Genomic DNA, 71788 nt, shown 5'->3' with positions numbered 1-71788 from the left:
TATGATCCCTGAGAAAAGAAAAACTCACAGGGTTAAAGTTACATTTGCCCTAGCTTTCTTGTGGAAAATTTCTCACTACAGCACAGAGAAATGGAGCAAAAGCAGAGCACAGAGGAGTATCTCAGCTAAGGATCAGCACTTGAAGCTGTTAAAGGGGCTGTAATCAGTAGGGAGGACGCAGGAGAGAAGGAAGCTGTGCAAAGAAGGTTATACTCTATTTGGAGGTTCCCCACGAGTTCTTGGGTGAGGAATGGGCTGAACTTGCACGGAATGAGACAGAAGACTTAGATAGTAGCTGCTATAGGGTTGTAAGCAGAACAGAGATACTTGTGGTCGAACCCTGCTGGCAGATGTTGGAATACCAACTTACGTCTTGCTAACTCCTAACATACCCATCTGGGATACTGGGAAAAACACATAAAAGAGGTAAGGAACATGCCATAGGATAAAACCCATTCTATAAAACATCTTCAAACCAAGTCTTGACAAGATCTACATGAAAGAGTTAGTAGTTTGAAACCCACCAAGATAAAAGCTTGCACACATCTTGATCTTTTTATAGATCTTCCCTATTAAAGCCTAAAATAAAGCCTAAACAAGTTCAAAGTGACTAACCAGTGATGGAATGCCTGCTAGAATAAAGCTCAACACTTCAGAGAATGATAACAGAATCCAGAGTCTCTACAATATATAACTAAAATTATCTAGTATACAATCAAAACTATTAAACATGAAAGGAAACAGGAAAATGTGATCTGTGGTCAAGAAAAGAAGAAGTCAATAGAAACTAACCTCAGGGTAGCCCAGATGTTTGGTTTAGCAGACAAATACTTTAAAGCATTTACATAAAACATAGCCAAGAATTAAGAGAAAATATGCTCTTAATGAGTAAACAGAATATATTATCAGGGAGAAAAACTATAAAATAGAACAAACTGCACATCTTAGAACTGAAAAGTAAAATAATTGAAATTAAAGATTTACCTGAAGGCCTTAACAGGAAATTAGAGATAGCAGAATAAAGGAACAGTGGACTGACTTGGAGAAATATAAACATAAATTATCCCACCAGCATAACAAAAAAAAGGTGAAAGAAAAATAAGCAGAGCCTGAGGAAACTGCAGGACAGTATTAAATAGTACAGCAGGCATGTAATTGCAGTTGCAGAAGAAAAGAGTGAGAATGGAGCAGAAAAAAATTATTTTAAGAAATAGTGGCTGGAAAAGTCCCAAATTTGAAGAAAAATAACACTTACAAGTTTAAGAAGCTTGAAAAAACCTTAAGTAAAAATTAATACAAAGGAAACCACACCAAGGCACATCATAGTCACACTTACAAGCCAAGACTAAAGAAAAAGGGGAAAAAAAGAAAAGAAAGGAAAAGAGAAGAAAAGAGAAGTGCTATCAAGCCATAAAAACATATGGAGAAACATAAATGCATATTGCTTAGAGAAACTTGTCTGGAAAATGCTACATACTATGGGATTCCAACTATATTACATTCTGGAAAAGGAAAAACTATAGAGATAGTAAAAAAGATTAGCAATTGCCAAGGGTTTGAAGAGAGAGGGGGAAAGATAAATCTTTGGAACCCAGGGGGTTCTTAAAGTAGTGAAATTATTCTATATAATACTATAATGGTGGATACATAACATTGTGCATTTGTCAAAACCCATAGAATGTACAATGCACAGAGTGAAACTTAATTTAAACTATGGACTTTGGTCAATAATAATGTATCAATATTGGTTCATCAACTGCAATAAATGTGTCATACCAATACAAGATGTTAGCAATAGCAAAAACTCTGAGCAGGGGAGAGAGGGTATGTGGGAACTAAACTACTCTAAAAGTTAAAGTCGATTAAATAAAAAAAATATAAATGGGGGAAAATAATAAGAAATTAAGACTTCTTGTTACAAACAATGGAGGCCAGAGGGCACTGGAACAATGCTTTTAAAGTCTGTCAACCAAGATTTCTACATCCCAGGAAAAAATATCTTTCAAAAATGAGGATAAAATAAATACCCTTTTAAATAACCATAAGCTGAGACATATACTAAGAAGTTAATATCAGAAATGAAATAGAATACGAAAATTGCTCAACTAAAATAAGTAAAAAAAAAAGAAAATTAGAGAAATAGAGGAACAAAAAAAGTGGAAAGGAATGAAAGAAAAACGAATGGCAAGATGATAGATTAAATTCAACCATATCAATATTTTCATTCATTGTAAATACACTGAACAAATTAAAAGGGAGTAATTGCTAGACTGAATAAAAGAAAGCAATACCTGTTTATATGCTGTCTAAATGCAAAGAAGTATACAGCACAAAGAGTATGTATAAAAAACTGTGTATCTATATTAGTAATCAGGCAAACTAGACTTCAAGACAAAGTATTAGCGATAAAGGGAAAGACTGCATAATAATAAAAGGGAAAATCTTCAGGAAGATGTAACAACCTACATGTGAATGCAACCAATAACAGAGTTGTTAAAGGTATACAAAGCAAAAACTGACAGAATTAAAGGAAGAAACAGACAGATCTATCATAATGGAGATTATAACATACCCTGTACCAACCAGGGATCTCCAAAGAAACAGAATGTGTGTATGTGTGTGTGTGTGTGTGTGTGTGTGTGTGTGTGTGTGTGTGTTTGTATGTGTAAAGAAATTTATTTCAAGCACGAGTTGATACTGGAGTCTTGCTTTTAAGGCCTTTCAACTGATTGGATGAGGCCCACCTACATTATCCAGGAGAATCTTTTTTACTTAAAGTCAAATTAAGTAAAGTACTTAAAGTCAATCTCTTTAATTAACCACGTCTACAAAATAAGTTCAGAGCAACACTTAGATTAATGTTTGATTAAACAGTGGGATACTGGAGCCTAGCCAAGTTGACACATAAAACTAGCAATTACACATCCCCTCTCAGTAACTGATAGAATACGTACATAGAAATTCACTAAAGATAGGGAAGTTCTGAAAAATAGCTTCAACCAACTTGACTTAATTGACATTTATAGAACACTACAGCCAGAGAAACTAAGACGGAAATTACTAAGGTGGGAGTGTTGACTTCTGACAAGAGAGTAGAATACTGATGTCAAAGAACACAATATGTGCAAAGTATTATTTAGAGACATAACCTGCACACTAACGGTAGGATATGGGGTGACAAGTTACCTGCAAAGGGGTCCTGGTCATGCAGAGGGATCAGGATGGGTCTACATGGAAAGACCATGGGAGCCAGGTAGGAACCAGGGAACTAACATTGCTGCAGGATTTTAAGCAAGGTTAAGAAGTTCTGGAAGTCTACCATACAGCATAGTGCCTATAGGTAACCACATACTGTATTGTATACTTAAAATTCTCTAAGAGGTAGATCTTATGTTCTTAAAACACACACACACATATACATATACACACACAAATCATCATCATCATCATCATCATCTATGTCTTTGATGTGGTGATTATTTCATGGATGTATACATATCTCCAAATTTATTGAGTTGTATACGTTAAATATGTATGGCTCTTTACATGTACCTTAATACAGTGGAAAAGAAAGAAAGAAAGAAAGAAAGGAAGGAAGGAAGAAAGAAAGAAAGAAAGAAAGAAAGAAAGAAAGAAAGAAAGAAAGAAAGAAAGAAAGAAAGAAAGAAAGAAAGAAAGAAAGAAAGAAAGAAAGAAAGAAAGAAAGAAAGAAAGAAAGAAAGAAAGAAAGAAAGAAAGAAAGAAAGAAAGAAAGAAAGAAAGAAAGAAAGAAAGAAAGAAAGAAAGAAAGAAAGAAAGAAAGGGAGAGAGAGAGAAAGAGAGAAAGGGAGAGAGAGAGAAAGAGAGAAAGAAAAGAAAGAAAGAAAGAAAGAAAGAAAGAAAGAAAGAAAGAAAGAAAGAAAGAAAGAAAGAAAGAAAGAAAGAAAGAAAAGAAAGAAAGAAGAAAGAAAAAGAAAGCAAGAAAGAAAGAAAGAAAAGAAAGAAGAAGGAGGGTGGGAGGAAGGAAGGAAGAAAGGAAGAAGGAAAAAAGGAAGAAAAGAAAGAGGAAGGGAAAGAAGGAAGGAAGGAAGGAAAGAAGAAAGAAAGAAAGAAAATTATAAAAAATAAGGCATGGGGCTTCCCTGGTGGCGCAGTGGTTGAGAGTCCGCCTGCCAATGCAGGGGACACGGGTTTGTGCCCCGGTCCAGGAAGATCCCACATGCCGCAGAACGGCTAGGCCCATGAGCCATGGCCGCTGAGCCTGCGCGTCTGGAGCCTGTGCTCCGCAACGGGAGAGGCCACAACACTGAGAGGCCCACGTACCGCAAAAAAATAAAAAATAAAAAAATAAAGGAATGAGACAGTCTGGTATAAAGGAACAGTGTCCAAATGGTATGAGAAATACTGGAATAGGAGTAGACAATTGCCCAAAGATAGTGAGTTAGAGATGCCAGTCTTTGGGTGTGGGGAGATTCTAGAAGGCAGGGAGGCAGTTGCAAGTAAGGGTTGTGGGAAAGTCCCCAAACACATGGGCACCCTCCCGACCTCGAGGGTGTCCAGAACGATAATGGCCCTGGAGTCAGGGGCTCCTTCACGGTTTGTGGGACTTGAAGCTTATACAGTTTGGTGGTTCAATTTAAGAAAAACAGTACAAAACTACATACACAAAGTAAGATACAAAAGTGACTTCATTTAGAATGAGAAGCCACAACACACTACATATTTGGAAAAGTAGGTAGTTCACACATTTTACAGAATACAGAAAAACAATGCAATTTCACAACTGAAATTCCTGACTCAGCTCTATGAACTCTAAAGCACGATTGCCTGACACATCTCTAAAATACTTTCTTTTTTATGTGTTTTGACTGCATATTCGTTGATCACCATTTCCTATGACAATGATTTTGTAATATTATTTTCTAGAGTAGAAAGATGATTCAGTCTCTCCTCTAACAGGCCTGATGGAAATTTTTAAAATAAACTTAAATTTTTGGATCAGCTTTAGATTTACAGAAAATTGAGAAGATAGTATAGAGTTCCCATACATCCCACACCCAGTCTCCCCCATTACTGGCCTTTTACATTCATATGGTACATTAGCTGCAATTAAAGAAGGACTAGCAATACATTGCTGTTAACTAAAGTGAATGCACTGTTCAGATTTTCTTACTTTTTACCAAGTGTCCCTTTTCTGTTCCAGCATCCTATCCAGGACACCACACGACACTTGGTTGTCAGGTCTCTTTAGGCTCCTCTTGGCTGTGACACTTTTCCTACTTTCCTTGTTTTTGAGGACTAGTTAGGAAAGCCATGGACCAGGGATTTTGTACTATGCCCTTCAGCTGGGATTTATCTGATGTTTTTCTCATGATTAGACTGAGATTATAGGTTTCAGGGAGGAGAAGATAGAGATAGTGTCATTTTCGGGGCTTCCCTGGTGGCGCAGTGGTTGAGAGTCCACCTGCCGATGCAGGGGACGCAGGTTCGTGCCCTGGTCCGGGAAGATCCCACATGCCGCGGAGCGGCTGGCCCCGTGAGCCATGGCCGCTGAGCCTGCGCGTCCGGAGCCTGTGCTCCGCAATGGGAGAGGCCACAAGAATGAGAGACCCGCATACCGCAAAAAAAAAAAAGAGATAGTGTCATTTTCATTGCACCTTATCAAAGGCACATATCACTCTTCCTTTTCCGTCCCTCCTTTCAATCTGTCCCCTTTGAAAGGACATCGCTAAGTCTGGCCCGCACTTAAGGAGGAGGGAGTTGTGCTCCATCTGCTTGAGACAGAGCATCTACATAAATTAATTTGAAATTTTCAGCATGGAAGATTTATCTCTTCTCCTCACTTATTTATTTATTCAATCATCCATTTAATCATTAGGTATGGATATTTATTTCATACTTTAATCCAATACTATTTTATTTACTTTGTTGCTCAAATTGTTCCCAACTTTAACCATTGGGGGTTGCTTCAGTTGGCTCTGATGCCCCTTTGAAATACCCCTGTCATTATGTTGTTTTTTTTTTTAATACTTCTTTACTTTCTGACACTCCAAGAGGATCATCTCATATATTTCCTCCCTCAGTCCTAGAATCAACCTTTTCTCCAAGGAGCTCTGGTTCCTTTTATTGGAGATTGGTATTAGAAAACAAGATCTAAATATTAGGTATACTTATTGGTATTAAGATGTAGTTGCTTCTAGGACCTTGCAGCTTACAAAACAAGGAAATAGAGATGCACATACTAACCTGTGTAAATAAACATATCTCTGTCTATTTCTATATGCAACCATCTATATCTATATTAAGCTAAACATCAGTTTGTACCAATATCTCCAACTCTCAGCTATTATTTCATGTACCATTGTAGCCTCTTTTCCCTAATATCTCTAACCTCCCACTTCAACAGTGAGAAACCTACTTCTACCATCTACCATTTTTTATTTAATTGTCCAATTACAGTATCCATGTATAGCAATATCAGAATTGTTAACCCTTCTCCCTGTGGGACCCAACTTTATCAACTAGAGTACGGTACTTATGTACAGTTTCTTTGGCCTTGAGTCTTACAGAGTCTACTCATTTCTAGTTACTTAGGTCGGCACTCCTCCTGCCCCCCCATCCCTTTCAGTAAGGGTGTTTCACAAATTAGTGATACAGTTAGAATATTCTGTCACATTCTGCATTCCATCCTAAGATCTCCTGACCTCTTCAATGATTTTTTAAAATTTGTTCACATTAAAGTTCATTCTTCTTCTTTTTTTTTTTTTAAGTGAGAGCTTTCCTTATCTGCTGGTGCCTGACTTACGTCTTCCCCTATGTGACAGAGGATGTCACAAGCCTGCATCTGACATTAATTAATTAATTTATTTTTGCTGTGTTGGATCTTCGTTTCTGTGCGAGGGCTTTCTCTAGTTGTGGCAAGCGGGAGCCACTCACTATCGCGGCCTCTCTTGTTGCGGAGCACAGGTTCCAGACGCGCAGGCTCATTAGTTGTGGCTCACGGGCCTAGTTGCTCCGCGGCATGTGGAATCCTCCCAGACCAGGGCTTGAACCTGTGTCCCCTGCATTGGCAGGCAGATTCTCAACCACTGCGCCACCAGGGAAGCCCCTAAAGTTCATTCTTAATGAATACGCCACATCTTCAGTGAATTACCAGTTGCCTACCCTTATATAGCACTTGTTATGTGCCAGGCCTGTAACAAACTTATGGTTACCAGGGGATAAGGAGGGGGAGGGATAGATTGGGGCTGACATATACACACTACTATAGGTAAAATAGATAACTAATAAGGACCAGCTGTATAGCACAGGGAATTCTACTCAGTACTCTGTAATAGCTTATATGAGAAAACACTTAAAAAAAAAAAAAGAAGAGTGTCTATATGTATACATATAACTGATCCACTTTGCTGTACACCTGAAACTAACACAACATTGTAAATCAACTATGCTCCAATAAAATTTTTTTAATTAAAGTTCACTCTTTGTGCTGCAAAATGCCTAGTGTCTGGGATCCATAATTGCAGGAAATTTGCTTTTTCCTAATGATAGTTTAGAGAAGTTTCTTTCAGATGTGTTACTTATTCTTAGCAATGTCAAATGCATTTTTAGGATTGTTATCAGAGCTGGAAAAACTCTACTGAAGTTTCGTGAACGAGCTGTAAGTTTTGGAATATCTTTCCATAGACTACTGTCTGATGCTGGGCAGGTCAAGCCTTGTTTCTCCTCCACGTTCACATACTTCTGATGCCATAGCCATGCGCCTTTGTGCCACAACATCAAGTGAGCCCTCCCAGGGGACGGTGGAAGTATTCCTGGAAACCAGTCTTGCTTTGGAATAGCCAGTAGTGACTTAACTGTACATGGAAATATAGTTAAGTATACTGACTTAACTATACATGGAATTAAACACCCCTACAGATCAAATATCTTATTTTTGCAAATTTTTCAAAAATATACAACCATGTGGACACAAGCCTATGTCCCCTAGAAAATGAGGGCCCATGAGGATTAAATTTATTGGCTTTGTAGTAAATCTGCCTCTGAGTCAGACCATTCATTCATTCGTTCATTCAACAAACATTTATTGAACACCTAGTACGTAAAGGGTTGTGTGTTCAATGAAAAATGAGACAAAGACCCTGACCTCATGCCCTCATGAAAAACCCTTTCAGTAGAAAGAAACAGTACAGATTATTGACAAGTAAACAAGTAAGTTCAAAGTTTTATTTGCCTTGAAGGAAATAAACAGGGTGCTATGATACAGAATAAGAGGAAGACATGATTTTTAAAAAATCGCAAGTGAGTTGATATTTAAGCTCAGGCTAGAAGGAAGAAAAGGAGCTAGGTATACAAAGAGCTGGGGAAGAGCCTTCTGGGAATGAAACGGCATGCTGACATATGCTCAGGCTGGAAAGAGGTCAGCCTCCTCCAGGATCTGATGGGTTGGAGTTTGGTGAGAGAAGGAAAAAGGGATTGATTGAGGCTGCACAGTGAGGTGGAGGCTGGATCCTACAGGGCCTTCCCCGCAGACCCAGGAAAGAAGGAGTTTTATTCCAAAGGCAGAGAAAGCACTATTTTTAACAAGGGAGTGACTGATGGAGACTTTCCTCTTTCAAAGAAGACTTCTGTAAGGGGAATAGATTGGGAGGAGATGTAATAAAAGCAGCTGGGAGACCAGTTATCTGGGTGGAGAGCTGGTTTTGCCCTTTCCAGACTGGGTGGCCTTGGGTAAGTTATGTAAGCTCTCTTAGCCTCAGCTAAGAGTTGGGGGTGGGGAGAGAAGCTGGGCCCTGGGCCTGCCCTTGGTCAGCCCACAGAGTGCCCTGCTGAGACACAGACCGCCTATGAGGCAGAAGAGTGGTGGAAATTTCTGGAACAAGTGAGGGTCTGTCTCGGCCCTGACTAGTGTCATCGAGGAAGGCACAGTATTGAGTGGACAAACGAACAGGAGGCTACCACTGGAATTGAACTGAAGTTAAGGAGAATAAATTGAACTTTTATTTACTTTGCTGTTCTTGTGTTCATGGGAAGAGTAGCAAGAAAAGGAATCAACTCCTTGAACCTCTTCAATAATCGTTTTTAAGTCAGTCATTTGAACCTCAAGCTTTGTGAGAAGGTAGGAAGAGCCCCAGGCTTCATTATATCTGGCAGGTATCTGCCCGGATATGGGTGGGTGGGAGATTCTGCCAGACCTGGGGGTTCCACCAATCAGAGCTGCTCCTGTCACTGGTAGAAAATGATAAAATTACAAAATAAGAGGAAGGCTGTACGTTTTCACAGTCTAGGGGCCATACCTTTGTCTGGGGATGAAGAGAGCTGGTCAGGAAATTTGCTTAAAACATCCAGACTCTTCCCCCAAACTCTCTTTCCTGAGAAGCTTAGAATATTAGAACATGCCTCCTCTTGCTCTTGCGTCATCGCCTCCTCTTTCTTCACTTCTTCATTGTCCCGCCCTCCAAACCTGCTCTAACTCTCCCTGTCCTCCCTTGGCCTAATCTCCTCTAATCCAACCCTCTCCTTCATCTTTCCCCAGAGCTTCTTTGCTTCTCCCATGGCATATCTCACTCTCTAGCGACTTCTCCAATTTGCATCGCCATCCTCTGAAAATAGTTCACCATCTATTTTTTTCCACTCTCATACACATAAAAATTTAGTGAGCATTTAGAATATGTACCACGCATTGAGCAACTTTTCACATTTAAGTTTCACTTCTACCCTACGAGCTAGGTTCTGGTATTTTCCGGATTTTACAAATAAGAAAACGGAAGGGTAGGGAAATTAAGTAACCTGCCCAAGATTACACAGGGAAGTAGAAGTTGCCAGACTTGACCTTAGGTCGGTTGATTCCCAAGGCCATGCTCTTAACTATTATGCCATCTTGTCACCAAGTGATAGCGAAACACTCCGTAACCTCTGGATGACCTTCACACAAGGAGAGAGGCATGTCCAAGGGAACAGGGGTCACAGGAAACTGAGCTACTCCTCCACATAAAGAGGGCAGTTCTGTTCCCTGGAGGGTGGGACAGGGCCAGCGGGACTGCCATCCACTGTGGAAGTGGCACTTGGACTCAGCATTGGATGGAAATGTTCTCCCCAAGATGAGGGATAGAGAGAACTCCCCCATCCATTAAGACTGGCCTAAGCAAGGTGGCTTACAGGCAGGAAGAAGAAAACACTCCAAGGAGACCTGGAAGATGGTCTCAGGAGCTGGTATGGAACATAGAAGGCAGGGATCAGACCCACTGGGCTGGTGGGTTGGTGACAGCATCCAGGAGAAGGAAGTGGCAAAGCCAGGCTGTCTTAGGTGCCGGGGGGCAGGAAAACAGCCTCAGACAGGAGGGACATCTGAAAGTAGACATCATGACAGAGGTGAGCCAAGGATTCCCTTTTTGAAAATAGATTCATTTATTTAGTCATCAAATACTTGTTGTGCACCTCTTGTGTTCCCGGCCCGAGTCTCAGGACCGGGCATTCAGGACTGAACAAAATTGACCAACACCTCTGCCTCGTGGATGTTTAATTTGTGCAGCTCTTGTAGCAACGTGGCCAAAATGCACCAGATGATGATGGTAATGTGAATATGCCAGACCTGAAGATACACACAGTTAGAGCTGTCAAAAGAATGAGTCACCCAGGATGCGGGGTGCGGTGAGGGTGGGTGAGGACATGGACAACTGTTGGGCAGCTACAGGGGGTGCTGGGAACCCCTAGAAGTTCTGCAGAGAATTTGCGGCTGACTGAGGAAATGAGCTTCTTCTGTTGACCTGGGCTCAGGACAAGCTTTGACAGGGATGGTGCAGCCTCTTCAGCTTATGAATATCTGGGGCTGTGCCCCAGGTCAAGGTCACTGATCCCTTTTCCTTGGGCCTCCAAGTTAGTGGGGTAGCCTGGCCAAAGGGCCAGGGACTGTGCCTCAGGAGTCTTGGAGTTGAGGGCTGGAGAGAGGGCTGCAGTTCTGGCCCAGGGGAATTAAAGGCCAGGAGCTCCAGTGGATTTTTAAACTTTTATTGAAAACAAAAAAAGAATTAATCAGGCAGCAAATATTTACTGTCACAAGCTTCTTTGCTTGACAGAAAAAGTTTACTCTGGCGCCCTTTCAAGTATACGCCAGAGAGAGATCCCTGAATATGTACAAAATGGAATCTAAATAATCAAAAGTGTATTTACGCCCAACTGTTCAGAAATTCACCTCAGATAGAGAACAGGATGTCCTAGTGAGCAGTTACTAATAAGGTGGCCTAATTTCTGTGTCTGGCACTACAATACCAGGTGGAGTTACTTAGTTCCACAAGTTGTGGGATAGTAAAGCTGTTTCAAACACTGAAATGAACAAAGGCTTAGTAGCAACAACCAAAAAATTAGAGTCTCTAATATTAATTGTGTAACTAACCTCTCTTGTGACCTTGAACAAGTCATTTCACTTTTGTAAATTTCATGCTCTTTTCCTGGAAAAAGAGAGAGAGTGCCTTAAACCATTCCTAAGTTCCTTTCCTATCCTGACATCCGTATTTCTGCAAGGTTCCATGAAGGTAATCATTCCAGGGGATTAGTATGAATGGAACATGGCTAAGATGCATGCCAGATGCAGAAGAGAAGACATCAAATCAGCCAGAGAGTCCTGGCTCTGAGAGCCTGGATCTAGGCATCCTCTTATATCAGGAGCACTGGACAAATGATGATACAGACTGTAGGCATCGCTCACTTGGGAGGTATTTTGTTTCCCTCCCTGTGGCTTAAAGACGTGTTGTTGTGACTATGCTTATAAAGACTTGAGGTGCTTTAAGAGTAGCAGCATTTGTAGGTGGCTCCTTGGAGAATGAGATGCTCTGTATGAGTGAATTCCCAAAAAACCCCCGAGCTTATTTCTGCAGGCATCAACGCTTCTTTCACTAGTTCTAACCTACTTATCTCGGGGCTGGTGTGAGGAACACCCACTATTGTTCTGTGCTATGGTGAGAGGATGCAGCTACTCTTTATCTTTAAAGGTTTTGTTTGTTTACTTCCTCGCTCTTTGTTTGTTTCTGTTCTTGCCTCTGCAATCCACACTCTCATTGCCCTAGCTTTTTTTGTTTTGATTTGCAGTTGTTTGTTTCACACACAACTGCCTAGCAGAGGGCCTGAGTGGGACGGGATGCTTCCCCTGTGTATCTTGCCTGAGGTTCCTGACATCTCCTTTCTCAGAATGAGGCTTTTGTAACTTTCTATCGGGATGACAGAGCTACAAGTCTGATCTTCATTAGTTACCTGGGTATGAAAACCTGTCTTTAGAAATCAAGAATTAATTCATGAAATAAACAATTATTTGCTTTCATTAATCTCCTGTTTTAAATAGGGAGGGTATGGGCATTGTGGAAAAATCAGATGCTGTTCAGTCAGGACAGGGTTTTGCTCTATGAAATGTGAAAGACCACTTCCTGCTGAACTTCATGCTCTCTTATTTGCAAAATGAGAATGGCACAACACGCGCCGCAGAGCTCTTGTGGAGTTCAAATGTGATAAAGTGTATGAAAAGGACAGCGTGTTGTAAAGGACAACGTGGAATACAGTGGTAACCATTATTTGGACACAGCATTGCACTGTAGTTATTTGTGGGCCTATCTTATCCTCTAAACTGTAAGCTATTTTAGGACAGAACGTTTGCCTTTTATCCAAGGGTGACATTCAAAATATTTAACAACTGGCAGGGCATCAGCCAATCAGGTGGGACACTGGCCTAATCAAAGCAGATGCTGCCTATAAACAGCCAGAATGCTTAAGCCAGCTCTCAGGTCAGCCCTGCTGACACTCATGGGAATCTCCCAAAGGAACTAGTACAGTGCCTTGCACACAAGGGATGCTCAGCAAATGCATTGAAAACATTATCTGCTTTGTAAAACCTTACTCACAAAATTTTTAGAGGAACTTTCAGTGTAAATAAATGAACTCCATCTCTCTCTTTTTACTTCCCCAAGATGTCTTAGGGGCATGTGATCTATCCCTGCCCTACTTGACTTCCCCACAGAATATCTTTTTCCAAGTTCAGTTCTAGGTACTAATCCCTGAACACCTCAAGCCTCTTTTCTTTTACCTGAGTTATGGAGTCATTAACCCAGACTTTTTAGAAATGTTATTATTAGAACTTTAATCACCCATGTCCTCCTTTTAAGTTCTTTCTAAAATTACTTTCTGGCAATAATAATTATGTCAATCAGGGGCCAGCCAAATATAACTGTGGCCCTTGAGCCAAACCAAGGCGGGGGTTTCCAGCCATAATCTATTCTTTGGCTCCAAAGGGTTGTGCTAGTTTTCCTCTACCCCCAGCCCACCCCCAAACTTCCTTCTCTGTCCTACCTGTCATTCTTTGGCATAAAGTGACAACGTAGCAAATGGACTCCTAAAGACCAGGGTAGAATGTCAGAATTGGGTCTGTCTTACCATCTATTGCTACGTTGGAGTCTGGGGCCAGACTCTGCAAGTCATATCTTAAAGGAATGTGAAGGCAAAAATGAGATGGTAAGTAGTAAGGTCTAAGTCAAGGGCAGAAGTCAGAACAGTAGTGGTGCTGACAGGGGGATTGTTGGGAGAATAATAATATTCAGTTGAAAGAGAGACAAACCAGGGACGTCTAGACATGAAGAGTAGCTGACAAAGTGCACAAGTGGTAGAACTCTCATTTTGAAAGGTGATCTCAGCCACGGCTGCTTTTGATGTGATCCAGGAGAGCTGTTGCCAATGTACCAGATGCAGAGAGAGAAGCCACAGCCAGTGGAAACATGTCAGCAGTGGCCCACCTGACTTCTAGCCTCTATAGCCTTCCACCTCTGTGGCTAGAGTTCTGTGCAGTCCAGTCTCCGAGAACACCTTAGCCATAGTCAGGCAGCATTTCATGACCCCCCCCTTTCATCACCTCTGCTCAGTATGAGGTCAACTAAGTTATCCCTTTCGGTCTTGACTTCAAATGATTGATCAAGGAAGATGCAAGAGGTGTAGGATAAACTGCCCTTCCCCACGTTTCTGGCTTGGAGACCTGGTGGGTAGAGGAAGCAACTCCCTGAGGAAGACAGTACAGATCAGGACTTGGTTTCAGAGGTGAGGTGATGAGTTCAGTTTGGTGAGAGAAGTCTATGGGGTGATTGAGGCAGAACTGTCAGTAGGAGATGGTACGTATCAGTGTTACCCAAAAGTACCTGCTCTGTAAGCTGTGATGAGAAAGGGAGCCTGGCCAGAAGGTTAATGAATACTCTGCTACTTTCAAAGAGGGGAAAAATATTCAGCTGCACTGAACAGTGTGCTTAGTAATTTTTTTGTGCTTTCTGACACAAGCTGCTTCTCTGAATTTAAACCAGCAACAAGCAGCATGTGGTCCCACACTGGTCCATGGACCACACTGAGAAGGCTGGGTCAGGAGGGTCTGGGCTGGATGCACAGGTAGAACAGGTAGAACATGTCAGCATGTGATGCCCTCCTCACTCTCTAGATTGTCCTGCCTCTTTGTTCACTTCTTAAACTGTCCTGCTCTCCCCTCAATGCTTAACTGAATGTTTACTCATATTTCCTTTTCATATCCAAAGGGAAGTTTCCCCCTGGCTAAAAACTGTCTCTGTCCTGCTGACCCATTCATCTATCCTCCCTCCTCCGGGGCTTCTTGCTGACAACTGCCCTCTTCCTCTGTTGGACCTTCTGCCTCTCATGTCAACCAGCAACTCAACTCAGCCTGCAAGCACCCACATCCTCCTTTCTGAAACAATGTCCCCTGGGACTTCCCCTTCTTCCATCCAGCTTTTGAACTCCTACCCTTCCTTAATCACAGCACTTCCTGAAAGGGTGCCCTTGACACTGTCTCCTCCACTGTCACCTGGCTCCCACCTCCCTGCCTCTTTGCAGCCTGGTGCCAATTGTCATGTCCAAGTGTCTTCTCTGACCTCAACCTATTAAAATTCCCTACAACATCAGACACTTTGAAATCCTCTTTTCTTGAAATTCCTTTCTAAGCTCCTCTGTCCCCTGGTCTTCCCTCATTTCTCTGACTGCTTTTTCACACATGCTTTTCCTTCCACAAATGCCTAGCAGATAGGACCAGTGTATTCTTTTCTGGAACTATTATTGAAAGTGTATTCCTGGCTAAGTCACTTCCATGCTGGCTACTACATTTTTCTGCAAATAAGGAGCGTTGTACCAGGACACTTGCAATGTCCATTTCAGGTATAGTTTGATTCAAGAAACATTTATTGAATACTTCTTATGTGCAAAGAATCGATTTGGGAAATGTACTCAGGAAGTTTGAGTGACATCAGGAGTCAAAGTTCGCTTACAATCTGCAATGTGACAATGGCCTAACCAGCTACTGCAAACAGTTTGTGGAATGAGGCAGGGTTAGTCAGGGTTCTCCAGAAAAACAGAACCAACAGGATGTGTACAGCTATATATATAAGAGGAGATCTGTTATTTGAATTGGCTCATGCAGTTGTGGAGTCCCCAAAGCTCTACAGACTGCAAACTAGAGAACCAGGAGAGCCAGTAATTCAGTCTGAGTCCAAAGGCCTGGGAACCAGAGGAGCTGATGTTGTAACTCCTGGTTCAAGGCCAAAGTTCTAAGGCATAAGTCCCAGAGTCTGAAGCCCAGAGAACTAGGAACTTCTATGTCCAAAGGGCAGGAGAAGAGAAAGAGAATTTTCCCTGCTTTCACCTTTTTGTTCTTTTGGGCCTTCAAGGGATTGGGTCATGGTCACACCCATGCACATTTGTGAGGTTGTCTTCCTCACTGTGATGATTCAGATGCTAATCTCACCAGAAACACCCTCATAGACCTCACCCAGAAATAATGCTTTACCAGCTGTTTCCTTAACACAGAAACAGGCAGCATAGAAATAAACAAACAAATAAATATGATCAGCTCACTTTTATTTAGCCAGCCAGCAACTGTTCATTGAGCACCTACTCTGTGCCAGACATTATGCTAGCTATATAAATACAATCGCTATTTCTAATCCTCACAAAGCCTTGGAAGCAGTGTTATTACTCCCATTCCAAAAATTAAACTGAGGCTCAGAAAGGGAAAGGAATATTCGCAGAAGTAGAAAAAGAGAAGTTGGGATGGTATTTTGTAATCTGTTTCTTCGTGCCGTTTCTGGTTTAATGTCTATTTTCTCTTCTAAACTGTAAGTTCTTTAGGGCAGAGAATATGTTAATTTTGTTCACCTCTGAATCCCTAGCATCTAAAAGAGAGGCACAGAGTAGGCTCTTGGATTAACTAATAAACTGATCAAATTAAACTCCAGGGTCTCTTGATTCTAAAACCCATGCCCTTTTTGCTAAGAGACTTGGTCCTTTATGAATGTTACGTAAGTGTCACAAACTTTTTTGGGAACACACAAGAGAGCCCCATTAATGAATTTTTGGAGGGTTTCCATGTCATTTTTGGCTAGGGCTTGCTAGAGAGTATACACTCTGACAGACAGGATCCAAGATGGCCAAGCAGTGCTGGGGGTGACTTTAGAATGGGTGGGCAGGCGGTGAGACACACACTACAGAAAAAGTTCTAAGGAGCCAAGGAGATGGATTCGGTGCCTGGCAAGAAATGATTAAAGGAACAGGAAAGTCACTCTCTCTTGCAAATGCCTCTAGGGCCAGCTCTGTTGATCTGGAATAGCATTATCCAATAGAAATATAATGCAAGTCACACATGCAAACAATAGATGTAATTTTAAATTTTCTAGTAACTCCATGTAAAAATGTAACAACAAACACGTGGAAGACTTTGTAATATGTTTTATTTAATCACATATTTCTAAAATGGTATTCCAACATGTAATCTATGTGAAATTATTAATGAGATGTTTTGTCTTTTTTTCTATTGAATCTTCTAAATCTGACATGTATTTTATACTTACAGTAGAGGTTTATTCAGACTAGCCGTAATTCAAGTGCTCAGATAGCCATGTGTGGCTAGCGGCTGCCGTATTAGATGGTGTGGGTCTAGATAGGCAAAGTGTGGTTTCTGGACCAGCTGCAACAGTCTCCAGAAAGCATGTTAGGCAATGAAGAGTCTCCAGTCCCACCCCTGACCTAATGAATCAGAATCAACATTTTAACAATATACCCTGGGGGTTTGTGTATACTTGGAGCTAGAGAAGCTCTGGTGTAGAGAAGGGGCAGGGAACTTCCAGTCTGCTAGAAACCAGGGAGGATGAAGCAGGCAGTTGTATATTCATGGTCAAGCACTTCACACATTCCTGATAAAGAGCCAGGGAAACCGAAAACATTAGGCAGCTGCAAAAATACAGTACATTTTTGTGTCCAATGTGGTTTTGTGAACTGTGACCTCTTCATTTTGCCAAATCCACTCCTTAGGACCTTATGCTGAGATCTTATAATAATTCAACTGTAGGTCAATTAACTTGGGAAAGCAAAACAAGGAATAAATAACTGCAACAAGATGTCAACCTTAATTCTGGGATTTAAAATGGCTTTCTTAATACATGATAGAAAACTGGGAAAGCAATCTGTACCAACTGTGGAAGCTCCTGATGGGCTCAACATTCAGGATATTTAGATAAATATTAAATATGCATTTGGGGGGAAAGCAATAATATTCATCTTTCTTCCTTCAGGCTAGATGGACACAAATGAGAGGCTCAGAAACTTAGGTTAATTTTATCTTTCCAATCTCTAGGTTGCTTTAGAATTCTAAAGCCGGAAGCCTCACTGCATTTTTCTACTTTCTCCTAATAAATTATAGTGGGGGTAGGGAGGGGGACTTTGTTTTCCTTCTTTATCAATAATCATTGCTTATATTTTTTAATTAATTTTTTTCTATCCTAGATTTATTAAATGTGTAGTCATCACCCTTTCAGAGTGGTTTTAAACTCTTGGAAATGAAGGTGCTCAAAGATGAAGATGCACTCAATTCAGCATGTCTTTAGTTAATGCAGGACAGAAATGGAGCCGTGTTGACACTTGATACAGTGCACATCTCCCAGGCTTTGCTTTGCTCTGTCCACAAAGGGGAAGAAGGATGTACTAGTGTATTAGTCAGGGTTCTCCAGAGAAAAAGAACCAATAGGATGTATACATATACTAGGAAAGAGAGTGAGAGAGAGAGAGGTTTTTTAAAGAAAATTGCTCATGGGATTATAGAGGCTGGCAAGTCCAAAATCTGTAGGATGGGATGGCAGGCTGGAGACCTAAGAAGAGCTAATGTTGCAGTTGAGGTTCAAAGGCCATCTGCTGGTAGAATTCTTTCTTGTTTGGGGAAGATTAGTCTTTGTTCTACTGAGGCCTTCAATGATTGGATGAGGACATCCAAGCAGATTATGGAGGACAATCTGCTTTATGCAAAGTCCACTGATTTAAACATCGGTTTTACCCTCACAGAAACATCCAGAATAATGTTTGATCAACTCCCTGGGCACCGTGGCCCAGCCAAGTTGACACATGAAATTACCCATCACAGATGAAGATCACAGCAGCTTAAAAACACAGGGGGAAAGCTCTGCATCCTCACGGGAGAACGAGGCACAATCTGTTCCTCATACTATGGGATCAGAGAAACTTGTCTTTGGGGTTCTAGAGTTGAATAGAGTGTCTCTGGGCATGCATTTGAACTCACCTAGCTTCCCCAAGGGCTGGTACTAGCTTTTTTCATACTTAAAGCCCCCTGGCCTGGCATTAAAACAGTCAGATGGTGTGTGGGTCAGAGCTGCCCCTCACAGAGATGCACCAAGATGAGCAGCCTGACTGCTTCCCTCCCATCCCAGGAGTGCAGGTCCAGCATCTGCTGGGAACAGCCATACTGAGCCTCAGTACTACCTCATTTTTTGACTGCAAAGATTTCAACAATTTCTTTCTGTGGCCAGATTCTGTTTTAGTCTCTTTAGCTCATGAAAACAAAATGTCTGGAATTGGCAACATTTCCTCTGCTTGACCAGTCCTTGCCCACTCTCTGCCCAAACATACCTTTCCCAGCCCTGTAATCAAAACTTCAAGGAAATAATTTATGAACAAAACGAAATTACTCCTGGGATATATCCAGAGAAAATGCTAATTTGAAAAGATACATGTACCCCAATGTTCATTGCAGCACAATTTACAATAGTCAAGACATGGAAGAAACCTAAAAGTCTATTGACAGATGATTAGATAAAGAATGGATTGGATGCAATGTAATGCAATGGATTACTACTCAGCCATAAAAAAGAATGAAATAATGCCATTTGTAGCAACACAGATGGGCCTAGAGATTATCATACTTAGTGAAGTAAGTCAAACAGAGAAAGACAATCATATGGTATCACTTATATCTGGAATCTCAAAAAATGATACAAATGAACTTATTTACAAAACAGAAATAGACTCACAGACGTTGAAAACAAACTTACGGTTACCAAAGGGGAAAGTGGGGGGACTCCAACTCTAAATTGGAGTTAAACTCTAAGTATGCTAACAAACAAGTGATGTGTAAACAGTGGGAGTCCCCAGAGACAGACACTTAACATATGCATAAACAATTCAGAAGACAATTGAATTTAGGGACTTCAGAGGAGACCAAATCAGTAGCTAGAAAAGCATCAGATGAACCAGGGTATGCATCTAAAAAAATCCAACAATTCAAGAGCTCATATAAGAAAAATGTTATTCATTCATTCATTCATTCATTCACTGACTCATTCATTCATTCAACAGAACCTACTGAGCTCACACTGTGTGCTAGCTCCTGTTAGGGAGGGGACAGCAACACGACAAGGCGTGGTTGGCAAAAGAGATGTCATAGGCCCTTCATTGAATCTGTCAGTCGAGCCTGCAGTCAAATCAAAACATTGACAAAGTTTAGAGCACTATTTGGGAGAATTCTGGAAACCAAGTGGAAGATTGATTCGGTCCCAAACATGGAGGATGCAGTGGTGAGAGAGACCACACGAAGACATAATGGACTCAGAAGTTTGGGAGAAAGTAGAGAAAAAACAGCAAATTCTTACAAGGAGGCAATTAAAAATATCCTGGCAGTCTGGAGGCTGAAGGGGATATGATAAAAGTTTATACAATCACAGAGACCATGAATTAAATAACACAGAATGGTTAAAAGCAGATGTTCTGGTGCCAGATTGTCAGGGTTCAAATGTTACCTCTGCTGCTTTCCAGCTGTGTGACTTGGGGCAGATTACTTAATCCGTCTGTACTTCTGTTTCCTCATCTTTAAATTAAGGCTAATAAAAGTACCTACTTACAGCATCCATGTAGATGTGAAGATTGAAATGAGTTAACGCCTGTGGATCTCTTTCAACTGTGCTTGGCACAAAGCAAAACACTAAGAAATGTTACCTGTTTTTTTTTTTTTCCAAATGCCAAATCTTTAGAATCAGTGCAGTCAATGTTTAATTGTAAAGGTAATGAGGCTCATTATGACACACTCAGTAATCTAAAGGGAACGTGTAATATCCGGAAGTGGTACCATCTTAACTTGCTAAGAGATGCTGAGAAGGTTAGATTAATTCCTTCATGTTAGACCTGCAACAAGTCCTAAGTGGGTTTAGGAATGCTAAGGATGCGTGTTTCTCTTCTACCTTTGCATCCCACAACACACAACACAATCTGACACAGCCTCCTGAGGCTGGGAGACTCTGGATCTGATGGCATTTCCTAGTGAGAAAATAATTGCTCAGCTTGGCAAAGGGGAAAATGTTAAGTCTTTGATGTAGCAACATGTAATAATAATAGGCCATCCACTGCAGAGCAGTGCATTGCCAGAAACCAAGGGCCAGTGAGTTAGTTTTTGTTTTTCTTCCAAGGAAATAAGTTGGTGTCAATGATCCACACACTTGGGTTTATCCAGAATTCTCTTGACAAAGAGCAGTAGGCATGTGTGAGGTCACAAATGGCGGGTGACTGGAAGGGGAGGAAAAACTAACTGCCTGGAAAGGGGATTTCTCAATGCAGTTGAGACAGAGAGCTTCTTAACTCCCCCAAGCCAACTGGTCAGTCACCAACTCTACTGTCAGGCTGGACTTTGAAATGAGGGCTGAGGTCAAGTCCTGAGGTCAAGCACGGTGTTGGGCCATGCCCTCTCCATTCTCTGGGTCTCAGATTGGCTTCATGGTAAAACAGTGGACCAGGATTTAAAAAAAAACAAAACAAATAGAACACATAAAAGTACCAGAATCTTTCCTTCAAATGAAATCTTACTTTGGAGTTTCAGGAATAATATATTCATATACATCTCAAGTGTGGAGGAGTAGCGGGGTGGGACGTGGCCTCGGAGCCCCACCAGCTCACTGCTGCGTGGATTCACTCATCCCCACTTGCATTGCATCCCTTCTCCCTCTGGCTCATCCTAACACAGTTTGAAAGCCACTGGCCTAGATAAGCTCTAAAGTCCCCTCCAGGTCTAGCATTCTGTGGTTCTGGTGCCTTCGGCACCAAAGTGACCTCAAATCGAAGGAGCAATTACAGGTTCTAGAACAGCACTGGCCAACAGAAATATGTAAACTGCATAAGTCAGTAGAATTTTCTAATAGTCATAGTCTAAGAAGTAAACACGAAACAGGTAAAATTCATTTTATTAACATATGTTATTTAACCCAAAGTATCCAAACTATAAACAATTCAATATGTAATGAATTTAAAAGTAATGGAGATCTTTTACATTTTTTATATGACGTTTTCAAAATCCAGTGTGCATTTTAAACTTACAGCACATCTCAAATCAGACGTATCACATTTCAAGCATTAAACAGCCACATGTGGCAAGTGGCTACCTCACCAAACACAAAGATAAAGAACCTTAAATGCCTCAGAGCCTTTTCCTGAGTCCCAAGTGCACTTTACCCATGAATGTAAAGGGAAAGATCTGTATAGGCCTCCTGTGTTCAAACTCATGGACAGTGAGACAGGCAGATGGGTCCACTTCTGTTTCCTTCACCCACAGGTACTGCAGTGGTCTCCTCTTGCAGGGGATCCTTCTCCTCAACCTTCCTCTAGGCCTAGAAATGTCATAGGATATTTCAACAGGCTGGTCTCAGTGACCTCAACTGCTTGCCCCCTCACTTTTCTATCCCTCAGCTCATTCCCCACTTCTTGCTGATTTAATATCACCTTTATCCTGCAATTTCTTCTTGCTAAATTTTCTCTAAGTCTTTCTCTGCCTTAATTCTAGTACCTCCAGGAATCCACTTTGACCTTGAGTATTATTTTGAAAACCTGGCTCTCACCCAGTCCCGACCTGCTGCCATTATTTCCCACATACTTAACCATTTGCGTGAACATAAAGGCAGGCATTTAATTAATACATTTGTTCGACATTATCCGTATTATGTCTTATATGCTGGCTTAAGTTAGCTTCATCTTTTTGCTTTAACACATGGTGTTTTGCCCTGAAAATAACAATAAATATTTTTCTCATGATGTTTGTTTGTAGGAACAAATGGCTCAGTACAATCATGTTAGAACACTCAAATGCAGAGAAGATGCTTCACTGTTTCTTTGGGACTAAAACTGAACACTAAGGCTTTGCCAGTTATTTGTACACAGATCAGGTTCATAGCCATTGGCTGGTTGGCATTACAAATTTAAATCTAAGGGTAGTACTTCAGATACTATTTCCACATTTATGACTCAAAACATGGAACAAAATCACCTCTTTTTGCAGAAAAGAAGCTTAGAAGAGTAGTGACTAAAAAAAAATTCATCTGTAATCTGTTTTTTTTCCTACCACTGCAATTTGAGTATGAACTATACACTTAGAGATGCTTAACTTAAAAAATAATTACATCTTTGTATATGTTAACGACATGTTTATTCCATGTTTCAGGCTTGATAAATGATGAGGAATTTTGCCATCTTTCCCAATTTTTCATCCTGGATGGCTTAGATTCTTAGCCAACTAAATTATAATAATCCACCAGTTTGAAACTCTAATAAAATAATCATCTCATTCAATGAATTACATTTCTTTTTAAAGTTGCTTTCCCCTTCTGGGCCTTGTAGAAAGACTTTTAAGAACTATTCTGCAATTGTATAAATTCCTACTTTGTTTGGACTTAGATACTGATAGATACTGAGGTATTAGCATTGAATTCATAACTTACAGATCATAAGTACTTTTAAATAGAGGGACCCTATTTGCTAAAGCAAACACAATGCTTTTTTCTTTTTTTTTTTTACTGAATGCCCTTTACCTGCAGATGATCCTTTTTTTCCCCCCTGAGTGCTTGCACCAGAACTTTTTCCTTTTTCTTCTAAGCTGGGGTCTTGCTATTTTACAGATAAATAAATACAGTGACTCTGGATGAACAGATACAAGAGAAGTGAGTCAGAATCAGGACTTATAACCAGAACTCTCCAACCTTGAGTTAGTGAATATTTTTTTCAATACTTATCTATGGATAGGAAAAGGCAAGCTATTAAAGTTCCAAATAGATCCAGGGTTAGAGCCTCTGGGAAGTTCTTTTCTGATTTCTGTGGAAATTATCCACAGAAATTTGGATTTCTTGGCCAGGACCTGCTGATCCCCAAAGGTGTAAGGATCAAAGGGTGTACCCTAACCACTCATTAGTTATCATTAAGGGGTACTGTCTATGTGTGTTGGTGTGTGAGTTGTGGGGCGTGGGGCAACAAAAATGCTTTCCTGTTTAAGATGACTGCATGCATTTACTTCAGTCTGAAACACTGTCGTGAAATCCGGACTGTGTGTCTATGCATATATGGGAATATGAGAATATATATATCCCCAGAGGTACCCAAAGGGATGTCTCAGCTCATTGAGCATAGCTGGTCAGCCGGCCAAGGTTTGGCATCGTCAGATTTCAGATCTGCACTTAAAGCCAATGACATGAATGTGTCGCTGCCACTTAGCTTGCTTATTAGGCTTGGATCCTGAAGTATGTCTCCAAACACCTTCAATCTGGTAAGAAGAAATCATAGTCAAATATTCTCTAGCGCTCTCTGAGACAGGAGAGGGGGGAAAAGGAAAAATGCTCTATTTCTTTAGGGTTCCTTGATGCAAACTCTCTACAGTTCATCTCCTCATCTCCACTTCTTTTCGTACCTCAAGACTTTCCCGCAGTTTCCCTGATATTTTCCTGATGATGCACAGGCAGGCTCGCCATCCTCCCACCCCCTCTCCCCCCAATCCAATCCCCTCTTCTGCCGCGCGCCTCAGCCGGCGACCACTCCGGCGAAAGTCGCGAGAACCAAGAGGGGAGCGCCGCCTTCACGACGCTCCGCCGGCCACACTCAGTCGGTTATTTACTCAGCTCCGGCTCCTTTCCGCCAGCCGCTGCTGTTCCAGAAGCTCCGGGCAGGCGGTCCTCGGCTCGCTGGGGCCCTACGCGGTGGCCGGTAACTGCCGAGGCGCGCGGGGAAGGCGGGCTGCGGGTCGGTCGCGCGCGGCTCTGAGGAGCGGGGCGCGAGGACCCTGCGGGCGGGGTGGGAGAGGGGCCGCGGGCGGGCAGAGGGCCAGGCCTGGGTGGCGAGGCAGACGCACTCCAGGCCCCGGGACGCCCGGCCTAGGGGGTGGCGCCTGTGCCGCCCCTCGGGGCGCGCTCCCTGTAGCTTCTGGCCCGGGTCCAGGCCGCCGCCTCCAAGCAGCACTCCGCAGCGCTGCCTTCGTGCTACGGGTGGAGCCCCGGTAGGCAGGCGGGGAAAGCGGGGGCATGACAGGGGCGCAGATATAGGAGAGCCAGAGGGCGCCGCGCCACCTCCGCGCTGGGTAGCAGTAGGGCAGCCGGAGGGGCAGCGACATCTGCGGGCGGGCAGCCGACGCTTTCTGGCGGCGCGGGGCCGAGGGGGTGGCCCGGAGGACTCGGGCCGCGGCGAGGCTGGAGGGCCTCACTGCCCGTGGGCAGACGGCCGGCTCGCCAGACGCCCCAGAGCCCAGGTCCCCAGCGCGTGGCCTCAAGCCGCGGACTGGAGAAGACGCGACGCCCCTGGCGGCGTGCTCACATGCATCCCCCCCCGCGGGTGGCTCGGCGACGTCTGTGAATCTTGGGTTTATCAAGTCACGTCGAGCGACTCGGAGAACCTGTTCTTCCCGCTGGGGAGAGTGATCATTCTCGTTGCCACTTGCCTGTAGAAAGTTACTCCAACACGTTTGATCATCCGTCCAGAGTAAGAAGGGAAAAGAAATAGCGTGGTCTGTCCGGGGGTGAGGGGACTTAGGGGGATCCCGCCAAGTGGGCAGAGCCAGTTTTAGCTGGAGCGGCGAGTCCAGCCCACTGACAATCCAGCTCCGGAAAGGGTTAACTGCATCCTGCCGGTTCGGTTTACATGTAAATAGAGAGCAGCTGCTCCGCGCGGGCCCCAGTTGGCCCTTTTAAGTTTTTGATTGGTTGCCAATGACATCACCGCCCGTGTTATAACACTGTGGACCCGAAGCGGCGTCGGATAAACCCTCCTTAAGGAGGCAAGGCCACGCCCTGGCTCCGCCCTCTCCAGCCACCCATTGGCCGCGGGCTGCTGCGAAGTAGCGGTTAGCTTTCTCTGGATTTCTATTGGTCCAACGCGCCGTCGGTCGGCAGCCGGCCTGCCCCCTCAGAACCTTACATTTACAGTGTAGCAAAAGAGAAAGTAACTATGTTGCTGCTGGAGATCAATGAAGCCAAGTGAATGAGGGCTGAATGTGCGAATCCACAGCCGAAGCGGAGCGCCAGATAGTGGAGGGTTACACTTATTTATGAAGTAAGTGGAAGTCACCGTGGCTACTCCCGAGAGCCCGGGAGTGTAAGGCGGTGTGAGTGTGTATGTGTGTGTGTGTGTGTGTGTGTGTGTGTGTTGCGATGGTCACGGAAGAGCCACAGCAGGTGAGGTTAAAGGGTTCCGGCTGTTGCCTCACGCTGCCCTGTGCGTTTACTCTCTCTGCAGTCTACTTGGATTGGGGGCGAGGAAAAAATGAGGTTTGTTGGGACGCTTTGCGGCAGTTTTAAATGCCAGGGACTTGTTAGTGCGCTGTGTTGCGAAGGGGGATGTTAAGTGCCCCAGGAGTGGGGAAGGAGCATTCTCTGACCACTTCATTTTCTTTCCAGCCCCTGACTAGAGGTGGAAGGACGACTAGCGAGGGAGAGGGGACAGCTCAGTATTTCTCTGGGAGGTTTCCTAGGCTAGTCTGGATGGTTTCACGGGCAATATATATTTACGCCCGACCCTCTGCTGCAGGGATGCAGATCTCTTTATACACTCCGCGCGTGTGTGTGAGAGAGAGTGTGTGTGCGCCGCGCACTCCGTGTGGAGGTGGGGGTCCCAGCTTGTGTCTCCGTGAACACGCTCATGCCCCTTTCAAGGGAAGTGGACTGTTGATCCTGGGAGGTACCCTACCAGGTAACACAATAGCAAAGACTTTCACTGCTTGGTCCAGCTGGGAAACAGTTATAGCTTCTGGAATGGTACTTGCTCTTCAAAAAATACTACGCAAGGGAGGGAGGGAAGGAGGGAGGGAGGGAGGGCGGGAGGGCAAGGGAGGAAAGAAGGGAGGGAAGAAAAGAGGAAGCGGGGGAGAAAAGGGGTTGGGTCCTTCTTGCCCATCCAAAGGTGGTGAGAGAAAGCTGAGTCGGTGGCGATCTGTGGATGTGATACGTGCATGCCCCTGTGTGTGTGAATGTGTGGATTCTGCCTGTGACATTTTGGCTCTGTGTCAGAGAGTGGTGACAGTCCTGTGTAGAGGGATGTTCGATGACATTTTTCCAGACATCTCTTAAAGTTCGTTTAGATGAGCTACTCTTGCATGGGGTTTGGGTTCTTTTCTGTGTGTATGTCTAATAGGAGAGGAGCCATCAGGGCCCGGGTGTGGAGTGCCCCTGTGCGTACAGGGAGGAAGGAACTGTCCCTTTGCACGCGCCCTCTCATGAGACAGGAGGTAGACCCCTGAGCAACTCTTTACTTCCCACAAGGACGGGCTCATTGGGAAGTCTTCTTAATGAATCCATCCTCTTGAAGAGGGGGGATATCCGTGTGGGATTGAAAGATTATGCATAGCGGCTGCCTCCCATTGAGAAGATCTCTAGGATGTGCCTGTGGGGAAAGAAGGAGGGAGGAGAGTTGAAGTGGTCCTTTCCTTAAAGGCAGCAAGGGAGCAATCCAAGGGATGGATCTGCCAGAGTTGGGGTTTCCAGACCTGGCTCCTTGGCTTGAGGCTTCATTCTAGGAGACTAGTTTGTAATGAAAGAGAAAATGCAGATTAATTTATAAGAGGCTAATTGGAAACATGGGAGGTTTTAATATGACTTTGTTGTGCTTTTCAAAGGACTTAGTAGAATGGAAAGTAAGAATAGCTGGCAGTTAAAGAGATTCACTTAGGGGGATGCTTTCATTTTGATGTGCAGAAAGTTGACATCCGCCCCTGATGTATCTTTAGCTGCCGTATATTCCCGTGAGCCATGCCAGCACTCTTGGTCATTCCTTTACCTTTGCAGTGGGTGAAGGAATTACATGGAAAGTATGCACGGGTGGAGGCATGGGTCTTTCTCAGACGGTTGCATTAACTTCTGCCCGGGAGATGAGGCCCAGAAGAGATGCTTCTTAAGAGCCTTCCCTTCTGTCTTCAGCTTTTCTAATTCTTTGTACTTTTACCTTTCCTCAGGCTGAACTTTGATGTGGGTCGGTGGAAGGTTGTTCATCAACATTTGCATAGACTTTACATCTAACGTTAGACTTAGCAAGCACTGGGGGGTCCTCAGGTTTGCATCTTCTTTGAATCCATAGCAATGAGCTTCAGGCTTTGAGAGTGACAGGGTAAAGGGCACTTAGGACAACTTCGCTCAGAGGGATGCAAAGCCCCTTCCTAGGGATTGGATTCGACTGCCTTTTGTGTCACATGACTTTATTCTTTCTTTCCCCCCTCCCCTTCTTTACAGACTGTCTTGAGTTCTTCTTGAATTGCCAGTTTTCAGCCTCCTCATGCCTCCGTCTCCTTTAGACGACAGGGTAGTGGTGGCACTGTCTAGGCCTGTACGACCTCAGGATCTCAACCTTTGTTTAGACTCTAGCTACCTTGGCTCTGCCACCCCTGGCAGTACCAGCCACCCTCCTGTCATCGCCACCACCGTTGTGTCCCTAAAGGCTGCGAATCTGACGTATATGCCCTCATCCAGCGGCTCTGCCCGCTCCCTGAATTGTGGATGCAGCAGTGCCAGCTGCTGCACTGTGGCAACCTACGACAAGGACAATCAGGCCCCAACCCAAGCCGTTGCCGCCGGCACCACCACCACCACCACCATTGGAAGCTCTACCACCTGCCCGGCCAACCAGATGGTCAACAACAGTGAGAACGCAGGCTCGCTAAGTCCACCAGGTGGGGTGGGCAGCCCTGTGTCAGGGACCCCCAAGCAGCTAGCCAGCATCAAAATAATCTACCCCAATGACTTGGCAAAGAAGATGACCAAATGCAGCAAGAGTCACCTGCCGAGCCAGGGCCCCGTCATCATTGACTGCCGGCCCTTCATGGAGTACAACAAGAGTCACATCCAAGGAGCTGTCCACATTAACTGTGCCGATAAGATCAGCCGGCGGAGACTACAGCAGGGCAAGATCACTGTCTTAGACTTGATTTCCTGTAGGGAAGGCAAAGACTCTTTCAAGAGGATCTTTTCCAAAGAAATTATAGTTTATGATGAGAATACCAATGAGCCGAGCCGAGTGATGCCCTCCCAGCCACTGCACGTAGTTCTCGAGTCCCTGAAGAGAGAAGGCAAAGAACCTCTGGTGTTGAAAGGTAATGCCCCCACCCCCTCCCCGAGCACAGTCCTGGTAAGCCTGGGGTCACTCTGGGTTTTCTCTTAGAAGTAACAGCATCCTCCTGCAAAAAAAAAAAAACAGAATTGCCTTTCTTCTTCTTGTCTTCCCTTCCGTGCCCTCTCAATTATTTGGGGGTTGGGAGAGAAACCCAGCAGCCTTGAACTGATAGCCAGAAGATTTGGGCTCTAGTCTTCATTCACCTTCTCATTTGCATTGTGCAAGTCATTTCCCCTCTTGGAGACCGTTTTCTCATCTTTCTATAAAGGGGCTTTATGACACCAGATGGCATCTCCAGTCATGCCTGGTCTGGTAGTTCTAGTCCAGTCAAACTAGCTGGAAAGTTCTTGTCTCTCAGACTTAATCAAAGTTGATGGAACAGAGGAAACCGCAACTGGGGTGAACTACAGGTAAACCTCCAGGTACCAGTTTTTGGTGGGAAATTCTTCCTCTTTCTCACCTCTCTGAAAGTGACCTTCAGGAAGGGCAGAGAGCTGTATTCTAAGGTCCCTCACAAAGTATAAGTTCACCCCAAACATCCGTTCCTCTGCCAAAGCTTCAAGGGACAGAGTCATTTTTATGAAATACTCCCCAGCACCCCCCCCAAGTTCCTTCTGGCATCACCTGACAACCGTTGGCATCATGGCTCTTCCTAAGATGGGGTGGTGGGTCACTTGCCCCACTGAGCACAGAATAACTGGCAGGTCAGTGTCGCTGAGCCCTGGCAGCAGGAATTAATTGCTCCCTGGTCTCTGGGCTCCTTCCACACAGCATTGCCTAACCTAATAGTGGAGCCCGCGTCTCCTATCCAGCCCAGGTGTGCCTCTTTGCCCTCGGATGCCATTCTTTGGGGCACTGCACACCACACTTCATCTTCGGTGTCTTCTGTCAGGGGGTAGTGGTGGTAGTGAGAGATAGGCATCTTATTTCTTCTCTTCCCAAGTGTGTTGAGTCAAGGCATACAGTCTGGGCCACATCACCAGCCAGTCTCGTGCGGTGTGTAGACCAAAGACGTTGCTGGGTTCCTTTGAACACCTTGCGTATTTAAATTGCAACAGGCCATTGGGCTGAGCAAGTTAGGAGTTTTACCTTTGTGGGCCAGCTCTGCCATTCTTCTTCTTGTCTTCCCAATGGTGCATTCTGCCTTTTGTTAAGCAGTGTTCTTAGAAATACAGTTCTGAATGTCTTTGACATCATCCCCTCTGCCCACCCTTACTGCCCTCAAACCTGCTCTTGTTGGGCTCAGCTAGCACAAAAGTATGGCTTTCCTTGGGCTGGTGGGCCCTCAAGAGAAGGAGAACATCATGGAAGTTGCATCCAGAGAGTTCCCAGCAGCTCCCAGGTATTTTTTTTGTTGTTGCTGATGGGTTTTCTTGGGGTTACAGATATGCTCAGATTTCCTCTGTGTACCCCTGTATTTTATTGTTTTGTATTCTTGTTTGGCTGACTTTGAGTGATTCCCAGTAGGTTTACCCAGCTAGCATTCTGTCCCCATGATCTTGGCTTCTCTCATCTTTTTTGGATGAGAAAATACAGTCTCCAAACTTCCCATTTGTAATAGTTTGTCTTGGGGAGCCAAGAAGGGGAGAACCAATGCAATGATCTTGAGGGTGGTCTGTTGCTCATGTAGAGTAGATGTCATTGAGGGAAAGCAGACCTTTTGTGTCTGTATGATCTGAGGACAGGCATCAGATAATCCACATGAAGATGACCCTGGACATGAACATAGGGTGATTAGGAAGAGGTGGAGATTCTACCCTCTACTTTGCAGTGGGCGTTGTTGTGTATGAGTGTGGCTTGTCAATCGCTGGGCAATGAATCTCCTAGGTGTTACTGATCAAAGTGGGGTTCCTTTCCCCCTTTCCGGTGGATGCAGCTGAGAGCCCGGGCAGCCTGCGCTTGTTCCTCAGTGTCAGTGAGGAAGATTGCCTCAATGGGGCGGGGCCGGACATGCTGCTGACCTCACCACTGGGTGCCTGGGAGGCCGCTGTGAGGGCTCATCATTTTCGGGTTGGTGAGACACAGCAGCGGTCGACCTGGAAGACGCGCTGGTGGTAGAGGTTGGATTATTTGTAGTTTGGGGGGCTCTTTCTTCAAATATCTGGGAATTTGGTTGAATATATGTAGTTCAGGAGCAAAAGGGTCAGTAATCTACTTTATTATTTTTGTCATTATTACTTTGGTCTCTTTTGGGGGAATGGCCTAAAATTGGGACCACAATGGGAAGGAAGGGAAAGAGATTGGTATTCGAATGCCCCTAGCTACCCTTTCATCTGGGTAAACCAAACGTTAATACCATAGCACCACTGAGGTGAAAAGTGGGGTGGGCATCTCTCAGAAGGCATAGCCAGCAACTTCTCCTAGGTTCTTGAGTGGGTCAAGCAGACCATTCTGGTCTGGCTTCTCTGCTGAGGTTTATTTTAGTAACCCCCTCCATTAGTGATGTAAGATTTTATTTTAGCGAGAGTGGCGGTGGTACCATTTTGGAATGAGTGACTTTTGTAGGGTAGATCTGGGGTGGGGGTAGTTAGAATCTAAGGTTGAAACTTCTAAGGCTTCATTAGCTTATTTTCAGAGATTTCAGTATAATCTCGGGTAATTTACGGCTGACCCATCTGATTCTCTGGTTTATGTTTGTAAACACCGGTTGCTACCCTCCCTGTCCAAGTTTTATGTCCCCCTCTTTCAATGCCATGTTCTCCATTTTTGGTGCTGCCTGTCAAGTAGAGCGGCTGCTCAGATACCATTTTAGTAATGCTGTGTCAGGTTGGGAAGAAACTGATCAGAGGCGCAGAAGCCCCTGGGATTAAGTTACTCTTCTAATTTACAGTCCCGTCCCTGTTGTGACCTATGTCTGAATCTGTGTTTTATTCTCATCTTCCGAAGAATAAATGGCATCAGACCTGTGCTTCTATTCAACCTGGCAAAAAATGATCCAAATGAATAAATATTTAGAGACCTGCAAAGTCTTTGAAAGAATTACAAGCTGTTTTACACAAAGTTGAGGTTTAATGTGATTTCTCACCCAACTCAATAAGGAGGCTAGACAGTTCTGGGTTTTTCAGAATGAGAGCTACCATCTTTGCCATGATGTTTATAAGGCTCCCTTTCTTTTTAGCAAGGCTGTGTTCAGGGAAATAATTTGTCACTTACCTATGTAGGAAAGGTTAGTCTACTATCACCTCCTCTTTAAAGACAGTCTATGCCTTTAACATTTTTATTATGAAATATTTCAAATACAGAGAAACATAGAAAAGAGTATCATGGGCACCCATCTACCTAGTACCCAGATTAAACAATTGTTAACACTTTCCCTATTTGCTGTCTCTTCTTTTCTTGGTTGTTGAAAGATTTTAGAGTATAGACAATATTTGAATGTATTTCAATATGTTTCATGTTTAAACTTAATATTTTCAAATTAAGAAGGCTGGGAATATTGTATAGTATAGTATGGACAACATTTTCACTCCTAAACACTGGTGTCATGTGCCCACTGTTGAGAAATTTTCGAGCTTGAAATTCCACTCTGACTAACTGGCTATCAGGTCTACGGAGAAGCATCCCCCCCGCCTCAGAGTGGGAGGTTTCCAGGCACCTCCTTGGGGGTCTATAGTGCTCCCCTAACACGAGGGTCTGTCAGGGCCCGTGCCTGTACTTGCTCTGTGCTGTCACAAAACAAAGAGTGACTGATTGCTTCATCCTCCAACAGGCCTGCCTCTGTCTGTATCAGAGACATTTATTGGGGAGAGGGAGGGGGAAGAGTGAGCATCAATTCAGGAGGCTGATGCATAGGGAAGATTCCATGACAGAGAGAATTAGCTTCTTACGCTAGAAAACTTTCCTTCGCAACTCCTGAGATGAGCGACATAGGTGGCGCATTTTCCCATAGTCAAAAAGGGCTCTAAGTAAACACTTGTAGGCAGTGCTGAGTCTGATGACAAAGTGAAGGTCTATGTGCAGAAATCAGAGACCCCGGGGAAATATTCTTTCTCTTTCCTGCTTTGTTTTGTGAGGGGGAACAAAAGTCTTCCTCTTGCCTGTCAGGGATGTTAGGAGGATTTTTTCTTTTTCTTAAGCAGGTGAAATAAGGGCATAATATATACCCACAAATGTGTTATTCTGAGCTTCTGTTGAATATCCAAACATGCTGAATATTAGCCTTATAGCAAATGGTGGAGAGATCCAGGCAGGACTGGGGATCCAGCCTGTCTGGGCTCTAGTCTTGGCTCGCCCCTTACTAGCTCTGTGCCCTTTACTGATGGCTACTTCGCTTACTTCCTTGCTTTCCTCATTTACCAAAAAGGATATAACAGTAGCTGTCTCATGGTGGTAGTTTAGATATTAAATGAATTAATGGGTACAAAGTGTCTAGAACAGTTCCTCATACAGGGTGAACACTCAGTACATGTAGCTTAATATTATTACTGTTGGTCGAACAGAAATGATGGTATCAGTAAAAGTGCAATTTTAGCTCCTCTTCCAAAGGAGTGCAGATAACAAGCTAGGTATAGCAGTGAGTGTGTGTGTGTGTGTGTGTGTGTGTGTGTGTTGCTAGGGCTTAAAAATAACTTGGTGACTGTTACCTAATTTAAGTAGCATACAGTTGGAGTGCCAAGTAATTACAAAGACGTGTTGGGTCAGGAGGCCAGAGTAATTTAGGCATATCCTAGAATTATTTATTTGTAGGGGAGTTTGTAAAAACGTGATGATAAATCTGTCCAACGAATGTCCCATAACTAAATAATGAAAGTATAAAACAATTAAGCTTTGCTTTTTCTGGCCTCTCATCAGGCTGATTTATTTTTGGAATAAGGATTGTAGTCTGACTATAAAAGGGGAGGTGGAAGGAGGGGCAGTGTGCTTCATCTTGAAAAGTTCTCGAAGCTTTGAGTTGTGATGAGATGGAAGGTGGAGGGAAAAGGAGGAAATTCATTGAAAGACCCTCTCATGTCTTTAAGCGAGTCTTGAACCCTCCCCTGAATTGGTTCTCATTTGCCTACACCCTCTCTAAGCTTTTGGATGTACTATTCTGCTTCCTAATTGAAAGCGAAAAGCTGTTCCCTGTTCACTGTGTGTTCAGCAGAGTGGTGTTTAGCTCACTTACACCTGAGCTCCAATCGAGGCTTTTCTGCTGACCAGCTAGAGGTGTCCTTAGGCAACTCAGGTTACCCCTCTGAGCCCATTTCTCTTCATTGTACAACAGGGATAATTCCAACATCAAGGATGAACTCAGACAATGTAAATAGAGTGTCTGGAACGTAGATCGCTCTCAGTAAATCAGGTCCCTGGGCTCTGCTCCCCTACCCCCCACCCCATGGCCTTTCAGAACCTCTTCCATAAGACTGGGGGGGGGCAGGAGGGGAATGGGCCCTTGTTCTGAGCACAGCATTAGGGCGCATGTTAAGTAGGAACCACTTGTCCTCAACCATTCAGATCAGTTAAGTTAACCATCTGGCTTCTCAAGGACAAGTTCAAGAAACTCCTCCTAGCAGTGGTAGATAATGCTTTTAGATGAGAAAAAGCAGGGTAGAGGAAGGGAGATTTGGCAAAATCACAGGAGCAGAAACGCTCTCTACCACGCAGCCTTGTGGTGCCTGTGCTCTCAGGAACTGGCGTGTGCCTCTGACCAGGAGCTGCCCCTGCTTCCTTCATTCCAGTGTTAGCAGCAGCCAGACTCTCCCTGGCTCAGCATTGCTGGGGGGGGGGGGCATAGAAATATGTTGCTTTGTACTCCTAGGCAACTGTTTTCTAAAAGATTTTGTTTTTGATGTGGACCACTTTTAAAGTCTTTATTGAATTTGTCACAGTGTTGCTTCTGTTTTATATTTTGGTTTTTTGGCCACAAGGCATGTGGGACCCTAGCTCCCCAACCAGGGATTGAACCTGCACCCCTTGCATCGGAAGGTGAAGTCTTAACCACTGGACCACTAGGGAAGTCCCGTCCCTAGGCAATTTAATTCTAGTAGGTAGATAAAGGTACACGAGGGCTTCCCTGGTGGCGCAGTGGTTGAGAGTCCGCCCGCCAATGCAGGGGACATGGGTTCGTGCCCCGGTCCGGGAAGATCCCACATGTTGCGGAGCGGCTGGGTCCGTGAGCCATGGCCACTGAGCCTGCGTGTCTGGAGCCTGTGCCCCGCAACGGGAGAGGCCACAACAGAGGCCCGCGTACCGCAAAAAAAAAAAAAAAAAAAAAAAAGGTACACGACACACAAGGGACAGAAATTCTAATCCCAGGAGAGGTCATGTCACCTCTTCTGAACTCAAGTACCTCAGGTTTTAGAATAGGAAGGGGCCTTAGAGGTCACCTAGTCCAAGAGTCTTCACTGAAGGCTGTTCCTTGGAATCACCTGGGGCAATTTAAAACCTGGGATGCTCAGTTCCCACTTCCAGAGATTCTCATTAAACTGGTCTGGGGTCCAGCTGGAACATCAAGACTTTTAAAAGCCCCCAGGTGGTTCTAACCTGCCGCAAACTTTGGGAACCATCCATCTTGTCCGGTCTTCTCATTATGCAGTTACAGAATTGGGGCCTAGAGAGGTTTATTGCTCATCCAGGGTCACATGCATGATTAATTTCAGAGCCTTAGTGCAAAAAAATAGGTCTTGCCAGGTTGATATGTTGATTATGTGTGTGTATTATTATCTAATGATAACAGTATCTATTGTATAGCATACACATATAAAGTAATATAATATATTTAATCAATCATTTTGAGTATCGCTACCTTTTTTCTTGAATTTTGAGATTTCAGTCCAGAAGTATAAGGACCTAAGTCTTTTGAAACCAGCAGACTCATGGTCCTGATATTTACCTGGATCATAGACGTATGAGACAAATGTTAATGATGTCAGTCCCATCTTCTAGGGAATTTAATGGTTTCAGGAAGAGCTGGAAAACATTTATCAAAATGCGCCCCTGTACCCAAGTGTTTCAGGTTTCTAGGGACTTTTGGGTCTGTTGGGTTCCACGGATGTACAGCCTTGTGGGTACAGGAGATTCATTCATTTTTTTCAACAAATATTACTGAATGCCTTCTATGTGCTAGGCACTGGTCTTCAGGCTGAGGCACCTGCCATCATAACTCTGATACTCTAAATGTTAGGATGAGAGCATATATATGGACTGGGCTAATATTCCGAACTCTTTCCACCTTGAAGATCATGTACCTGTTTGGATTCTTCATCCTCTCCTGCTACACAATCTTGTTTAGGGAGCAGTTTATCTTTAGGAAATATCGTTCTCCTGGGAAGTACATGCTGGTGTGGCCTTTGGCTTTTTTCTCCTTTCTTTTTCCCTTTCAAGATAGAGTCTGGCCTTTTCTAAGCACATCATTGTGGGCCAACAGATTTTCTTTCCGAAGTCTTGATCCGAACAGAATTTTTTCTTTATTTGTCATTTTTTTTTAATGGAAAAGGAAGCATACATTCTCTCTCTGCCTCAAGAAGCTCAGGGTGGACAGGCCTCCTCTGTGCATTGGAGTGGAACTTTGTAATCTGAACCTCACTAATTTGGGACATGTTGCTGATAGGGACAAGACCTGTGTTTATTTTTTCCTGCATGCTCTCTATGAAAAGAGGACATGCTAAGCAAACAAACACTGTAAATGGTATTTCAAAGACAAGGTTTTGGCTTGCTTAGGAAAAAAAAAGAGTTTGCGAGTACAGTTAAAAACCACTCTAAGGGACAGGGCTGGAATGAAAACACAAGTGTCTGTCATTTCGAAGCCTGTGCTATTTCCCCTAAACCATGTGGGCTCCTCTTGGGCAAATTTTCTGTGGCTGTGTATCCATGTACTATATACTCTATATTAATATCATATAACTTTACTAATTCAGAAAAATGGGAGGGAAGAGAAAAGAATAAGGATGAACCACAGCCTGAATTTTATTGTAGAACATTTCAAAATATCCATTTTACATTCATGTTGATGTAGTGTCCTTTCTAATTATGAAGTCTCTGACTCTAGATGTTTTCATCCATAAGCTAAGAGGAAGGTCTTAGCATCCTTTTTTTCTCAGCCTATTGTCTGTATCATCTATTATTACTTAAAAGTTGGGGGGGGGAATATATATATATACCACTACCCCCCCCCCCAGCAAGACCCATATTTTATGGAATTTAAAGGAAAAGGAAACTTGAGCCTATGCTTTTGGATAAAGAAATGAGCTGTGCAGCTTGGTATTTTCATATAAGATAAAGGTTATTACCCCGTGCTCTGCCTCTGGCAAAGGGATAATCACTATCAGGAAGAAAAGGTTTGCAGATTCATCACATTATCTGTCTCGCCTTAATGTTTAATTTGTGGTGACAGTCTACTCATCGTGTGTTTTGCCCCCCTAAGACTGGAATTTCATGGAAAGCAAAACAAAGCCAAACTCTTCCCGAGTGCTTCGACAGAGGGTTTGGTTTTCTTTGTCTTCCCACCCGGTGGACCCCCGTCAGGCATCTGTTGCCCAATTCTCAATCAAGTAAATAGACGAAGCTGCCTGATCCAGGGGGCAGCGTCAGGCTGTCCTCCCCTCGAGGTACGTAAGCTTCTCCCGTTATGATGTGAGCTCAGTGATTTTATTTTGTGTCCCTGGGTAAGGAGGCTGTCACCACTCTGTGGCAGAACATTACTGTCCAGTGCTTTACTACTTGATGCTTATTCTATGGGAGAAATAATCCCACATTCTTTGCATCGTGGCCCCGGGTTCCACTACTACTGGGCTAAATATCACCAGCTGTTGCTACTGGCAAGTGGAAAGGAAAAACCGATTGGGGCGAGAGGAAGTAGGAACAGGGGTATAGAGGGAGCAGAGCGGTGTGAGGGCAGAGGGTCCTCTCAGAGTCAGAGACAGCACCTTCCTGCTCTTGGACTGAGGTCCCAGGTTCCAGTTTTCAAGACTGTGAATTACTGTCATTAGTTATTACAGCATGTCTGCGTCCCTCTTAAAATAATAAGATGAGACAGCCTTCTAAGGGGAGCTTCCTTGAAGGGATAGAGGACATTTTCTTGGGTCTTGTATTTCTAGTCTTACTAAATAGCATATTTTTATGATAAGATTTATAAGAACGCTCTGATGGTTCTCATGAAGTGAAATTTTACTCTGACCGTGGAACACCATTTAATCACATATAACTACTCTGGGTCTGACCAACCTATCATCCTCAAAATTAGAAAATTATTTTCCAGATAGTTTGGGGAAAAAATATAAAAGCGATTGACTGCTTTCTATGTGCTGGGCATTGGGCTGTCACATACATGTCTTACTTAGCTCTCAGCACAACTTGTTGAGAGAGGTTTTAGATTCCCAGTTTTACAGAAGAGGAATCGGAGGAGGAGATTCAATATTTCTGCCCCCAGATTATTAACCAGTGAGTTGCAGAACAAGTATTAAAACCCAGTTTTAAGGATCTCAAAGGCCAAGTTCTTTCCAGGCTGGCCACATGTTTATTTACAAGTGCACTGTATATCTCATTCCTTAGGGTCACTTTGTGCTTTATCTATGAAGTGTCCTTGGTTACGATACTTCCCCCACCGCCCATTTTCTTGTATCTCCTCAACTGAAAACTCCAGTGCTAAGAGTGGCTGACTGTGTCCTCAACGAAGAGCTGGCTTTCCAATGACCTCACCCTGAATTCTATCGCGGCTTTTGGAAACTTCAAATTTTGGTCATGGCAGAGACTTTTAACTAGAGCAACCAATCAATGAAACAAATGTTTGAAACCCGCAACAATTATTTCTAGCATTTATGAAATGTTTGCTGTCTTAGCGGACTCTGTGCTCAGAGCATTATGTCTCATGATAACATTCGTCTACATATGAGTGACTGAGACTCAGAGAGGTCCAGGCACTTGTCGAGGTCACTCAGCTGGTACCTGGTAGCCACTGGGCATAGTGCTCTGAGGCTCCTGCTCCATGTATTTTCAATGTGGAGAACTTTAGAATGCTTTCTCCTAGTAGCCTGTGGATATGAGAATGATGCTTTCTGTTTTTGTCCATATTCATGTACTTCCTTTCTAGAGTGCGAAGTAGATAAGTGAGAAGGAAGACAGGTATGAAATTGTATTTAGTGAATAAGAAGGAATGTTTGATGGGTATGTATGACTACATCCCAAGACTCTAAGATCCAATGGTATTTGATTGCTTATGTTTTATAATCATTATCCGTTCTATTAGTGTGGATAATATATTAACTATGGGGTTTCTTTTCCCCCTCAACTGTGTGAAGAAAGAATTTCTACTTGGTTATCATTACCTTTGGGAAAGTGAATTCTCTGGGATAAGTGAAAAAGAATGTTATCAGACTATTTACTAACTGTTGCTTTCGTCTTCTGCTTTCCTCTCCTTATCTTTCTTTTTCCTCTCTATAGTCTAAGCCTCCAAATATAGCTCAGGGAATCTGGGAGTGTGGCAGGGACAGACCGTAGAGAAAGCATGATTAACACCCTTGAAGGATAGCAGGATGGACCCCTGGGGACCCTGTGCTTGAAGTAGTATTCATTCAGACAGATTATTGAGTATTTGTTTCAACCGTCCCATGTTACAGATGTAGAAACTGCTTACTTACCCAAGAGCACATAAGTAGCTGGTAGCAGAACTGGCATAGAATCCATGTTTCCTAACTCTCTGTACAGTAATTATCCTTCAAATCCCAGTGGGAGTATCATCCTTTGGTTTGAATTTGAGTTGTTATTAAATAAGCAAATCTTGTGGGTCCAAGTGTTTGGCCAGGTTGCTTCATGTTTTCTTTCCCTTCCCCTTTGTAACGAGGTGATTAAGTGACTTCTCAATGAATCGGTCTGCCGATTTGCATTTGTATTCAGCTTTCCTATTAGAAATGTGTATCTTTTCTAGCAGAGGGAATATAGTAAATTAACAGCACAGATTCTAGAACCAGACTGCTGAGTTTGAATCCTAACTTCATCACTTACTAATAGCATGAAGTTGAGCGAAATAAGTTTGGTGTGCCTCAGTTTTCCTATCCGTAAAACAGGGAAGGTAATGACAATTTTCTCATGGGATTGAGGATTAAATTAGATAATTCGTATACAATGCCAGGCACATAATAGCTAACATATATTACAAATGTACCATCATTATATCATATATCTGCAATAAAAATTCATCACCATATATTTATCTCCAAGGAATAAATGAGTAATAGATACAGTCACATGAACTGACATCACCACTGGTGCAATGTTAAGTAGAAACAACTCTTTGATGCTTGGTAGATTATTTTTTGTTTAAAGGTTTGGAAAAACCCAGTGTTTCTAGTGGGGTGGATAGATAACTACATAAGGACTTTTTTCTGAATCAGCACCATACTGGAAAATAATACTATTTCTATGTAAGGAAATCTTATAAAATTAAGTGTTAGCAAAGGCTCAATTATATACCCATTGTTGGACTATTAAGAAAATTTTAGAAAGAAAAATTACATGACATACTAATCTCCCTGACTGGCTTAGTTTCACTTTTACATATCCTCTGCATTCTTTACCCATATTTGTGCATATTTTGCAGAGTTTTTCATACAGAAACTGAAATTCATTTTCACTTTATATTGCAAGTACTTTTGCTTCCTGTATAGTCATCATAGGTTCGCTCTGAATGTTATAACGTGTCTTATTTTATGGGATGTATCACATTTTACTGAACACGTTTGCCTATTCATGAAGTTAAGATTGTTTCCAAGCTTTTGATATTGTAAGAGAAACCTCTGGAGGGAATCCCTTGTTTGGGAGCTTCTCTACTTTTCCACTGAAGAATGGAAGCTCGGGGCCAGCCACCTTGGGTTTATTTCCCCCCCACCCCAATCCCCCTTCATTTTTTCATTCCTGCTTTTCTCTTCAGAAAACAAGCTCCAGCTCCCTACTAAAGTTATTGGTTTGTACGAAAGTCTTTATCTTTCATCACAGATCTTTGCACAAATTCCGATTGTGTGTGCAACACACATGCCCTAAGGCATGTGCTGTAAATCTCCTGCTTCTGCCTTGGTGGGCAGAGTGAGGAAGTGTGGAGGCCCCATTCAGCACTATTAAAAACCAGAAGCTACAGTGGAACTGAACGATCTGGCAGGGCCAATGCCACCTTGTTTCATAAATCTGAGTCACTCCCGGTTTGATGCTGTTGATAAGATGCTTTGAAAGGGACATCCTTGTGAATAACAAGAGAGAGAGTTAGATTTTGTGAGGTGTTAATAGGTGTTTGTGCCCCTACCCCTTTCCCCCCTTTTTTTAAACCCTGAGGTTTTAGTGCAGTGCTGAAGTCTTCTGAGTGCTTAAGCAGTCAAAAGAATACATCAGGATGGAGAGACTATTCCCATTAGTTCTTTTGGCCAAATTAAGGTAAAATGCCCTTTAAATAGAGGCTAATTCTCTGACAGATAATTAGCTTGTCTTTCTTGATGAAGTATGTGAATTGGGTTGAGTTTATTATAATTAATCTTGCATATTATGTAAAAATGCATTTGTCTGGCCTTATTCGGTGAGTCTCTTCATTCCTACCTTAAGGGTGGCTTGGAACCTTCACCCTCGCTCCATTGAGAATTGACTGAATTAGATGAATGGCAGGGTGATGGGCAGCTCTTGGTTATAAAGGTTGGGAGAAGCTGAAGGTGGGGCACCAGTATTCGAAGAGACAGAGCTTGCCTATTAATATCTGCACCTTTTAAAAAAAAAAAGACACTTTGATGATGTTTTGGGTCCTGAGAATCAGCTGCTACAAAGCTACCTAAATAATTACCTTGAAATCAATCTCCTGCTCATGACATTCTTCTGGATTTACAATGTGGAGCATTTTCCAGGAAGAGTCGGGTGATTGACAGGTACACTTGCTGGTGTCTGGGCAGTGATGCTGGGAGGTGGCCTGAGGGGGAGCAGAGGGGCTACTCGGTGACTTCATGAGTCAAAGCTCCTCCCTACAGTTCTTCCTCCCCACTCTCCAGCCATTCAGAGTTCCTTGAGACTCCCCCATCTGGCTGCTTTCAGGACTTCTTTTCCCATTGAAAGTTATTGTCCGTGGTTACTTGGTTTTGCCAGTATCAAAATGTGCGTTGGGGAGATGGAATTTGGGAATGAAAGAGCACACTGTGGATAGTTCATCCAAGAGCCTCTCTCCTCCAAGTTGAAGTGTTTCTTTTCCGGAGAAGAGAATGGCTATTTGCTGTTCTGTGGGAGCTGCCTGGCACACAGCTTAGAGCACCTTAGAGTTTAGGCCTTGGTCACGGCCTCTACACGTGTGTGCGCATGTGCACGCACACACATTTTAGGGAACATTTGTAAAATGGGCACTGAGCGTTAACTCATTTAATGAAGATAACAGTAGTCACCTCTATCTGCAGCCGCTACCCAATATAGTAGCCATGAGTCAACATGGGGCTTGAAATGAGATGAGTCCAAACTGAGGTGTGCTATATGTGTAAGATACATACTGGATTTCAAAGACTTTGTACAAAGAAGAATGTAAGATATTGCATTGATAATTGTTTTACTATTGATTACATATTGGAATGATGCTATTTTAGACAGGTTGAGCTAAGTAAAATATAAAAGTAATGTTAATTCTACCAGTTTCTTTTTCCTTTTTAAAGTGCAGCTATGAGAAAAAGATTTGTTACGTCGTAACTGGCATCATACTTCTCTTGAACGGTGCTGGTCTCTGTATACTAATAACAGTATTATTAGCTCTACTTTTTAGATGAGGAAACTGAGGCTCAGAGAGGTTAAGTAAATTCCCAGTCACACAGCAGAAAGTCAAACTCAGGCCAGTCTCACTGAAAAGCCGATGTTCTCCCCCAGGACAGAACTGTTGTGTGATGCAGAATTTGTCTGGCTTTTGCCCTTGGTGGTTCCTGGGAGGTAACCTCTAGTTACACCTGAGCTTATGCTACTGTGAGATGATTTAGAACAGGGGTAGGTCATCAGAAAGACCGACAATGTGATTAGAGGGTGGGGGCTTTGTATTAGTCTGAGCTCCTCCTGGGAAGAAAGGGGGGCTGGAGATTGAGTTCAGTCACGTGACCAGTGGCTCAATCAATCATATCTACGTAATTAAGCTGCAATAAAAACTCAACACCAGGAATTCCTTAGTGGCACAGTGGTTAAGAATCTGCCTGCCAATGCAGGGGACACGGGTTCGAGGCCTGGTCCAGGAAGATCCCACATGCCGTGGACCAACTAAGCCCATGCACCACAACTACTGATTTTGGGCCATGAGCCACAACTACTGAAGTCCACGTGCTGCAACTACTGAAGCCCATGCGCCTAGAGCCCGCGTTCCACAACAAGAGAAGCCACCGCAATGAGAAGCCCGCGCACCGCAATGAAGAGTAGCCCCCACTCACCACAACTAGAGAAAGCCCACACTTAGCAACAGACCCAACGCAGCCAAAAATAAATAAATAAATCAATTAATTAAAAACAAACAAACAAACAAAAAACTTAACACTAGGGCTGGGTTCAGCTTTTTGATTAATGAACACAACCGTGAGCTGAAAGGGTGATGAGTCCGTAGGACACAGAATCTCCTGGTTCAGGACCCTCCCAGATCTTGCTCTGTGTGTCTCTTCATTTGCCCGGTCCCGATTTGTATCCTTTATTATAATAAAACCGTAATAGCAAGGAGAGCTCTGCAAGTCATTCTAGTGAACTAGCCAACCTGAGGGGGGTGTGGGAATCCCAGAATTTTCAGCCAATTGGTCAGAAGTGCGGGTCGCCTGGGAACCCCTGGACTTGTGGCTGGCGTCAGAAGTGAGGACAGTCTTGCTGGGGACCATGCCCTTAACTTGTGGAGTCTGTGCTGACTCTGTGTTGTTATGGTCAGAGTTGCACTGCAGTTTTGCAAGAATAGACTGCCTTCCATCGAGATGTTTGTTTTAGGGGCACGGTGTTTGGGAAAGCAAAGTACTGTATGTAGCTTAACTAGCTTGTTTCTCTACCCCCACATCCTGGGTGACAATGGCCAGTTATGCTCTAGACTTGTAAAATGATTCAGTCTTCCAGCAACTGCTTTTGCCCACTAGGCTTAGCCCGGAGACAGGGTAGCCTCTGACACCATCACGCCCAGAACCTTCCAGCCTGCAACTCTTGGGGTCCTCTCTGCTTCTTCATCTCCCAGACGACACCACATGAGAGGTGGTGACATACATATGTTACATACACTTTGGTACCAGAGATTCTTAAATATTGGTGTTGGGATTAAGTTCCTTATAGGAAACTGTTGTAGGGTGACAGGACGGGTAAGGAGTGGTTGTTTTTTTAAGTAGTTTGCAATGTCTAGAATCACACTTTTGTCATACGTGTCCTATTACATCTGCTAAACACTGTGTCCAGATCAACTGTTGTCTTTTCTTTGGGGGCTTTTGTTTGGATTTTTAAACCATCACCCCATGTGTTTTTCTTTTTTGGTTTGTTTTCTCCTTCCCACTTAAAATAGACACTCTGTCTTCCCTGTGGTCCAGTAGCCATTACCCTTCTGTTCCTGCTCCGGCCTGGCTCTTTTCCTGCCAGGCCCTCTTAGGTCACCAGCTCCTAGAAAGTGGACTCCTACGAGGGCATCCTGGGGCTGCCCAGGAAGGCATATTTCTAAGAAGAGACAAACTTAAGCGGTGTAGTTATGGCATAGGATTCCTTTACCAATGAAAACCAGGAATGAAACAAAAAGGGTTCTAGAGTTGGAAAAGAGGTCTTTTGAAATGCCCAAGATGACTTGATTTCTACCTACTTGGGCCACAGCTCTGGGCACTTTGCATACTGCCATTGTGCCAGGCTTGCTCTTGTTCACTAAAAAATTATTCACAACCTAAAAGTTGAGAGTTATGTTTTATTCGGTGGGAATTTTTAGGACTTCGAGCCCGGGAGGCAACATCTCAAGTAACCCTGAGAGAACTGCTCCTAGGAAGTATGTGTGGGCAACGTCGTGGGGGCGGGGAGCCAGGTTATGTAGAAGTTTTGCAACAAAGGGCTGGTAGTCCAAACGTCAAAAGATTATTGTTAGTTAAGGAAAACCAGCTATCCCAAGTTAAGGAATTTAGCGCCTTTCTATGTATGGGAAGGTGCAAGAGTCTGGGCTCACTGAAATCATTCCTTTCATATGCACCTCAGCTCTCTGGGGCCAGGATCCTGTGTTTTCACATCCTGAGTTCCCTCAGGGCTCACCGGCTCATGTTGGAGGGCTGCAATCACTGATGACTGTGACATCCTTTGTTTACTGACATGGCAGGCAATATTCCATTTCTCACTCTCCAGAACTGTTTGGCTTTAAGGTTGGGGACAGTTACCTCTTAGGTAACTGCCACTCTCAGTAACTGTGGGAGGTAAGTCCCAGTTTCTAAGAAGGATAGAATGGGTTTATCAGAACCAACCAAAGAGGGACAGAAAACTGGGCATTCTCTTCTGACACTGTGTCTCTGAGCATCTCACCTTCCGGAGGACCAGAGGCTCTGATGCCCCTTGTCTGTCTTTCAAGAACACCCATAATGTTACCCCTGTGGGAGAGCAAGGGCTGTAACCATCTTTTTTAGAGAAGAGGGAAACTCCTGTGTCTGAAGAAAAAGTTCTTAAGATACAATTGTGTTTTAAAATGGACTCAAAGTTAAGTAACTTGCCCGAAGGTGCAGGGTTAGAGGGAGGGATAGGAGGACCCCAGAATTCCTGATTTTAGAACAAGAGACAGAAGAAATGGACCTGGGGGTGTTGTGTCCCTTCAACAAGAGGCAGAAGAAATGGACCTGGGGGTGTTGAATTCACACTGTGTGAATCATCTATCTGTTACCGCTCACCTTGTCTCAGTGGGCCGGCCAGCTAGCTGGGAGGGGGCCCAACCAGATCTTGCGTTTTGTACTCTCAGTACTGTCACCCCAGCCCACATTTAATGCTTAATAAATGTATGTGGAAATGGACTGGGGGTCCCTCCCACTGTTCCCTGACATCTCGCAGACTGATTTCTCCCTACTAAGCCTCCTTTTCTTGTTCATGGCTCTTTCCATCCATTCATCGCTTATACAGAATGTCCAAGGAGGAGGCATGGAGACGGGAGAAAAGGTTAAAAGCCCACCAGGAAAAAAAAAAAAGCCCACCAGGTATGAATTGTCTTAGACCCCAGCCATCCTCGGGCACGGCTATTTGTCAGTCCTGCAGGCTGCCTCTTCTCCATGAGCCTTTCCAGCCCTCCTCCCCAGCCTTGGGAGTGACAGGATTTCTGTGTCCTCACGCTAAACTCACCTGGCTGGCCCTGCACCTGTCCTACACAAGTCACAGTGGGATGGCATCATTTTAGGTATTCTATTTTTTTTTAATTTATTTTATTCAAGTATAGTTGATTCACAATGTGTTAATTTCTGCTGTACAGGAAAATGATTCCGTTATACATAGACATACATTCCTTTTCATATTCTTTTCCATTATGGTTTATCACAGGATATTCAGGGATTCCTAAAATGTGTCTTCTGCCAGGCCTTTTGCTAACTTTCCTCTATTGTTGCTTCGTCTCTCCTTCTTTCTCCCATTTGATTTATCTTCAGAAACTATATATTATTTAAAAAAAATTTTAATCTTCCAAATTCCTGGCATTACGCTGAGCAACACATAATACATGCTTTACAAGGAACGGGCCCTTTCTCTTCTCATTCCGAAGCTCATTTAATCTAGAAACGTTTAATGAGGCCTACTGTACAAATCAGGTACAGCTGTAGGTCTAAACAGTAGTGAATCCTTACAATTTCTATTAATAGCTACCAGTATTAGCTCATTCAATCCTTGCAATGACTCTTATTATTGCCTGTTGGTACTATCATTAGCCGTACTTTGCAAATGAGGAACCTTGGGTGCAAGAAGGCGAGGAACTTTGCCGAGATTATACTGCTGGAAAAGTGTGGAGGCCGCCTGAGCCACAGGGCAGTGGTGCTGTATTTCGTCCAAGACAGACAACAGCCCGGCTTTCTTGGGATCCACCTTTTAATAATAGCAATAAACAAGCGAAGAAATTAACAAGTGATTTCAGATAAGTGATCAGTGAAGACCACAAAACTTTAAAACGTCATGGTATAATGGTAGAGATCTATGGGAGGGTAGATACAGGGAAGACCTTTATAAGGCGATCCCGTTTGATCTGAGGTCTGAATCACCTACTTGAGGACCTAGGGGAAGGGAGTTCCAGGAAGAGGGAACAGCACATGCAAAGGCCCTGAGGTGGGAGGCAGGCCCTCCCGGCCTCACATATCCTACGATGGCTGCTCTCATTCTTGCCATTGTTCATCAATGTCCAGTTTATCCACACTCTGCTGAAGTTATAGAATGCTGGAATTGGGAGAAACTTAGATGAACCAAACCTCTGATTTTCTAGAAGTGGCAAGAGGGGTCGCTAGCACCCAGTATAACTTCAGCGTGGAAAGAAGGGCTGTGTTCCAAGTCCTTACTGTCATGACTTCTGTCCGCCTGAGCAATATTAGTCATGGCTTCAATGGGATGTGGCTGGGAAGTCTGACGGTGCCAGATGTGGGGTGCATACCAGGTCACCACTCCGTTTCACATGTCCCAGGTTGAACCGACTATTACTTGGCTGGCCTTCCACTTGGCCTTAAGTCTACGTTGACATCATTTCAGGTGTTCTATTTTTTTGACAGTATATATTCTATTCTATTTTGACAGTATATAATCCCAGCTCACCTTCTCAGCGATGTACTGGCCTCCTGGTTGTTTTATCTTCTCCTTCATCCCAGAAGGTGGTCCACTACATGGGGACGCACTAGCTTTTGACCTGATGCAAACTGGTGTATCTCTTAGCACACAGAGGCCTAACCTGGCTTCAGGCTGACCTTTCCCAGCTCAGCCCTCATGCAGGGGTTGGACCATTGGGCATGGCTGTCTGGGTGAACCCCTGAGCTGGGAGAGCTCACGCCTGCTCTTTCTGGCAGTTTATCCTTAATGCTCAGACTTGCTTAGTATTCTTGCCAAATATAGAATTCAGCTCAGTGACTTGAGGAAGTTGTTGCTATGCCTTTTGTGAACTGAAAACACTGGTTCAGGAAAACAACTCACAGTTTGATGTTGACACTTGATCCTTTCCCCTACCACTTCCTGAATTCCCTACGCCACAGCCCTTTGACCTCCAGATCATATGAAAACACATGGTCGTAAAAGATGTTTGTTTGGACATGGGGCTTCATTCACAGCGAGTGGAGATGCACACACCATTTTTGGCTAGGCACTTCCATACGCCATAGGGATGGAACCCACCCGGACTTCACTTGTGTGACCTTGCCTTGCTTCCTGCCTTGCTTCCCCTCCTCTTGTCATAGACATTTGTAGATGACCTTTTACGAATGTAACTTCCAATGGGAATGTTTCACAGTAGAAATATGCTCTCTCTTGAGGCTTGTTCTTGATATTTCTAGAGATTTATTTAATTGGACTCTACTTAAATCCCATTGGGAAACATACTTTTGCTGTGAAGTTGTAATGTGTTTAATTTGGGGTCTAAGATAAATGTTGGTCCTCAGGGGAGGTGGATTGTTAAGCAACAGTTTTCCTTTTGTACAGTGGGCTTGTTTAATGAGTAGCTTTAATGGGCTTTCTTCTGTTTGTTTGTTTAGCAATGCTTCATTACTTAAACTCCTGCCCTGCAAAGCAAAGAATGTTTTCCCTCTCTTCAGAGAATTAAACAATAATGGGGACTATCTGCTTGAGCTCTTGGGGAAAATATGGCTTTGTGTTTTATAGCTCTCTCCTCCTGTTAACATTCTTCCCTCTCTAACCTTCCCTTAATCCGTCTTGATGGATTAACCGATATTGAGCTATTTAGTGAACAGAGGAGGTGAAGCCCTAACATGGTATCGAGTGGCCTCCCAAATACACAGAAGGTCTCCAGCTAAACTGTTTTTCAACCCAGAGAGATGCTGTAGGAAGGGTATAGGTCAATGCTGATCCATAAGGAGAGTATCAGTAATGAGGAGGCATGTGTCTTTGGGAGGAAGAAGTGGGCCCCTCTACTTGCAGCTGACTTGTGGAATGAAGGTTCTGGAAGATTCCATGGGCTTGCTTCTTATGAGCATTCTGTCCCTTAGGCAGCATCCCCATCTTGACCTTGGACGACTTCTGGCTTGACTTTGAGATATGGTACCCACTTGGGTTGGCTCCCAGGGACCAGGTTCTCAGGCAGTCCACAGCTTTGGGTGTGGTTCTTCAAAAGTAAGAATTATAATTTATCTTTTTAAAAAAGTGAGCTATACTGGGAGTTAAAAGTAGTACTGTGTTAGTCTGCTTGGGCTGCCATGACCAAATGCCATAGCTTCAACAACAGACATTTATTTTCTCACAGTTCTGGAGGCTGGAAGTCCAAGATCAGGATGCTAGGATGGTCAGGTTCTGGCAAGGTCTTCCTGGCTTGCAGATGGGTACCTTCTTGCTGTGTCCTCAATGGGAGAGAAAGAGAGAGACAGGCAGACAGACACAGAGAGAGAGACAGAGAGAGAGAGAGCAAGCTCTCTGGTGTCTCTTCTTATATGGGCACTAACCCCTATTAAGAGGACCCCACCCTCATGACCTCATTGAAACCTAATTATCTCTCAAAGGCCCCATCTCCAAATGCCATCACGTTAGGGGTTAGGGCTTCAGCATGCGAATTTGGGTGGGGGAGACACAATTCAACCCATAGCAGGTACAAAACATGTATTCTGAGAAAGAAAGGGTATGGATTTTGCCCAGCTTTTGGACTATAGGTAAATTGCACCATCTGCTAGATTAACATTTTTCTGGCTCTCACTTTCTCTTTTCCTTTCAAACTCATATTGATCATGTATTATGGACTTCTGAACATTCAGGAGCTTCCCACTGAACTTAGAATAAAATCCCAACTGCTTAATGGCCCTCAGAGGCCCTCTGCAGACTCTTTTGCCCTCCTCTGGTCACTCCCTCCCCCTCATTCTGCTTCACCACATTCTGTCCCTTTGAGTCATCGCAGGCCTCACGAGTGTCCTGCCTTTGCCCCTAGTGTGATTCTCTCTGCCTCCACTGTTCTCCTGGACCCCCTCCCCTCCACCCCTTTTCCAAACTAGTCAATCCCTTTTTATCCCCAGAGAGGCCGGCCCTAAACCCTGATCTAATCACTCCCTCTCACAGCACCCAGGAACTGGGGGGCACCTCATGGCCCTTATCATCCTTAATCATTACCTTTTTATTTGTGTGTTTGTATGTTGATCATCCATCTCGTCCCATTGGACCCTGACCAGTGGGGAGAGAGGGACAGGGGAGAGGGAAGGGACATCTTCAGCCTGTCACTCGAGTCTCAAAATGTCTGGGAGGGCTTGCTGTCTGATAAAAGAGATTTTAAAAGTGAAGCTTGTGTTCCTATAACTGGTGTGTCTGTTAAGAAAACCCAGAGACCTGAGCTACGTGTTTAGGATGTGTCTTTCTCCCTGGGAGCTGGTTGGCGTGGGCTGACATAGGTAAAGTTTAGACGTGGAGCGACCAGAAGGAAATCTGAACCTGCAGATTTTCAGGAACCTGAGGCTTGAACTTGGCTGTCTTTCTATCAGCCCCTCTTTTCCCTCCATATATATCATATCATATTGCCCGTGATTTGATAGGCACACTTCTTAGTGGAAAGCCATAAATTTGCTCTCTTTAAGTGGTAGTTTTGTGAGTGGGAGTGAAGCTCAGTCTCAGGGCCGATGAAGTCCCAGTGAATATGAGGCTCCACGAGGCGGACTGGGAGGATGAAGGGGGCAGCTGGACCCCCAACAATGTCCACGCTGACCAGTCCAGGCTCAGCCTAAGGGAGTGTGGAAGGCTTCTTCAGCCTCTCAGGCTGAGGGAGCGACTTGGAGAAGTCATTTATGCCCACCCGCTGCTTTCCAGGTGGTGCCTCCTGAAACCTTTTAGAGACAGAATGGGGAGGGTGGGTGTGAAGATGGGGTTTTCTGCACCAAGGGGGGCTCACAGTGTGTGTGGGAGGGCAGGGGGGAGGCTTGACCCCTTTTCCCACCCACACCATCAACTCTTTAAAAATAGGTTTAAAAATATTCTGTGGATTCATTGGACATTTAAGCATCAAATCAAATATATTCCAGGTAGAATCTCCCTCTTGTTTTCTTACCCAAGTGGTTTTTTTGTTTGTTTGTTTTTTTCGGTACACGGGCCTCTCACTGTTATGGCCTCTCCCGTTGCGGGCCACAGGCTCCGGACGCGCGGGCTCAGCGGCCATAGCTCACGGGCCCAGCCACTCCGCAGCATGTGGGATCTTCCCGGACCGGGGCACGAACCCGCGCCCCCTGCACCGGACTCTCAACCACTGTGCCACCAGGGAAGCCCTCCCCAAGTGTTTTTGAGAGAGGGAGGGGGAGGCCGGGAGGGAGGGCGGAAGAGGAGCAAACACAGGCCGGTTGGCTGTAGAGGACAGGGGCCCAGAGGGTGCTTTTCCTTGAAGTCACAGTGACTTCTGCAGAACCTGAGGGGTTCCTTCCTGGCCGTGGGAACTCTGCCATCTTAAGTTTGAAGCCTGCTCTCAGAGAAGTCATCTGCTCATTAAAAGAACACAAAGCTATTTAATTGTTGTCTTTGTGGAAAATTACATGACTGTCATCAGCTGTTGCTTCTGGCAGTGCTTTCTGTTCTAATGTAAATAAATGAGGTAACAGATTTAAAGAAACAGGCTGTATTTACATACTTGTGAAGTATCCTCTCAAACAATCTGCCTGTGTTATTCAAATACACACAAATTAAACTGGTGGTATCCTAAACACTGGTTACCCTTTAAAGCCTTAAAGTAGGAATGGTAAGAAGGGGGCAACACAAGTGCACCCACCTTCAAGGGTAGTAACAAGAATTTGCCTTTTTTGTGTGTAATTGAGAGCTACTTCAGCAGGCTGAAATTTAATCCCCAGCCCTTTTCTCCACCAATTCGGTAGTGAGGGGACTTATGTGTACCGCAAGCAACTTTGTTTTTTTAAATTGATTTTATTGAAGTGTACTTGATTTACAATGTTTTGTTAATTTCTGCTGTACAGCAAAGTGATTCAGTTATACATATATATACATTCTTTTTCATATTCTTTTCCATTATAGTTTATCACAGGATATTGAATTTAGTTCCCTGTGCTATACAGTAGGACCTTGTTGTTTATTTATTCTTTGTTTAATAGTTTGCATAAGCTAATCCCAAACTCCCAATTCATTCCTTCCTCAACTTCTTTTCCTGTTTGTTTGTTTCTTTGCTTTTGTTTTGCTTTTAAAGTAGCTTTATTGAGCTATCATTTACATACCATAAAATTAGCTCATTTTATGTTTTATTGAATTATAATTGACATACAATATTACATTAGTTTCAGGTGTACAACATAGTGATTCAATATTTTTGTACACTACAAAATGATCACTGTGCTAAGTCTAGTTACCATCTATCATCATACAGAGTTATTTCAATAATATTGACTATATTCCCTATGCTGTGCATTTCATCCCCATGACTTATATATTTAAGAGTTGGAAGTTTGTAACTCTTCATCCCCTTCACCTCTTTTGCCTGTCCCCCAACAGAACAAATGAACGAACAAAACAAAACTGAAACAGACTCATTAGATACAGAGAACAAGGTGGGGGTTGCCCAAGTGGAGGGAGCAGAGGCAACTTCTGAGCAGAGGGTGGGGTGGCAGGGACACAAGCAGAATCTTTTAAACTTTGACAAAAACGTGCCAGGGTCAGCGTTTCTTGGAAGGCATACAATTAAAGCTTTATTTTCAATTTTTGTAAATCACAGTTCCTAAGTCATTGGATCTTTCTGATTCGGTTTGCTTTCTTGAGGTGAATATTTAGGCAGGAGTTAAAAAAAAAAATGTTTCCACTGAGGGTATTACAAAGATTCTAACAGTCGAAGAAGGAAGCAATATATTTTAAGACAGAAGAAATCAGAGCCCCCAAACAAGTTAATAATTGAAAATGGTTGTAGAAGTATGCAGAACCAAAAATTTAGCTGAAAGCACATTGTAAATTATACAAAGATAAGGGAGGAGCAAAAATTATTGTTTTTAATTCTTGGTACATATGATAGTCAAGTATTAGCTTATTTCCAGAATGGCAGATTTTATAGTCTACCGAACTGTTGGGGTAGAAGGGATGGCGTGTAATCTGAGGGAAACAAAAATAAGATACCTGAGTTACAATGATGATACAAACGATGTCTATTTCAGGTAAGCATCAATAGTCTAAATTATGATTTTTGTCCAGCCAAAAATCCAGTGAAAGGGCTGTATTATTAACTCAAAATTTGAGAATATTCTGGTATAAACTTTTGAGGAATTTTCTTTTTTTCTCTCTCAAAACATCACTAAAGACAACTTTGTTAGATTACTATTAAGTATAAGGACAGGAGTAATCTTTAGTCTATTTTGGAAGGACAGTTTTGGGAGGGGCATTCTTGAAGTAATTTCTACCTATGGTTTGTCACTAGGTCAAACAGATACCAGAGAGGTCCTTTAACTTATCTTTTAATTTTTATAAATTATTTCCAAAAGTAGATTGATCACCCATCCATGACCAAGCGATTGATATCTTCCCTACAGCTATTGGTATCAAACATATCAACAAATCACCTATCTTCCTGTGACATATAGCGAAGTCCTGTGTACAGAGGGATTTAAATAAGGTTATTCCTGCACTCTTTCCCCACTGCCTTCTATATAATAAACTGCCTTCTGTAGTTGGCTTTTAAAGTATATCTGTAGAGAATTTGTATCTCCTAAGAGAGAACAGACAGTAAAAAAAAAAAAAAAATCCATGAAGTAAGGGACTAACATATGAGCAGATATATCTTCCTGGAACACTTAACAATATTTGCACAGATAATCAAAATGTGCTCAATTGAATTCAATATCCTAATTTATTTTTAAGACTTTTAAGCTCTATGGTAACGCGTCTGTGTTTTTTCACACGTTGGACTTTTCACATGTAAGCAATGAAATGATGTGATTTTAGGGATCACAGGGGTACTCCTCTCTGACTCACGGTCCCCACCAGCAACACTGTTGGACTCAGCCTCCTAAGTCTCTCTCTTCCCCGGTAACAAAGTTGTTTCTTTATCCCTTTTTTTCTTACCTTAACACCTGGTGACACAGCACTTTTGACTCATTCTCCCTCTTTGATACAGCCTCCCTTCATTCCCCTTAGGAAAGAATACATGTTCCCTGGGGACACGATCATAGGACAGTTTAGGTGATACCATCTGGTATTAAACTTGAAATCATTCCTACTATGAAATCCCTAGTCATGTCAGTGACCTATGAAGACAATTTCATAGAAAACAAGAGTTAGAAGTAATCTTCGTGGTTCTAGTTTGTATCTCTAATATTTCTCCTGTTAAGGTGGATGATTTTCTTCCCTGAAAATTATGAAACAACTCTGACTGGCCCCATATTTGGGAGTTTCGACTCTGGAAGCCTGACGTCAGCTCCAGTTTACTCAGGCTTTGTTTCTTCCACAAGGATCCTTGTGAGAATAGAATCTTGGGAGTCTGCTTAGATGGACTCCAGATTCCATGGAGGGCCCATGAAATAGTATCCATCAGGACCCCTTTTATACCAATATCTTTCCCATTTATAGTGATAATATCTAACTCATGCAGCATTTTATCCATATTAAGCACCCTGTGAGATAAATACTACTGTTAACTCCACGTTATAGGTGTGGAGATTTGAGGTGCAGAGATGTTAACTAACTTACCAAGGTAACACAGCTAGTTAGTGATGGAAGCCAAGATTCTCAACTCAAGCAGTCTGGCTCCAGATTCTACATTCTTAACCACTATCATCAAGTACCATTTTACTTTAAAAAGCTAATCACCCAATAAGAAACTCTAAACAACAAAAAGGGGCAATGAATATGCTCGCAGCAAGCTTGTAGAAAAGTTCAACTTGAGTTCCCTTCCACTTTTCTTTGGGTGTTACTGTCATTTGCTGACCTTCAGTGAGAGTTTTCCTTAGATTTCTGAAAAATGCTCACTTTTCAACTTAGCATGAAGCCAAAAAGCTGGTGTGCCAAAGTGCTGGCCATCTTTGGACGATGGAAATCTCTTGCTTATAGATTCTGCATTTGGATGTCGTTCCTTTAATTTGCCATCCAGAGCACTGCTTCTGAATCACATTACAGAGGGCTCTTGTGTTTCTAGGGCTGCAATAGCCAACACAGCTACAGGAGGTGGAATACATCTACAAAGAGAGGTTTCCCACTACAACTAGAATCCGTTGCTTCAGTGGGACTGTCACCTCACTGACCTCCCGTTGGAGGAAACTCACCGGTTGCATTTCTACGTGTTTTGCAGGGGTGCTGGGTATTCTTTGTTGTTGCCATTCAGAATCCACATGCTGATCATACTTATTTTGGCAGAGAACCTGGTTTTGAGATAAGGTCTGAAATGTTTGCCCCCAGCACTGTTGCTCATGCCTGGGAAATATTTGCACTGATATCTGGGAGCAGTTGTGTGTCTACAGAGATCACTCAGCCTGGTGGGTACTTGGGGACACAGGGGAGAGGAGGGGAGGGAGGAGAGAAGAGTGATTTTATTGAAAACACTCAATTCTCCTCTGGCAAACCCAGGAATCCAAAGACGTACAGGCTTTCTTGGGAAAGCTAGGACAAAGAAAAAATGAAATCAGATGGGTTTGTTTAAGAAGGATAGGGAGCTGTTGCTTTCTTTATGATAAAAGTATATTATTTAATCTTTAAAACTGCTCAGATACCTTGGTACCTAGCTCTTTTTCAATAAGCTTTTACAAATAAAAACTCTGGAAACATTAGCCTATTATCATTGAGAATCTTTATATTAAGCAGAATTTATTTTTTCTGGATGATAACCTCATATCTCGAAGCTCTTTTATTCATTCAGTTTGTACCTTATTTTTCCCTCCTTTTCTGCCTTCTTTTGAATTTTTATTTTTGAGATATGTTGTGTTAATTACTGATGTATAGCAAAGTGATTCAGTTATACATATATATACATACATTCTTTTTTATATTCTTTTCCATTATGGTTTATCACAGGATACTGAATATAGTTCCCAGTGTGATACAGTAGGACCTTGTTGTTTATCCATTCTGTATATAATCGCTTACATCTGCTAATCCCAACCTCCCACTCCATCCCTCCCTCAACCCCCTCCCCCTTGGCAACCACAAGTCTGTTCTCTATGTCCGTTTCTGTTTCACAGATAGGTTCATTTGTGTCATATTTTAGATTCCACACATAGGTGATATCATATGGTATTTGCCTTAGAATTCTTTTTAGGTCTTTAAAATGGCAGTTTTCCACAGTAATGAAAATAAGTGCTTCATATGTGCTAGATATCATTTCAAAGTACTTTATTTTTATGAATCGGTTTAATCCTCAAGACTGTAGTGTGAGGTAGGTGTTCCTGTTTTATATGTGGGGAAACGGAGAAGCCAAGAGGTAAGGACCTTGTGCAGGGTCTCAGAGCCAGTATTTGGCAGTGTTGGGATTCAGGCCTGAGCAGCCTGGCCTCAGAATCACTTGCACTGCACTTAGGGTTCTCACGAACTTCAGAGTCAGCGGATCAGCTGGAGGTGAGGACAATAACAGTGATGACATTGGGGTAATAAGATGTTATTTATCAAATGCCTGATTATATGTTTACATAGGCTTCCTGTACCACAATTCTATGGGTAGGTGATATTAAGTCCACCTTACAGATCAGTAAACTGAGGCTTAATGAGGAAAAGGGATTTATACCAGGTCTTACAAACTCTCGTGAGACAGAATCACAGTTGCAACCCGGGTCTGCCTGCCTCTAACCCCTCTCTTAACCACCATGCTACACTGCTTCCACTTCAATTGTTAGTTATCATCTTGTAATGTTCCTATGTAGTAATAACAAATATGAAATAATCAAAACTCCTCATTAAGTGATCAGTCCGTTCGGCTTCTATGATACGTGATGGGGTAGGGTGGAGGGAAAGTAGTTGGAAGGGAGAACCACATTAGCCATCATCTTCCCTTCATCCCTCCCTGGCTTCCAATTCCAAACCTCTAAGGGAAGAAAACAATCCTCCCTACAGACATCTCTCTCAAAACCACCACTGTGAGATTCTACTGGTTCATTTTGCTGTAAGCGCCATCCCCAGAGAGAGTTCTTTAACTGCAGTATCTAGCTGTGCACAACCCTTAATGAGAACTGATGCCGACACTGGTCAGCAGACTGGCAACTGAACAGACTGTTTGTTCATATCCCTCAATGAGGGTTTCCTCGTCTAGTTAATATGTGTGAATTAGAATATTTCCTTTTCTATCCACTCTGCCTCCAAAGATTCGATGAACAGAGTTCCCACGTGGCTTAAACATACAATATACACATAATTTTGCACGTGGGCACCCCCTGGGATTCGGAGTATTTTGTGTCTGTCTGTCTCCAATGCCTTCCCCTCCCCTCCCCTCCCCCATGGGTTTTTTCCCCCCATTAGGCAAATGGAAGGCCCATGCCACCTGTTAGCATTACATCATTGGCTCCCCAGAACACAGTTGCACCAAAGGCCTTAAACAAAGTAGTTCTTCTTGTATTGTTTGCACTCAAAGAGCTGATATCATGCCAACTGATGTCATTGTATGTCTTTGTGTAACTGCTATGGCAACTGGGCAGGTGGGGAGCCTCCAGCTGATGTCATTGGGAAAGGAGGTGTAGAGACAGAATTTTAAAAAGCTGTATGCTGCTTTTTTCTGTGTGTGTGGTTTTCTGGCATGCATTTTTTAAAAACTAGCTGCTTTTAAGACAAATTACAGCTTGAGTACACTAAATAAGAACAGAGAGAAGTTCCCCCCCTCCAATCCACCACGTTAAAGACTTCTTTTGAATCTGTTTTGTTGTTCTGTCCTCTCATCTTATACAGAAAAGTGTAACAACTGTCTTTTTATTCAAAAAACAAAAAGTGAATTAGGTTCCCATTACAGAACCACTGTGGAACTGTTTAGTTGGATTTTATGGAGCCAAAGCTGAGCAGATTTTAAAATAACTCTTTAGTCTCTTTCGTGGAGCTTGTGATGGTGACAGCGGGCAATTTAAAATTTTTGTTTAGGTATTCACTAATGAAGTTTTTCTGGTGGTTTCCACTTCTTCTATCTACTTGAAAAATGATCTCTTTGGGTCCAGACAAACTTTTTGTTTTAATCAATGTTTCATAGCAGAATAATAAGATGTAAGGGCAGAAGTTAATTCTAGAAATCAATTAAAATGAATTTATAGCTGTTGTTTTTCTTTTCCAAAAGCAAAGACAGGTTTTGATACTCACAGGTGGTCATACTATTACCCCCTTTGAATGATCTTTGAATCATGACGGATCTTAATGAAAATATGACTTCCCAAGTTTATACGACTAGTGTGCATGGGCTGTGAACAGCCCTGAGGCTTGGTCTGGGTTACAGCCTGGAGCTTCCTGCTGTGGTTGCCAAAGATGAAACTTGAAACGGAGAAGGACATAGGTTCAGAAACTGGTAGACAGATAGACTTCCTGTATTTATTTCAACACAACCATATCCTGTTCACCCATTATGTTTCCTCCTTTATCTCTTGAAACTATCAAGACAGAAGCAAGGCATCTATCTGGGGGAGGGTGAGGTGGGTCAATGTTGGGTTCTGGTGGCTTTCAGCTTCTAGATCTCCAACTTCCCCCTCTGTTCAAAGGGAAGGCCAGAGTGTATCTAGTTGGTAAGAATTAGAGCTCATTTGGTAGTTAATAATGTCAACTCTGATTTCATAGCCCTTACATGTATATTGTATAATTTGACCTCTGTAATAATCCTTTGGGCTTATCCACAAACGTATCTGACAAATATTAAAGGAAAAGTTTAAGCAATAAACTATGATCTATAAATTTCCTGACTTCAGTGTTCTTTTTTGCATGTTTTTTCAACTTTTGATCACATGTAAGGTGAATGTTTTTAAACTGGCTTTTTTCATTTAATATTAAACAGAAACACTGTTTTCATATTCCTTTCACAACTTTTAATGGCTACATAATATTCCATTGGGTGCACATGTCAACTTTTCCCTTTTAAAAAAATGTTTTTGACCTTTCTAGAAAACTGCTGTAGCGAACATCTTTATGCATCTAGCTGGCTATCTTTGGTCTGATGATTTCCTTTAAGATACATTCTCATAAGTGACACTGCATTTGATGAGGGGGAGGTTTGCATACTTTATGTGTTTCCATTCATTCCAGACTCCCAGTCACACCTAAGAGGTATATGCCATTACCCTCATTTTACAGACGGGGAAATTGAGGCCCAGAGAGAGAAATTAATTTATCCAGGTCACAGATGCAGGAAGTGGTGCAACTGGGATTATAGCCAAGATAACCTGGTTCTTCCAGTGTCCCTGCTTGTAACCACGCTGCTGTATTGGGAGCAAACTTGGCCTTCTGGGTAAGGTGAGCTTACAAAGAGTGCAAGGCACACACGCCTACACTGCCCAGGTACAGGCAGAAATTCTACACCCAAGGAAGTCATCTGTGCCTTCCTGGGCTCCCAAAGTGCAAGGTTCTATATAGGCCACTGAGCATATGGCTCTTTGGGGCAGAACAAATTTGCTGCTAATGAAATTGCCTGATGCTTCGTGGAGCTCTTTCCAGGGGAACATGCCCCAGTTTGTATAAAAAGCACATTTCCAAAGTACTGCATGCAGTGATATCCTCCAAAGTTTGTCCTCCGTCTCCAAATGGACTTTCATTTGTATTTTGATTTTATTTTAAAAAATGTAATAAGCAACTAAACACACTCATTCCTAAGGGGAAAGTGATATCTTCTGCCAGCTCTGAAGTTCTAGGGGTAGTCATTCTCACTTTCTGTGTTTTTGTTCCAGGTGGACTTAGCAGTTTTAAGCAGAACCATGAAAACCTCTGTGACAACTCCCTCCAGCTCCAAGAGTGCCGGGAAGTGGGGAGCGGTGCGTCCGCGGCCTCGAGCATGCTACCTCAGTCCATCCCCAGCACCCCCGACATTGAGAATGCAGAGCTGACGCCCATCTTGCCCTTCCTGTTCCTCGGCAATGAACAGGATGCCCAGGACCTGGATGTGATGCAGCGGCTGAACATTGGCTACGTCATCAACGTCACCACTCACCTACCCCTGTACCACTACGAGAAAGGCCTGTTCAACTACAAGCGGCTGCCTGCGACTGACAGCAACAAGCAGAACCTGAGGCAGTACTTTGAAGAGGCTTTTGAGTTCATTGGTAACTATCTCCTACGGGGAGGTCACATCTTCCGCCTTCCTTTCCTCTCTGGCTCGGGCTTTGATATCAAGTCCAAGATTTATGCCTGTGTTGCAAAAAAAGCTCCACTGAGGTGTTTTTGGGCTCTGCCACCTGGTGCAGCCAAAGTATTCTCCTAAGTCGTAAGCCTTCAAGTGTATTGGAACCATGGTTATAAAAGAACAATAATTCAACTGGGTTGGGATCCGTTCAACTAGACCTCCACATCCCTCAAGTTCTCAATGAAAAAGTGGCAGGGGTTAGCACTGAGATGTTCTATAACACCATCTCAAAAGAACTGGCAGGAAGTAAGAAATTGGCGGCCAGAGCAGGAACCGTGGGTATGTAGTCTACTGGTGTCCCTAGGCACTTTGCAGGGAGTAAAAAACAGCCGGCCCTCTGTATCCGCGGGTTCCACATCTGCGGATTCAACCAACCACGGATCGAACTCGCGGATGCCATTTTCCTATGCCATTTTATATAAGGGACTCGAACATCTGTGAATTTTATCCAGGAACTAAACCCCTGCGGGTACCCGAGGCCAGCTGTATTGTGAATATGACATCTCCCTTACTTTGAGTTAAATTTCTTTGCCACTGCTTGAGGCAAAGGTAGTGTTTGCTGAAGGATTGTTTCTGAAGGATCTTTTTCAGAAACATAATGCTGTAGTGAACATCTTTACGCATTACTCAGCACAGAGGAGAGAAAGAACGGGAGTGGAGGGGTGAGGGGGTGGGGGGGAGTAGTTTTCCCCTTCTGTTTGCTTTGCCTCAGTTTTTAAACAATGGGTAGCAAAAAGGCTTGAAGTTGAGTGCTCATGAGATGGTACTAGATTCCCTTAGTTTACCCCAGACTCATTGAAGTAGGAAAGATCGAATTGTATAGCCCATGTAGTTACCAAGGAGAGAAAATTCTAGCAACAGCAGGCTTCAATCTCTAGAAGGAAGCAACGGCCAGCCTAACCCTAATCTTAAACTTTAACTTTCGCTGCTTCTAAGCCTCAAACTGTTGCAAGGCTCAAATTATCACTTGGGGAGTACCTGACACCCAGCAGGTGCTCAACAATTTCTTTTTTTTTTTCCCAAGTGATTCCAACCTTTCTTACCACAAAAGGGTGACCCAGTACTTTTCCTAAATATTGTAGCAGATTGTTACTGGCCTCTGTCCCAAGAAGAATGCACTCATGTTCAGTGCTCCTTTGTCAGAAAAAAAAAGAAAAACAAAAAAAAAATACCCTTGGATTTAACAACCATTAGGGTGGGTGGATTTGCTGTAGAATTGGCAGCTCTGGTCACTTAACCCAGGCATTTCCTTGCTAATTGTGCCTTTATTTATTGCAGGACCATAGAATGTTCAATCTGGAAGGAAATTCTGAGTGGTCACTAAAGGGACCAGAGCCTAATGCTCTTGACTGTGAGGCCAGGAGCCTTTTGGGAACACAGTGTTTACAAGGCTCTATTGGTTCTCAATGGGCAATGATTGTGGTTGCAAAGATACCTTAGATTTTTTATTAGTGATATGTGAATCAAACCTTGAGTCCCAAGGAAGAAAAGTTTGTCACCAAGTAGATGAGGAACTTCCTGGTTGATATATGATGTTATGAGTGCAATTTTATCTGAGTTAATTCCAGTTGGGGGAAGTTAAGAAATTGTTTTTCGGGCTTCCCTGGTGGCGCAGTGGTTGAGAGTCCGCCTGCCGATGCAGGGGACACGGGTTTGTGCCCCAGTCCGGGAAGATCCCACATGTTGCGGAGCAGCTGGGCCCGTGAGCCATGGCCGCTGAGCCTGTGCTTCCGGAGCCTGTGCTCCACAACGGGAGAGGCCACAACAGTGAGAGGCCTGCGTACCACAAAAAAAAAAAAAAAGAAATTGTTTTTCTTTTAATGGGTAGCATAAGATATGCTTAGGTTCTAAGAGGATTTTTAGTCAAAGCACCCACATTCCTTATAGATTATTCAGGCTCACCTGGTGTTTTAGAAAGAAAACAAAACAAGTAATAAATAGCATTTAACCTCGAAAACAGTTCCGCATCACACCCTGCACAGGCACAATATTTTATTCTCATTGTTATATATCATTGGATAAACTGAAATCTGATAGTCTTGCTTTAAGGAAAACACAGCTGGTTTTAGAAACATAATAGCATTCACAGAGAGTCTAATATAAACGAAGCAGAGTCTAGGTTTAGGGTTTAACTATGCCAGTTTAGTTATTCCTGAGTCAGGTGATAGTATTCGTATATCTCCTGAGCCTGGTTAGTTACAATTATTCCCATTATTCAGATAGGAGGATTGAGGCTCTGGGGAGTTATGTGATTCACACAAGGTCCACCACAAGGTGGAATCATGGTCAAACCTAGCCCTTTGTGGCTCATCTTCTTACCCCCATGCTTCCCCATTTTGAGGTGGAGGTCCTTAAATAGTGTGTGCTGAAGAGGAGAAATTGAAAACAGGAGATACTTTCCTAAAATACAGTTATCTATAGGAAGCAAGCTAAATTGCTGGGTTTTTAAGATGAAAATTTGCACAGTGTTTCTTTGCTTAATCTACTAGTGGGTAGCCAGTAGAAGTAGTTTTTGTTAGAACGGGACTCTCCTTACCATCTCCTTTCCTACTCTTCATCTAATTGGTATATTTTCCAGGAATGCTTTCTTTGGGATGCCTTTTAGTTTAGAAGTGTCATTAAGAATCCATTCAGGCAGTGCCCAAGTGCTATTCTCCTGGGCTTTTAATATACCTGAAAACCTTTAAAGTATTGCCTTTTTCAGTTGCTCTGGATTCTGAGCCATTGCTGTTAATTCCTTCATCTTCTGCATCATTGCCATGTTGGAAAGGCACGTGTAGATGCAGAGGGGGTTGGACAGTTCAGATGTAGGTGACACCCTATGCCTGAGAACTGCAAGTCTTTAACTTTGCAACAATAGGGTTTGCTAGTGAGAAGCTGAATGTAGTAACTTTCTAGTTGAGTTTTGTTCCTTTAACCCTCTTCAGAGTTTCCTAAGACTGAAACTCTTATCCATTTAGTACCAGTTTCTGCACAGAGCATTTCTATAGTATAAAACAAGAAATGCTTTTTCTCTGTCACAGGTAGGAGAGACATTGTTAATAACGCTAGTTTTGACAAGTGACACAACATGGCGATAGAAATTAACATCCTGAATCAGAGGGGTCTACTTAACCAGTAGCTTGTTTGACATTTAGGCTAGTTGTGTTGTGGCTCCATCCTCAGTTGGCCACCGTCACCTGTGAAGTCAGCTATTATTGTGAATGACTCCTTTACCTAGCCTTCTCTTTAAACGTAGAAATGTAGCTTCTTATTCATACTAATATTACTTTTAGTCAGTTCTGGAGGTTGTGACATAAACATACACAATTAACTAGTAAACTATACTTAGGTTCAAAGCCATTTTGATGTCTTCTCTCTCTACAGAATATGGCATTGTCAAGTCTAGAGAAACGTTAACCTCTCTCCCTCCATCTCTCTTTCTCCTTCTCTGCACCTCTTGCCTTTCTCCCTTGTTCCAGAGGAAGCTCACCAGTGTGGGAAGGGGCTGCTCATCCACTGCCAGGCTGGGGTGTCCCGCTCTGCCACCATTGTCATCGCTTACTTGATGAAGCATACGCGGATGACCATGACTGATGCTTATAAATTTGTCAAAGGCAAACGACCAATTATTTCCCCAAACCTTAACTTCATGGGGCAGTTGCTGGAGTTTGAGGAAGACCTAAACAACGGTGTGACACCACGAATCCTTACGCCAAAGCTGATGGGTGTGGAGACGGTTGTGTGACAATAGTCTGGCTGGAAAGGATGACTGTTCTCCATTAGGAGACGAAGAGGAAGGAGGATGGATTCTTTCTTTTCTTTTTTTCTGTCTTTTTTTTTTTTAGATGGGGTAAAGTTTGTGAATGGAAACAAACTTGTTTAAAACTTTTTATTTTTAACAAGTGTGAGAAGAATTTAACTTTTGATGCCGTTGAGATTTACTTCCCGCCAACTGACAAAGCAGGGAGGCTAAAGACGTAATTTTTTTAAGTCAACAATAAAAATGTAACAAAATTTGTTTCTTCCCCTTTTCCTTTTAAGCTATTTGTAGAGTTTACGATTAACTAGTCTGTGCAGGTTCATAGACCGAAGATACTACACTTTAAACCAATTAAAAAGAACCCAAAGTACGTAGAAAAGACGTTGAATCATGAAGACCTGGGATCTGCCTGGGCTGTCCTTACGAAAACAAAAAACCCAACCAAACCAAGCCCTGCTGTGCTCACTGGTGCAAAGAGATGATCAGGGCAGCTTAAGTGGTCTAAGAACCCTTCACATTCTTTAAAGAGACAAAGGATACTGTTGATTTTGTGTGTTTCGTACTCTGGATTACTTTTTCCCCCTCTCCGGGTTTAAGAGATTTTTTGAAATAGCAAGGAACTGACCATTATACCATATGCCTTCACTGGCTTCTTGTGCAATAATATGGTGTTTTGAGTGTGCAAGTGAGTTAGAGCTGGCAGCTGAATGATAGACAAATAGTGCAAAGTTGCCAGCTTGGAGATGGAAAGGAATTAAACAAAACCAATTACTTTCTTTCCCACCTTTTTCCTTTGTTTAACTTTTTTTTTTTGATTTGATTCTGGTTACAGTGCCATAAACCTTGTTACATATGTATATCAGAATGTAAAAAAAAAAAAGACAAAAATTTATTTAAAAATATTTTTCTCAAAAAAAACTTGGTGTGTTTCTGTTGATTGTGTAAAAATTTATTTTCATTATATAAATGAAACTCATTTGGAGATGTGTCTTTTTTCCTCCTCTTTTTCTCAGTTCAGGTTCAAGCATCTCATAGCTCCAGGAACTTGTACGTGTAACATAATTGGAAATAAACACACATTTTTATAAAGGGAAAGAGAGATGAGGGAGAGACAATAGTCTCTGGCCTTAGTGCGAAGCACAGAGAATTAGCAAGGGAGTAAAGAAAGCTCCAGTCTGCCTAGTCATGATCTCCTCTATTGCCACAGCCCTACCATCCACTTCTGCCAAAGTAATTCCTCTTACGAAGCAGAAGCTTCAGGTAACCTCCTTAAAGGCGTGAGAAGGTTCTATATCAGCCTTTGAGCCTTGATGATTAGGTCACTGCCAGATAGATTGCTTAGAATTCTGTGATCTCCCCAGTGGCTCTTTGATAAGTATTTATGACAATCTGACAGCTAGGGGGTATTGACATCTCCCTCCCCCACTGTCATTTGCTCACTCAACATCTTTGGTAACATTAACCACATAGTGTACACTGCAACACGTTGCTACTTCCTACTTTTTTGCTAGCAAACTGAGCTCAGATTCCTAAGTTCAGCTTCCCCATCACGCTTGGCTAATACACAGCTAGTGTTCCATGGGCTCCCAGTCCACAGCAGAGTAAGAGTGGGGTAGGGGAAGAACATGATTCAAACGTTTTCTATGTTTTATTAAAATAGACGCCTCCAGGGATTTGGCCATAGGGAAGATTCACAGCAAATTAAGATTTGCCTGAGGTGAGAAGGTAGAATTCTGGCATTTTCAATTCTATGTGACTACATTTGGACATACTGTTCTTGTGAATATGTGCTGGTAAGTGTTATAATGAAATATTTTTGACATTTTAAAAATAGCTTTTCTATTAGCAGTGATTTAACTTTTTCTTTTATTAGAAAAGTAGAGACTGACGTTAATAGGAATTAACTGAGAGCTGTCTTGAACGATCTTGGTTTACTACAAAGTGTTAGGATGAAAAGTAAATTTCTCTTATGGTGCTTTCTACTCTGCAAGCTAACAATTTTCTTGGTGCTAGAACGTATTTAAGGAGAGGGGTTGATATATAATTAGTGATTTAAAATACATAATGATTTACTACATATTTCTTATTCTTTATTCTAAATCCAAATGTTAAAGTTCTAATAGTGTAAGTTTTATTCCCTTTCTTTTCTTTCTTTTTTTTCATTTTTTTTTTTAACAAACAAGATGAACAGTGAATATAGTTTCCCTCCTTTAGCTACATGGAAATAATTTATGTTTTTTGAACTTTATGATTTTGAGAACAAGACTGTCCTGGGGCAGATAGAAATCCTGCCAACCAGCATACCAAGAATTCTGAGAGAGACTCAGGTCTTTTTTGCTAATCTGTTTTGAGTCATTTAGCCTCTCTTTCTTCATGAGGAATGTTAATCATTTCATGAAAACTACATGGATTAACCAAGCCATTGCTCTAGAAACCAGACTCCCCAGGTTTTGTTACTGAACCAAACTTGCATCTGCTCACCCTCAAGCAGTAAAGTCAATCTATTGACACCGGGTTGCGGTGAAAGAAAGTGCAGTGTTTATTGCAGGGCACCAAGCAAGGAGTCCAGGGCAGCTGTTGCTCAAAACACCCCAACTCCCTGATGGGTTTCAGCAAAGCATTTTTAAAGGTAAGGTGAGGGAGGTTTGTCCCAGGGTATGTGATCAGCTTGGGCACGATTCTCTGATTGGTTGATGGTGAGGTAACAGGGCAGTGTCACAGGGCTTAACATTATCAGTGCTTAGGTGCCAGGAGGTCTGGGGGCTATGTGCTCATGGTCACCAAGTAGTTAATTTCTTCCATTTGATGGGGGGTTTATTTTATTTTATTTATTTTTTTTTTATAAATCTATTTATTTATTTTTGGCTGTGTTGGGTCTTCATTGCTGTGCGCAGGCTTTCTCTAGTTGTGGAGGGTGGGGGCTACACTTTGTCATAGTACATGGGCTTCTCATTGCGGTGGCTTCTCTTGCTGTGGAGCACAGGCTCTAGGGGCGAGGGCTTCAGTAGTTGTGGCACATGGGCTCAGTAGTTGTGGCTCGCGGGCTCTAGAGTGTAGGCTCAGTAGTTGTGGTGCACAGGCTTAGTTGCTCTGCGGCATGTGGGATCTTCCCGGACCAGGGCTCTAACCCGTGTCCCCTGCATTGGCAGGCAGATTCTCGACCACTGCACCACCAGGGAAGCCCTGGGGGTTTTAGCATCTGTAAAACAACTCAGGAAATGTGCTTTAGATACTATTATCTAGGTACTTCAAAGAAGGGCTAGAGCTGAGGATATGAGGGAGTGGTCTGCCCAGGGTCCTGCTCCTGTTCCATTACAGCATCTGAGCCTCACTTGGTACCTGGGAGCTTTGGGGCTGAGCTGGGAACTTCATTGTTATCTTCTTGAGAAGCAGTCTCTGACTGACAGATGCACATATCATTCTCAGAGTCCAACAAGTGTTGTTGCATGCTGGATGAACTTAACAATTTAATAGAATGAATCTGTAACATATCTAATAATAAAAAAGAAACAGATACAACAGGCACTGTTACTTTACATTAAACAGAATAGCAGCTTCATCTCCTCTATAAACATTTTTTTCCACACAATACATTTCCAATCAATGGATATTAACCAAGGTGTAGAGTCCACATTTCATGGAAGAGCTTGTGTCTTCAACTTTTGGAAAAGGACAGGTAAGGCAGGATGTGAGAGGCAGGGAAGCTAACAAATGGAGGACATGTACAAGGGGAGATAGGAAAGAAAAAGTGTACATAACCCCAAAATCACCTGTTGATAGTAAATGAGGAAAGACGACCTTCCAAAAGCGTGATAAAATATGGGGAACAGGAGAAAATGGGAGTTTATAGTAAAACAAACAAACAAAAACTATAGCAGAGTATAGAACTAAGAAAACTGAATTACACTTCAGAAGTTGATTAAGATAGAATGCAAATAAATTGCTCCAACCAGTTCTTCTGGAAGATAAGAAGTCTGGCAAGCCAAACTGAATAGAGATGATGTGGTTGTCACCTTGTTTGTGAGTAAGATCTTGTAAATAAGCCACGACACATATTTATATTTTATTCCCCAAGCCTGTAACATCCAGTCTCAGGAAATATGGGTTGATGTTTGGTTTTATGCTCTAATTGGAGAGAATCATAATATATGGATGTGGGTGGAAGAGAAGTCAAAAATGACTAGCAAGTTCTGGCCTCCAGAAGGATGGGCAACAAGAAGGTAGTTAGAAATAATTGTCCAAAATTAAACCTATCTGTAGAAGATTTTCTGACTTTATGAAGGTGGTAGACTATGACTGCCAGTTCTTTCCATCATTCCTGATTTCCTCCTGTGTGACAACTTTTGCCAGTGTTTGGTGGAAGACACATGGGGTTAGACAACTGTGGGATCTAGTGAAGAAGTCAGTGGGAGTCTGTTGCCTCCGTGTCTGATGATGGGCTGAAATCTCTGTGCGTCAGCAGAGCTACCAGTGAGAAAAGGTAAGATGAAGTAAAGGAGAACAAGGAAAAACTGGAATCAGGAGGAAAACCTAGAACGCACATTTGCCTTTTACCAACTTCCATGATGTAGGTGACTTTGGAGAAGGATCCAGTGCCCTTTCCCATGTTACTGACCATGTACCTGGTGCAGGACTTGTGAAGCAAAGGAGGAGATCTGGAGAGACCTTCAGGAGCTGTGATCACAGCTGTGGCCCTAAGTCAAGGTGAGATTCCAGGTCGGTGAAAATGTGCGCTGCTGGCAATAGTGCCTGTTGCCCTCTTCATAGTATAATGGTCACTGCTTCACTTCTGCCTTCCAAGTCTCATGCAGAGTTCTTTTAAGGCAAACCTTAACCTAGCATTAAATAGGAAAAGGAATTCTGGGAAATGCAGTTTCTGATTCAGCTAAGTTGATATTGTACAAATCCACCCCAGTCTATCCCTTGCCAACTTGCCATCCATTTACACTTCTTTTAACCATACATATAACTTCCAAACAAAGACATTAGAAAATGATGTTTCTACCTAAGAAGATGCAACTATCTCTTCCACAGTTGAAAAGATACCAATCCTCTCTCAAAATGAAAATGCATAATCTCATGTGTTACTTTATCCATTTTGGGGGTGATATTCATTCCTCTTATGCTTGAGATCCACTCTCCCTTTGAAATTCTGAAATTTAAATACTGAGATATAAGGATATTACAGATTGAATTGTGTTTGCCAAAAAGATGTTTTTGAAGTTTAAATCCCAGACCTTGTAAATGTGATCTTATTTGGAAATAGCATAGTTGCAGATGTAATCAAGTTTTAAAAAGGTCATATTGGATTAAGATGGGAGCTAATACAATTGCTGGTGTAATTGGACCAATCCCTCTTATAAAGAGGGAAATTTGGACACACACAAAGGAACCAATGGCATATAACTAGGGAGGTGGAAATTGGAGTGATTCATCTAAGAGGCAAGGAGCACCAAAGATTGCTGGATATCACCAGAAAGTAAGAGAGAGACATGAGACAGATTCTCAGAGCCTCCAAAAGAACTAACTCTGACGACACCTTGATTTCGGACTCCTAGCCTCCAGATTGTAGGGGAATAAATTTCTATTGTTTTAAGTCACCCAGTTTTTGGGACTTTGTTATGACAGCCCAAGGAGACTAATACAATGGACAACTACATTTACCACATTTAATATTAGATGGTAGATAGGGGAGAAAGAAAGAATTGGTTAATATATAAACAAATATATTTATATCAAAGTAAGAAATGTTTATAACTCTTACTGTCTTAATTTCTACGAATGATCATGTAGTCTCAGCTGATGTTTATAACTTCCTTCTTTTACTACCCATTCCATTTACCCTTTGTCCTCAGCAAGCCTCTCACCTGGTCATGGTTCCTTGCCTGCTAGGGTAACCTAAATCTTCATTTTTTAAGGATCTGAGCCTTTGGCAGTCCTGTCTGCACTGGATCCTTTTGTTACAGGACATGAGAGTGTAGAAGGTGCCCTTAGTCTAGACATAGTTCTTCCTACTCCCATAGTCCTGTAGTAATCCAGTTTCCCCTTGATAGTCACAAGTCATCCCAGCAATACAGTAACCTCTTTCTTTGCCTGTTGTTTCTTTAGCAGGAGGGGACCAAAGTAGCCAGCAGACAGTATCAACTTCCAGTTTAATGGAGCCATTGCTGCATCTCCTAGCAGAAGCATCTATCCCTTGGGAACTAAGACTTCTAGACCAATAGAGCCAAAAGTTGCAGAGTAGGTAAAACAAAATTTGCAAGTAGATCACCTGGAGTAAGAGCAAGAGGTGTTTTTTCATTTACAGCTTTCTGGACCTGTGAATTTTGGATAGGGGAGAAACAGCAACATATATTGGTTGACAAGTTAGAGAATTTACTGAATCTTGCGGGACATTACCCTAGCCCTGAAAAGTTTTCCACTCATCTAGCTCAGTAACTGAATTGTTAAAAGAACTATTTTACTGCATCAGAGTGATGGACAACATAGTAAGACTAGTAAATTCCATGAGTGTGATCCTGTTGCCACACTTCATGTGCTGCAAAATAAGTTCCTTGGTCAGAAGCAAAGCGTTGTGGAATACCATCACACTGAATTAGACATTAGAATTCTATAAGCCCACAGACACTAATTTTGGCAAAAGTATTGCAAGCAGAGAAGGCAAATTCATATGAAGGGTAGGTTTCTGTGGAGTGAGAACAGAACACTGTCCCTTCCACAATAGAAGAGGTCCAATATAGTTAACCTGCTATCAGATAGCTGGCTGATTACTCTAGGAATGGTTCTATTTCAGGGGCTTGGTATTAGTCTCTGCTTTGGGTGGGTTGAAGTTGGATCCTCAGCAGTTTCTGTAGCCAGGGCAGCCATGGTGAGTGGAAATTCATGTTGCTGAGCTCAAGCATAAACTCCATCTCTGCCATCATGGCTATTTTGTGCATGAGCCCATTGTCAATGATAGGTGTGACTAGAGAAAGGGACTTGAAAGAAGTTCACAGAATGTGTCATCTTGACCATTATTAAGATCCTTCTATGCTGAGGTTGAGCTTTTTTGAACATTAACATGGTACATTCTGTGCCCGTTCAGGGAGTTCTATCCATTGACTTCTTTCCCAGACTTTTCTGTCACCAATTTTCCAATCATGCTTTTTCTAAGTCCCTGATTATCCATGTAAACCATTAGCTACTGCCCATGAAGCAATGTAGATCTATATCTCTGACTATCTCTCAGACAAAATGAACAACCACATACACCGCTGCAAATTCTGCCCACAGGGCAATTTCTCCTTCACCACTATCATCATTGGCCACCCCAAAGTGGGGCTGTAGTGATGTAGCCATTCATTTTAGGGTGATACTGAGATATCACACAAAACTCTACAATCAAGGTCAAATATTTTTCTTTCAGTCCACTGGTCACAGAGAAAGTCTCATGAAGCCATAAGTGTGAGTTCAAGAATAGAGACCATGGATATTTGGGTCACTTGTTTACTCAACTTACTTGTATCTGATTTCACATATTCCAATTCCACCTGATAATGGAATAATATTATTCATGCTTAACTTAGAGGCTTATTAGGTCAATAACTCTTAATTCTTCATGAACAATTCATGTTGCATTATAACAAGATGGTCTATGACTAAACTTCCAGTTTCAAACTGTTACTCAGAAAAAGAGCTCTTCTTCTCTTCTAAAGAAGCTGTCATACTTTTGTTCCAAAATCCTAAATGTCTGCTCTATGATTCACCTATCAGGTGAACGGATTCATACAGGATCCCTACCTAATACAGACCCTTCTAGCACCATGGGATGTACTGGATTTAGATGCAAGAGCAGCTTGCATGATAGCCTTGAAATATTGTAGAGACTTCTCTTGTTCTGGAGCTAAGTTTCTGCACCCAATTCCAATGTGTGGGTTTTTTTTTTTCCCCACCATACTAAGCTATTATTGGACACCAGATGGGTGTCCTACGATTCAACTCAATTCTGACACTATCTACCTGGAGATAGCACCAGATCCCACAGGTTAAGGGCTTAGTCCTACAAGACTAACCACCCCCCTCCTCCACTCCAGACACCAATC

General features: G+C 42.8%; 2 protein-coding genes across 2 annotated transcripts; one reads left to right on the top strand and one right to left on the bottom strand.

Annotated features, from left to right (window-relative positions):
* Window positions 1–21495: 21495 nt before the first annotated feature.
* On the bottom strand, window positions 21496–27399 carry LOC132511146 (actin-binding protein WASF1-like). Its single transcript, XM_060134001.1, has 4 exons — window positions 27349–27399; window positions 23999–25261; window positions 23130–23235; window positions 21496–21935 (listed from the first exon to the last, which is right to left on the bottom strand). The coding sequence occupies exons 1-2, from the start codon at window positions 27397–27399 to the stop codon at window positions 24278–24280; spliced, it is 1035 nt and encodes a 344-aa protein (XP_059989984.1). The 3' UTR covers window positions 21496–21935; window positions 23130–23235; window positions 23999–24277.
* On the top strand, window positions 25503–64640 carry DUSP10 (dual specificity phosphatase 10). The gene is made up of 4 exons (XM_060142048.1): window positions 25503–25629; window positions 27798–28654; window positions 59514–59885; window positions 63427–64640. Exons 2-4 carry the CDS (start codon window positions 27841–27843, stop codon window positions 63690–63692), a joined length of 1452 nt encoding a protein of 483 aa, XP_059998031.1. The 5' UTR covers window positions 25503–25629; window positions 27798–27840; the 3' UTR covers window positions 63693–64640.
* Window positions 64641–71788: the final 7148 nt, after the last annotated feature.

The sequence above is a fragment of the Lagenorhynchus albirostris genome, chromosome 2 (assembly GCF_949774975.1).
Source record: "Lagenorhynchus albirostris chromosome 2, mLagAlb1.1, whole genome shotgun sequence".
NCBI lineage: Eukaryota > Metazoa > Chordata > Mammalia > Artiodactyla > Delphinidae > Lagenorhynchus > Lagenorhynchus albirostris.
This window is presented reverse-complemented; position numbering and strand designations above follow the sequence as displayed.

Excerpts from the sequence above, each read along its gene's own strand:
- LOC132511146 (XM_060134001.1), bottom strand. The coding sequence starts at position 27,399 with ATGCCTCCACCCGTGCATACTTTCCATGTAATTCCTTCACCCACTGCA. Across the intron at positions 25,262-27,348 it reads TTCCTTCACCCACTGCAAAG|GGCCAACTGGGGCCCGCGCG; the intron begins GTAAAGGAATGA and ends AAAACTTAAAAG.
- DUSP10 (XM_060142048.1), top strand. The coding sequence starts at position 27,841 with ATGCCTCCGTCTCCTTTAGACGACAGGGTAGTGGTGGCACTGTCTAGG. Across the intron at positions 28,655-59,513 it reads AGAACCTCTGGTGTTGAAAG|GTGGACTTAGCAGTTTTAAG; the intron begins GTAATGCCCCCA and ends TTTTTGTTCCAG. Across the intron at positions 59,886-63,426 it reads AGAGGCTTTTGAGTTCATTG|AGGAAGCTCACCAGTGTGGG; the intron begins GTAACTATCTCC and ends CCCTTGTTCCAG.